Here is a 72,089-nt window from a genome sequence, read left to right on the forward strand (position 1 = left end):
GAGGCTGAGGGGTTGATAGATAGGACATACAGGGAGGTATATACGCCCAACGTGCAGGACACAGGTAACAGGGTGACCTTCAGGAGGGGGGATAGGGGATAGGGAGCCAGTGCAAAGTCCCCCTGTGGCCGTTCCCCTCAGTAACAGGTATACCGTTTTGGGTACTGTTGGGGGTGGGGGGAGGATGACGTAGCCGAGGAAATTCACAGCAGTCAGTTCTCTGGCACTGAGTCTAGCTCTGTGGCTCAGCATGGGAAGGTGGGGTGGGGGTGGGGGAGAAGAGGTGAGCTGTAGTGATAGGAAATTTGATGTTTAGGGGAACAGAAAGAAGATCTGGGGAGACGTAAAGATTTTTACTCATGTATGTGAAGGATGTAAGAAATAAAGTCAATTCAATTCAACAAAGAATGAACAAAGTAGTTGTGTTCATCTTTAACTTAAAACAAGCTTAGATCAGACAGTTAAAGAACATTCCATTGATAAGAGGAAACCTATAAAATAGTCAGGTTTCGTGGTGTGGCACAAGCTGCAGATAAACTTTTGCAAAAATACAGAACTAGCTATATTACATATACTGAAATTTCACTCAACAATTACACACACATAGGTGATTATATAAAAATATAAGCAAGTGTGGAGAAGTTAAGCCACAAGGAAAATGACACTGTTGGTCTCTAATCCACCTCAGTTGATTATGGAGGGGAGGCAGAGACATCTATAGTCCTGCAGCTGCTCAAAGTACAGTTGGCCAGGTATGGCACCCATAAGGTGCTGACCGTCAATAATGGGCAACAGTTCACAGCAGACAACTTGGTGGGATTCTCAAAGAGCTGCAGTTGCATCATTGGACCTCATCCTCCCAATTCCACAGGGTGATGGAAAAGCAGAGGAACTACTGAAGAAGGCTAAAGCAATACACTCAGCCTCCTCCTTTTGTTCTTGGCCTTTGGCCCACCATGAGGTGATGTGTGCCCTTTGAAGATACATGCCAGTCGGTAACCAAGAACTTTAAATACAGCCAGAGAGACGCGACCAGAAGTGTAAAAGAGTGCAGGCTGTAAAAAATACAGCAGGCACATTACCAGGAAGGAGGCATCAGAGATCTGCCAATACCCAGAGTTCGTGAAATGCCCAGGATAAAGCCAATATCTGACCAAAACAGACATGACAAAAGGCTGTGCTATATCCCATTGACAGATTACTGTAGAGGAGAGAACTTCATTTTGGAGGAACAGGCACCATCTCTAAAGACAATGAGACCATGAGACATAGGAGCAGAATCTACTGAGTCTACTCCAGCATTCCATCATGGCTGATACATTATCTCTCTCAACCTCATTCTCCTGCCTTCTCTCCATAATCTTTGATCCTCTTACAAATCAAGAACCTATCAGCCACACATTCATCTGCCAAAGCATCCAATTCTTATCATCATTGGCACGTGACACAGGTAGCAATCCAGAGATTACTACGCTTCAGCTCCTGCTTCTCAAAGGCCAGAAGGGATCTGGCAAATGTGGATTGGGACAGGTTGTTTTCAGGCAAGGGTGTACTTGGTAAGTGGGAGGCCTTTAAAAGTGAAATTTTGAGAGTACTGAGTTTGTACGTTCCTGTCAGAATAAAAAGGCAAGGATAACAGGTTTAGGAAATCTTGGTTCTCAAGAGATATTGAGGCCCTGGTTAAGAAAAAGAAAGAGGTACATAGCAGGTAGAAACAAATGAGGTACTTGAGGGCATGAGGTTGCTCTAGCAGACAAAGTGAAGGAGAATCCCAAGGGTTTTTACAAATATATTACGAGCAAAAGGATAGCAAGGGACAAAATTGGTCCTCTATAAAATCAGAATAGTAATCTATGCGTGCAGCCAAAAGAGATGGGGAAGATATTAAATGGATATTTTTGCATCTGTATTTACTCAGGAGATGGACACACAGTCTATAGAAGTGGGGCAAAACAGCAGTAAGGTCATGGACCCTGTACAGATTACAGAGGAGGAGATATTTTCTGTCTTTATTTTATTTTATTTTTGTGATACAGTGCAGAGAAGGCCCTTCCGGGCTTTCCAGCCATGCCACCCCAGTAACCCCCGGCAAACCCAACTGATCCCAACCTGATCACGGGACAATTTACAATGGTCAGTTAACCTATCTGCTACACCTTTGGACTGTGGGAGGAAGCTGGAGGACCTGGAGAAAACCCACACTTTCCACAGGGAGAATGTACAGAGGTTCCTTACAGAACAGCGGTGGAATTGAACTCTGAACTCCGGAATGCCTGGAGCTGTACTTGAGACAAATTAGGGTGGATAAACCCCCAGGGCCGGACAAGGTGTTCCCTTGGACCCTGTGGGAGGCAAGTGCAGAAATTGCAGAGAACCAAGCAGAGATACTTAAAACATCCTTAACCACGGTTGAGATGCTGAAGATTAGCTAATGTCATTCCATTGTTTAAGAAAGGCTCTAAAAATAAGCCAGGAAATTACAGGCCAGTGAGCTTGACATCGGTAGTGGGAAAGTTATTGCAAGGCACTCTAAGGTACTGGGTAAGTATTTGGACAGACGGGATCTGATTAGGAATAGTTAGCATGGCTTTGTGTGTGGTAGCTCATGACTTACCAATCTTATAGAGTTTTTCAATGAAGTTACAAGGCAGTGACAAGTTACAAATTGAAGGCAAGGCAGTGGACTTTAGCAAGGCCTTAGACAAGGTCCCGCATGGGAGGTTGGTCAAGAAAATTCAATCGCTTGGCATTCAAGATGAGTTAGTAAACTGGATTAGTTGTTGGCTTCATTGGAAAAACCAGAGAGTGGTAGTAGATGGTTGCCTTTCTAAATGGAGATCTGTGACTGCAGTGATGGGTGCTGGGCCCAGTGTTTGTCAGCTATATCAATGATCTAGAAAATAATATGGTAAACTGAATCAGCAAACTTGTGGATGACACCAAGATTGTGGACATAGTGGACAGCAAGGAAGACTATCAAAGCTTTCACAGTGGGATTTGGAAAACCAGAAAAATGGGCTGAAAGATAGTGGATGAAATTTAATGCAGACAAGTACATGGTTTTGCAACCAAACTGCCAGTGCAGGGGGTGGATGCAGGTTCGATTTCAACATTTAAGAGAAGTTTGGATAGGTACATGGATGGGAGGGGTCTGGAAGGCAATGGTCTGAGTGTAGATTGATGGGAGTAGGCAGAATAACAGGTTGGCATGGACCAGATGGGCTGAAGGGCCTGTTTCTGTGCTAAAGTGTTTTATGACTCTATGACTTTAAAAGAAGGCATTTATACAAAGTCTGAGATCAGTGCTGATGCAAGGACTAGAGAGATATAACAAATTACAACAACCGAAGCTAGCCTTTGATTGTACAGTAAATTCAAATAAAAAAACTGTAGATGCTATTAGAAAACACAGTAAATGCTCAACATAACTATCATCTTACAGTTCCTCCCCCCGCACACCTGTAAAAGGTACAGAGAAAGAGCAGTGCAGGTAAAACAATGAAGTGCAAAATCATATCGAGGCAGATTGTGATGTCCAGGGTCCATCTTGTTGTGCAAAAGAGAAAGAAGCTGTCCTTATGCCTGATGGTTTGTGCTTTTCATTTTAAAGGCACAACAAATATTCCTACAGAACATAAGTTATCTTCAGTAAACTGTTCCTCAAAGCGCTGGCGATACTGCAACTGGAAAACTGAGAGAAAATAAGGTAAACAATAACAGAATGCAGAATGAAGTGTTGCAATTAGAGAGAGAGTGCTGTGCAGGCAGACAATAAGGTACAAGATCAAGATGTATATTGTGAGGTCGAAGTATTATCTTATCCTATGATACTAGTAGTTGAGAGATCGCTTGATTCAACTATGATATTTTCCTAAGGGTTTGTCCTCAGGTGACTGTAGAGGCCAGTCTGGGATCCACATCCACATAACTGGGATGTTAGGGTGGATAGCCTTAATGGAGAGTGCTTGTGTGTGAATTTGTTTAACATGAGGAGGCTGATGCTTGGGTTACCACCACATAGTCCTTGACATTTTGGGATCAGGGTCCAGTAACACGGAGTGCACTATGACTGGGGATCTTCACTGTGAAGCCTGCCTCCTCCCTCACTCACAGTGATGGTCATTATCTTCCATCAGCTCCACCTTTGGCGTTGTGGTTGGATCACTCTTCATCTGGAAGCTACCCCTTGACCTTACCACCACGAGCGACCTTACCAAGATGGCTGAAATTCAGACTGCATCGCTCTCAGGAACTCACAAGCCTCTCCACCATGACAAGGTGATGATCCTCAGAGAAGTTTATTGCTGTATATTAAGGAACCATTGAATTGTCTTATAACGGAGGGACAGAAGCTGTCCTTGAGCCTGCAGGTACAGGCTTATAGATTTTTGCACCTTCTGCCCAATGGGAAGCGAAAAGAGCAATAATATACAAGGTGGGAAGGGTCTTTGACAATGCTGGCTGCTTTACCAAGGCATTGGGAGGTGCAGACAGAGTCCATGGATGTGAGTATGGTTTTCATGATGCGCTGAGCCGTGTCCACAACTCTCTGCAATTGGATTTGCTACCCCAACCAGAAGCATTTCAGCTATCATCTGAAAGACATTGACAAAACAAAGTCCATCACATGAGTGACAGTAGATATTCACTGTTCCCCGGGGAACATAACATCCTCTTGGTTCAACCCTTACATCTAAACTTTCACCTGTATGACACTTTAACCAAATCTTCTGTGAGCCATAAGAAGGTTTCTTAAGCAAAGATTGACATCAAGCACTTGAAAATTTCTGGTCAGATGACTAAAACTAGTTTAAAGAGCTATTATTATAGGAACATCTGAAAGTAGGAAGGAGACAAGGGAGGAGGAAATGTCCAAGGAGAGAATTGCAGAGCTGAGAATCCTGGTGGCCAACTCGTTAACAATGTGCAGCAGACGCATTTCCCATTAGTATTCTCTATTGTAAAACCATACGACATAGGAGAATAATTAGGCCATTTGGCCCATCAAAATCTGCTCTTCCAGACTATCATGGTTGATTTATTATCCAGTGGTGACCCACTTTCTAGCACACATGAACCGGTGCGCACAGGCAGAGGGCCGGCCCCAAAAAGGGCGCCAGGCCATCTTCACCAGCAGGGGGAAAATCCCGCGCGCGGAAAGGGTCTGCGAATATGCATTCCCCACAGCAGTCCCGCCCACAGAGGGCGGGAACGGGAAGGCTTTAAAGAAGGCCGCAAAGTTTGAATAAACCTCTTTTATCGCAACTCCAATTCACCGACTACGTGTGGTTATTTTAGCGCTGTATGTAGCACACCGCTACAATTGGTGACCCCGACGGCCCAAACGATATTTGGACCAGAGATGACCGACGCCGCATTTGTTCACGCAGTTTCGTTAAAACTGCTAAGCTTCTGGACGCTGCGACCCACTTGTGGTTCGAACAAGCAGAAGCACAATTCCACATTCGACAGATAACCTCGGAGTACACTCGCTACTACTACATGGTGAGCTCCCTCGACCAGGAGACAGCTGCACAAGTTGAGGAGTTTATACAGTCGCCCCCGGAGGACGGCAAATACACAGCATTCAAAGCCCTGCTCATAAGGACTTTCGGACTCTCACGGCGCGAACGAGCACGCCGCTTAATGCACCTGGATGGTTTGGGAGACAGGCCGCCGTCAGCATTAATGAATGAAATGCTGGCCCTGGCTGAAGGACACAAACCCTGCCTCATGTTTGAGCAGGCGTTCCTAGAGCAACTGCCTGAGGACATATGCCTGCTGCTGTCCGACGCAGATTTCAGCAACCCCCGGGAGGTGGCGGCCCAAGCAGATGTGCCGTGGAATGCCAAGAAGGAGAGAGGAGTATCTGTCATACAGATCACCAAGCCGCGTGCCCAACGGCAGACCAGACCAGGCTCGGCAGCAGAGCCTACAAAACCTGGCAACGGGAGTGAGGAGCCCAACGAACAATGGTGCTCCTACCACCAGCGGTGGGGCACAGAGGCCCACCGCTGTAGACCACCCTGCAAATTCCCGGGAAACACCAGGGCCAACTGCCGCTGATGGCTATGGCGGATGGCCATCAGGACAGCCTCCTGTATGTCTGGGACAAGCAGTCGGGACGCCACTTTTTGGTCGACACTGGAGTGGAGATCAGCGTTTTACCTCCAACGAGTTACGACACCCGCAACAGAGAACCGGGACCCACCCTGAGGGCCGCAAATGGCAGCACAATACGGACCTACGGCACCCGCACGGTGCGGCTACAGTTCAGCTCCAGCCGGTTCACGTGGGACTTCACACTGGCCGCCGTGGCCCAACCACTCCTGGGGGCGGATTTTCTATGAGCCCATAGCCTGCCAGTCAACCTGCAAGGGAAGCGATTAGTCTGCGCCAAGACGTTTCAAACGTTCTCCCTGGGTGAAGCAAAGTTGCCAGCCCCACACCTGGACTCCATCGCACTGTCCGACGACGAATTCACAAGGGTCCTGGTGGATTTCCCATCAGTACTGACACCGCAGTTCACGGCAACCATGCCCAGACACGGAGTACAGCACCACATTCCGACCCAGGGACCACTCCTCCACGCCCGTGCTTGAAGGCTTCCCTCGGACAAGCTCCGGCTGGCGAAGGAGGAGTTCAAGAAGATGGAGGAATTGGGGATCGTAAGGCGGTCCGACAGCCCATGGGCCTCCCCCTTGCACATGATGCCCAAAGCAGCCGGGGGCTGGAGACCATGCGGCAACTACCGCAGACTGAACAAGGCTACAACTCCAGACTGCTACCCCGTGCCGCACATTCAAGACTTTGCAGCAAACCTACACAGCGCAAGGATCTTTTCCAAGGTAGACCTCGTCCGGGGATACCATCAAATCCCGGTACATCCGGAAGACATCCCCAAAACAGCGCTTATCACCCCGTTCGGCCTTTTCGAATTCCTCTGAATGCCGTTCAGCCTGAAGAGTGCCGCACAGACGTTCCAGCGGCTAATGGACGCGGTGGGACGCGACCTGGACTTTGCATTCATCTATTTGGACGACATCCTCATAGCCAGCAGTAGTCGTCAGGAGCATCTGTCCCACCTCCACCAGCTCTACTCCCGCCTGAGTGAATTCGGCCTTACAATCAACCCAGCCAAATGCCAGTTCGGACTTGACACCATCGACTTCCTGGGCCACAGGATTACTAAAGATGGGGCAACCCCGCTGCCCGCCAAGGTAGACGTGGTCCGCCACTTCCCCCGACCCAACACAATCAAAGGTCTGCAGGAATTCGTGGGTATGGTGAATTTCTACCACCGTTTCCTCCCCTCAGCAGCCCGAACCATGCGCCCCCCTGTTCACCCCGATGTCGGGTAAGGGCAAGGACATTACCTGGGACAAAGAGGCCACAGCCGCTTTTGTTTAAACCAAAGAAGCCTTGGCAAATGCCGCGATGCTAGTGCACCCCAGAACGGATGTTCCTACTGCCCTCACGGTGGACGCATCCAACACAGCAGTCGATGGAGTGCTGGAACAACTCATCGAGGGTCGCTGGCAACTCCTGGCGTTCTTCAGCAAACACCTACGACCACCCAAACTCAAATACAGTGCTTTCGACCGGGAGCTATTGGCACTATACCTGGCAATCCGGCATTTCAGGTACTTCTTAGAAGGTAGGCCCTTCACCGCGTTCACGGACCACAAACCGCTTACCTTTGCGTTCATGAAGGTGTCCGACCCCTGGTCGTCCCGCCGGCAGCGACATCTGTCCTACATCTCTGAGTACACGACGGACATCCGGCATGTCTCTGGAAAGGACAACGTCGTGGCGGACGCACTCTCCAGACCGACCATACAGGCCCTGTCCCAGGGGGTGGACTATGCAGCGCTGGCAGAGGCACAGCAGGCAGACGCTGAGATCCCCAGTTACAGGACTGCGGTCTCCGGTTTGCAGCTCCAAGACCTCCCCGTAGGCCCAGTTGAGAGGACCCTACTATGTGACGTAGCTACCGGCCAACCCCACCCCATTGTCCCAGCAGTCTGGCGCCGGCGGGTTTTCGAATCCATTCACAACTTAGCGCACCCCTCCATTAGGACAACCATCCGGCTGGTCTCCAACAGATTCGTGTGGCATGGACTTCATAAACAGGTCAGTGAATGGGCCAAAACACGCATGCAGTGCCAAACGGCCAAGGTGCAGCGGCACACCAAGGCTCCGCCGCAGCAGTTCGAACCCACCCGCCAAAGGTTCGACCACATTCATGTGGATATCGTTGGGCCCCTGCTAGTGTCGCGAGGAGCGTGGTACCTCTTAACTATGATAGACCGGTTCACCAGATGGCCAGAGGCAGTCCCGCTTACCGACACCACCTCCGAATCTTGCGCCCGAGCACTGATCACAACCTGGGTAGCCCGCTTTGGGGTACCGGCCCACATTACCTCCGACAGGGGAGCCCAGTTCACCTCCAGCCTGTGGTCGGCTATGGCCAACCTTTTAGGATCACAGCTACACCACACAACTGCCTACCACCCACAGTCGAACGGACTAGTGGAACGTTTCCACGGTCACCTGAAGTCGGCTCTCATAGCCCGCCTGGAGGGGCCTAACTGGGTGGACGAACTTCCCTGGGTCCTGCTCAGAATCCGCACGGCGCCCAAAGAGGATCTGCACACCTCGTCGGCCGAGTTGGTGTACGGCGCACCCCTGGTCGTCCCAGGAGAGTTCATACCAGCCCCAAGGGGGCAAGAGGAAGAACCCACAGCAGTCCTGGACAGACTACGGGAGAGGCTCGGTAACCTGGCCCCCATACCCACTTCACAGCATGGACAAAGCCCGACCTGCGTACCCAAAGACCTGCAGAACTGTAAGTTTCTTGTTGTACGATGGGGTGGACGCCGGGCACCGCTACAGCGGCCCTACGAGGGGCCATTTAAGGTGATCAGGAACAACGGGTCCACGTTCGTGCTGGACATTGGGGGGAGAGAGGAGGTTTTCATGGTAGACGGACTCAGACCGGCCCATGTGGACTTGGCGCAGCCGGTCCGGGCTCAGACACACCGTGGCGCAGGAGCAGACCTCTGAAACAGAGGCCAATCCAGACTGTGGACATTGGGGCATGTATCGCTGGTTCTGTGCGGGGGGGGGTTATGTGGCGACCCACTTTCTAGCACACACGAACTGGTACGCGCCGGCAGAGAGGCCGGCCCCAAAGGGGGCACCAGGCCATCTTCACCAGCAGGGGGAAAATCCCGCGCACAGAAAGGGTCTGGGAATATGCATTCCCCACAACAGTCCCACCCAGGGAGGGCGGGAACGGGAAGGCTTTAAAGGAGGCCGCGAAGTTTGAATAAATCTCTTTTATCGCAACTCCAACTCACCGACTCCGTGTAGTTATTTTAGCGCTGTGTGTAGCACACTGCTACAATCCCCCTTAACCCCATTCACCTGCCTTCTCCCCATAATCTTTGACACCCTTACTAAACAAGAACCTATCAGCCGCCACTTTAAATAGACCCAACGACTTGGCTCCATAGCCATCTGAGATAATGAATTCTTCAGATTCAGCACCCTCTGACTAAAGAAATTCTTCCTCATCTCTGTTCTAAAATGACATCTTTGTACTCTTCGGCTGTGCCCTCTGGTATTAAACTCACCCACTACAGGAAGCTTCCTCTCCACATCCACTCTATCTAGGCCTTTCAATATTTCAATCAAACAGCTAAAGAAGAAACCCAGGTACTCAATGTAAGTAAATGTGGTGAGGATTTTGTTCACGTTTTGTTGGTGATGCTTTTGAACTCACAGACTAATACCATAAATCAGACCCCATCCAAGGACTGTGTCTGTGATGAGGCTGAAGCGTCCCAGAATGCTGGCGTTTCCTCCTCAGTAATTGATACCAAGAGCTTTCCTTAGAGCGGAGGGGGGAGTTGAGGAGATGCGAGCTTTCCCTACAGCATCACTCAATGAAAATCCAACCATCAGACAAAGCACAGAGTTGACCTCCAGATCTGATACTCATTACACTCCTGGCAGAAGAGGAGCACGGCAGGAGTCTTTCCTGCTGGCCTCCCCACTCTCTGTCTACTTGTTAACTTGCTAATGTGATTAAGGCAAAGATCAAGGCCTTAAAGATCAAAGTCCGATGTTACTAAGATGTCAGGAGCTGTGCATAATGATTGTGAGAGAGAAAAATTTAACTCTTTCCTGGCTTTACCGGCAAGGCATGAATACTGAAACCATGGAAACTTGCATTTATATAGCACCTTTTATAACTCCAGAAATCCCAAAACACTTTACACCCAATGATACCTTCCTGAAGCAGTGAAGTGCAGAAAATGTGTTGATCTCAGAGGTTCTAAGCACAATGTGAAACAGCCACATAAACAATGTTTGTTGAGGGCCCCCACATGCACACTGTCGGTTTGCTGCCACATAAAAGATGACACCTGCAACAGCACAGAGTTCTGTGTCAGTCTCCGGAGCAACGCCTGAGCTTGTGACACTTGGGCAGTGTGGCAGGAGTTGCCAGCTCCGGTGAATCTGGAGGGTGAAAGACAGTCCCTGTGCCGAGGAATCAGCAAGATGCCGATTTCTCTTCAGTCACTGTGGCTGGTCTGTGTGATAGCATTGGGATCTCTGTCTGTAAAGCCCTAAACTCACAAGAAGATTTAAGCCCTGTCCAATACAGGCACTGTATCTATGGGTACCCTCACCATAGGAAAGTTAAACTGTATCCACCTACTCTTTAAGGACTAGCTCACTTCCCTGTCTTCAGTAGTTTCTGCAGCAAGGTCCAGCTGCCAATACCCACTGCTTGAGTGATGGGTCCTCCCTCCCTACAAGGAAGGGAGACACTAGTCAGACCGCACTTGGAGTATTGTCAACTGTTTTGGGAGAGTCCAGAGGAGGTTCACGAGGATGTTTCTGGTAGTGAAAAGGTTAACATATGAGGTGCGTTTAGCAGCTTTGGGCCTGTACTCACTGGAATTTAGAAGAGTGCAGGGGGGCTCTCATTGAAACCCACCGAATGTCAAAAGGACTAGATAGGGTGGATGTGGAAAGGATATTTCCTCTGGTGGGGGTATCCAGAACTAGAGGGCACATCCTCAGAGTTGAGGGGCGACTCTTTAAAACAGAGGCAAGGAGGAATTTTTTTAGCCAGAGAGTAGTATGAATGGTCTGCCACAGACTGCAGTGGAGGCCAAGTCTGTGGGTATGTTTAAGGTTGAAGTTGATCATTTCCTGTTCGGTCAGGGCATCGAAGGATATGGCGAGAAGGCAGGTGCATGGGGTTGAGTGGGATCAGCCATGATGGAATGGTGGAACTGAATGGCCCAATTCTGCTCCTATGTCTTATGGGTTTATGGCCTATGGAAGAGATATGATCAGCTATCAAAGTAGTTTAAACACAGTTTACTTTCATTGACACACTTTTAAATTTAGATAAATAGTTCTGAACACACGTCTAACACTCACAGAGGATTTCTGATTTACAAAATTCTTCTGAATTACAAAAGCTTTACAAGCACAAAGGATTTCTAAACAAAGAAGCTAGAAAAACATAACAACAAATTGCAGACAAATGAGTCTTCCGTCGCAGAAACTGAAGGTTAAGGAATGAATTCTAGTTCTTCCTGTCACCCCATTTATCTGCTGTTCTTCTTGTCACTTTTTTACACTGCCAAGTCTTCCTGCTGTAAGGTTTCAGAATGAAGTTTATTTATCAAAACATCAAAACACACAGTGAAATGCGTTACTTGCATTAACAATGATCACACCCAAAGTTATGCTGGGGGCAGTCCACAAGAATCACTACACAGTTCAGTGCCTACATAGCGTGCCCATAATGCTTGGCAGAACAAGACAGAGCACAACAAAACAAAACAAAGGAAGCAACAAAAAAAACAACAGCTAAGAAAAGTCTTGTTCCTCCCTCCCACACATGCATATACACAGTCATCTAACCCTAGGACAGGCCTTCTCTTCAGCCTGCAGCCTCCAGCAGGCTCGGGCTTGCAGACATTGGCTTCAACTTCCCCGGTGACCTTGCAGAGATTCACAGATTCAGGGTTCCATCAATGGGGCTCAACGTCCAGACTTCTGATTTGACCGCCAGGCCCCAATCCTCGGCATCAACTGCAGGACCTGCCAGTCACTGAACCCTAGGCCTCGAGCTCTGTCTCACCGATTCACGAACCCAGACAGTCATTGGACCATGTTCTTCTTGCTCATACAGAACTTCAAGTCCAGAACCTCAATAAGCTGGCACCTAACATTCAGGACCCCTACTACCCAAAGCATGCCCTCTTCTCATTGCTACCATCAGGGAGGAGGGACAAGAGGCTGAAGACACACACTCAATGTTTTAGGAACAGCTTCTTCCCCTCTGCTATCATATTTCTAAATGGTCCATGAACCCATGAACACTACTACCTCAATATTTTTGCTCTCGTTTTGCACTACTTGTTTATTTTTATGTATAGGTGTATATTTCTTGTTGTAATTTATCTATTACACTGTGCTGCTACCAAAATGACAAATTTTACAACATATTAGAATAGATTAGATTCAACTTTATTGTCATTGTGCCAAGTACAGATACAAAGCCAATGAAATGCATTTAACATCTGACCAGAAGTGCAAAGGATAGTGTTATTTACAAAATAACTGCGAATAAAACAAGTGCTACAGCATACAAATATAAAAGTACTGAGACAGTACAATACAGATGCAATACTGCTTAGCACTGTGATGTGAGGTTCAGCAGGGTCACAGCCTCAGGGAAGAAGCTCTTCCTGTGCCTGCTGGTGCGGGAGTGGAGGCTCCTGTAGCACCTACTGGATGGGAGGAGAGTAAAAAGTCCATGGTTAGGGTGAGATGCATCCCTGATAATGCTTTTCGCCCTGCCCATGCGGCGTTTATGGTAGATGTTCTCAATGGTGGGCAATTGAATGCCGATAATCCACTGGGCAGTTTTCACCACACACTGGAGTGCTTTGCGGTCCGATATGGGACAATTGCCATACCACACTGAAATGCAGTTGGTGAGTATGCTCTCAATGGTACAGTGGTAAAAGTCTGTCAGTATCCTGGGACAGGGGTGAGCTTTCTTGATGCTCCACAGGAAATAAGGGTGTTGTTGTGCCTTTTTGATCAGGATGGAGGAGTTCAGGGACCAGGTGAGATCCTAGGAAATGTGGACACCAAGGAATTTGAAGCTTGATACGTGCTCCACCGCAGTGTATCTGTGATAATAAACCTGGTTCTGATTCAGAACTCCAAGCACAGCCTCACCAGCACCTTGAATAACGTCATGATGTCCAGGATTTTCTGCTTTTGTTTCAGATTTCCTGCACTTGCAGGTGGTAGGGCTGAGGAGCTTCACAGTGAAGCCTGTGGCTGAAGGAAATGCCATTCCAGCTCCCTAAGATGCTTCCTCTACTTTGGTTCAAACAGGGTCTGCCCTCAGGTCAGCTTGAGACATTCATGATCAATAAGGCATTACCTTCCCTCCTCACCCAGCTCAGCCCAGTTACAGAGGCTAGCCTGAAGGGTTCCACTGTGAGTCATCACATCCAGATCCCACCAGTACAAGCACAAGAATCAAAACAATGAACTGGTGTTAGCACCTGATGCAGTAATTGTGAAGCAGCAATATTATAAAAACCCAACTAATTCACTAATTCTTTCTGAAGCTGACTTGGTCTGCACATGACTCTGTGTCCACAGGGCATATCTGAGCTTTTACTTTTGTTGGATTTTTCTTGTTGCTTAACCTTCCTATGCTTACTTGAAATTTTATATAATCACTAACTGTATATGTATGTAATTATTCAGTGAATTTTCCAGTAATTTATGTTTTTTTTTCAAAACTTAGTTTTCAGTTGCAGGTGACATGCTACTCGAATCTATTTGATAGGTTAACTGTCATCACTGGGAATTTTGTTACCTCTGTACTCAGTATGAGATGGCCAAGACCACTCTTCCTTTTTTTTCTTGGCAACTGTTGTTCCTTTTCCACTCTCATAACACTTAATAAAACTATTATAAGCAATAAGCTCGATTCCTCATTCTTGACTTCCAATGGATCGCAAAAGCATGGGGATCCAATAATATCCTTGAGCGATGGGGCTGTATACACTACTTTGTCAGCAACAGGGAAAGTCTGGAGGGGTTGCGGGTCAACAAATGTCAGGTTTATCGGCTTATGCTTAAGTACATGTGTGCCCAGCTGCAGCGAGAGACTTGCTTTCAGCAGCATCACAGGCTCGTCGGTACAGACAACACACAGAATATAAATTATACAAGACGGTGAAGAGAGGGAGAGAGAAAGTGAGACCAAGTGTATTAGGAATTGGAAAGGTCCTCTCGCACATTGAGTTGATTCTATCACTCCCTCTGGTCAGGGCTGCTGCCCGCCTTCTCCCACCACTTACATTGGTTTTCCCCTCCGGATTCTATAATCAGGTGGGTGGGTAACTGGTTTCTCAGTCACCCTTTTGTGACTAGATCCTCTGTTCCTTTTTCATTAAAGCTCTGAAGAAGAATAAACTTGTATTAACCGACCCCATCTCAAGAACAATGGGCTTCATTTCTTTGTTCGCATAGTAGAAGTTGTGTATGTTTTTTGTTTTTCTTGTGAATGCTGCTTATATGATGCTATGTGTCTGTGATGCTGCTGCAAGTAACCTCTTCATTGCCCCTGTGTATAAGTTTGGGGTTGAGAGCTCTGACAACCCGCTGCCCATAGCAACGCTGCTCTCTGAGGCTCCGATGATGTCATGTGGATCATTTCTGGTCACCTGACTCCCAGCTCTTCAGAGGTCAGATGCACTCCTGCCCTGCGTCCCCCAACGGAAATCTCCCGGCACATTTTTTTAGGCAAATATTCGCTGAAGTGAAGCTCTGATTCTTTTTGGTTGAGTACATAAAACTAGTACCATATTGCAGTGGGGTAGAACGGGTAGAGAGTGGGCCTGACAGTCAGCACCAACCAGTACTTCAAACATCCCCCAGAACTAAGGCTATAAAACCATAAGACATAGGAGCAGAATTAGGCCATTTGACCCATCGAGTCTGCTCTGGTATTCCATCATGGCTGATTTATTATCCCTCTCAACCCAATTCTCCTGCCATCTCCCTGTAACCTTTCATGCCTAACTAATTCAGAAATTGAGAGGTAGTGATTTTGGGTTCATGGACTGTACAGAAATCTGATGGCAGAGGGGAAGAAGCTGTTCCTAACATGCTGAGTGTACATCTTCAAGCTCCTTTACCTCCTCCTCGATGGTAGTAATGACAAGAGGACATGGTGAGGGTACTTAATGATGGATGGTACCTTCTTGAGGTATCTGGCGAGGTGTAGTGGGTTCTCAGCAGTGGGTTGTCTCAATGCATCCTTGGCAGTCAATATTGCCAGGAGTGGAGCTGTGCCCTGGCTAATCCTGTTGAGAGAGTTTTAAAATCTGACCTTCTGAGAAATCTGAATTGTATATGTTCTATATCCCTCCATTCTCTGCCTGTTACGTGAACAGGCTCTCTAAATGAAAATCATTGCTATCATATCTGCTTTGACCATTTCCCCTGGCAGCACATTCCAGGCACCTACTAATCTGTGTAAAGACACTTTCCATTTCTCACTTTAAAGCTACGCCCTCTGGTCTCAGGCATTTCCAGCCTGGGAAAAAGACTCAGACTATCTCTTCTATCTATGCCTCTCATATTTTTATAAACTTTTATCAGGTCACACCTTGGACTCTGACACTCCAGAAAAAGTAACCTAAGTGTATCTAACCTCTTCTTCCAACTAATACTCTTTCTACTCCAGGCAGCACCCTGGTGAAACTCTCTTTGCACCCTTTCTAATCCTGTAAAGAGTCAACCATATGCGGCCTAACTAAAGATTGTTAAAACTGCATTACGACTTCAACACCCGAAATGATGATGGCAAGGAGACAGCATGCCTTCTACACTACCTTATCCATGTGTGTTACCACCTTCAGGAAGCTATGGACTTTCACAGCAGATCCCTCTGTACAACTCTGCTCCTAAGGATCCTGCATTTAGAGTCATTAAGTTGTACAGCACAGAAATGGTCCTTTCCACCCATCTTCTCCAGGAGATCAAGTTGCCTGTATTTGGTCTCTAGTCTTCCAACTCTTTTCTATCCATGTGCATATCCAAATAACATATCCAAGCCTCTGGAAGCTTGTTTCACATCCTCACCACCCTCTGTGGGAAAAAAAATTGCCCTTCATGTCCTTATAAATCATTCCCCCTGCCCCCCCCCCATTTTAAATCCATGCCCTCTAGTCCTGGGAGAAAGACTGTGACCATCCACTTTATCTACGCCCCTCATGATTTAATTTACCTCCATAAGTTTACTTCTCAACCTCCTATGCTCAAAAGAAAATAACCCAGCCTATCCAGGCTCCCTTATCACAGAAGCCTCTCAGTCCTTGTAAGATTTCACAATATCTTTTCTGCACCTTTTTCAGCTTACTGACATCCTTTCTATAGCTGGATGACCTGAACTGCTCACAATACTCCAAGTGTAGTTTCACCAGCAACTTGTGCAGCTCCCAACGTGAATTCTCAACTCCACACTGACAAAGGCAAATATCCTTCACCACCCTGTCTATCTTTATCTGTACCTCAAGGCCCCTCTAGGACCCCTGCCATTTACTGTGTTTAACACACCAATCTCCAGCACATTATACTTGTCCAAGTTAAATCCCTTGGCCTACTTCCCCAGTTCACTTATCCTGTTGTAATATTAGACAACTTTCTTCACTGTCCACTGCACCAACAATTTACGTGTCATTTGCAAGCATACTAACCATGTTAACAATACTGTCATCCAGATTGTTAATATAGATGGCAAACAGATCAGTGAAACCAACACCAGTCTCTGTGGCACATTATTCTGAATAATAACCCTCCACCCTCTGACTCCACCAATCCAATTTTGTATGCAATTGACCAGCTCACCCTGGATCCCATGAGACCTAATCTTCCAGCCTAGCCTAACATCCAGGACTTTGTCAGAGGTATTGCTAAAGACCATGTCAATAAATTCAACACCCACGCACACTCATCAATCCTCTGAGTCACTGAATGTGTATATTTTCTTGTTCTCTGCTGTACATTTTCCTCTTCTTCCAAATTGCAAAGTCTCACATCTGCTCAGATTAATCTCCACCTGCCATTCTCTGCCCACTTTTCCAACTGGTCTATACCCTGACAACCTTCCTCACTATACACACTGCAACAATTTTTGTGTTATCTGCCAATTTACCAAACTCCACATATACAATATTCACTGCCCTTATCACAACTATTTTCATCGCCTCCTCAAAAAAACTCAATCAAATTGATAAGTCACCACCTTTCCTGCACAAAACCATGCTGACTAAATCTCATAAATCTGTACATTTCCAGGTGTAAGTTGATTTTATCCGTAAGAATCTTTGGCCTATATTTTCACAGTTTACCTCTGCCCTTCTTAAGCAGAGGAACAAAACTGGCCTCTCTCCAGTTCTCTGGAACCAGGCCTGTGACTAAAGAGCATCCTAATCTCGAACAATAATGAGGCGGCCTACAGGGAAGAAGTCACCTCTCTGACACAGTGGTGTCAAGAAAACAACCTCCCTCTCAATGTCGCAAAAACAAAGGAGCTGGTTGTGAATTACAGGAGGAACGGAGACAGGCTAACCCCCATTGGCATAAACAGATCTGGGGTTAAGAGGGTAAACAGCTTTAATCTCCTCGGCATCCACATCACCGCGGACCTCACTTGGTCTGTACACACCAGCTGTGTGGTGAAAAAGAAAATTGAGGAAGTTTGGTATGGGACCCCAAATGCTAAGAACTTTCTACAGGGGCACAATTGAGAGCATCACTGACTGCATCACTGCCTGGTATGGGAATTATACCTCCCTTCATCGCAGGACTCTGCAGAGAGTGGTGCAGACAGCCCAGTGCATCTACAGTTGTGAATTTCCCATGATTCAGGACATTTACAAAGCCAAGTGTGAAAAAAAGGGTCCGAAGGATCATTGGGGACCCGTCACCCCAACCACAAACTGTTCCAGCTGTGACCATCCAGGAAACGGTACTGCAGCATAAAAGCCAGGACCAGCAAGGCTCCAGGACAGCTTCTTCCACCAGGCCATCAGACTGATTAACACTCTGATTTAAGTGTATTTCTATGTTACATTGACTGTTCTATTTATTATAAATTATTATAAATTACTATGATTTCACATTGCACATTTAGACGGAGACTTAACCTCAAGACTTTTACTCCTCATGTATGTGAAGGATGTGAGAAATAAAGTCAATCCATTCAATTCATTCATTCATATAGCGATCTCAGTCAATGTCGCAGCAAACTCTTCTCTTGCTATTCTCTGTAAGCTGGAAAGATCCCACCAGACCCTGGGGAGCTATCTATCTTGAAGCTCAAGAGCTTCTGTGACTCCTCCTTCATGATGATCAGATCCCCATGCAAATATCCCCTGAACATTTGCCACATTTCTTCTGTAGGTTTCCCCGAGAACGTTTCCAATTTATGCTTCCAAGTTCCTGCCTGATAGCTTCATACATCCCCTTGCTCCAATTAAACATTTCCCTAACTTGTCTGTTCCTATTCCTCTCCAATGCCGTGGTAAAGGAGATAGAATTGTGATCACTATCTCCAAAATGCTTTCCCACTGAGAGACCTGACACTTGACCAGGTTCATTTCCCGATACCAGATCAAGTACAGCCTCACCTTTTGTAGGCTTATCTACATATTGTGTCAAGAAACCTTCCTGAACACACCTAACAAACTCCATCCCATCTAAACCCCTTGCTCTACGGAGATGCCAATCAATATTTGGGAAATTAAAATCTCCCACCACAACAGCCCTGTTATTATTACTCCTTTCCAGAATCTGTCTCCCTATCTGCTCCTCGATGTCCCTGTTACTATTGGATGGTCTATAAAAAACACCCAGCGGAGTTATTGACCCCATCCTATTCCTAACTTCCACCCACAGAGACTCCATAGACAACCCCTCCATGACCTCCTCCTTTTCTGCAGTCGTGACACTATCTCTGATCAACAGATATCAACAGATAATGAAAAAAATTCGGTAAACATTCAAGTTGATATGAGATGCATATACAACATATAGTTAAATATACAACAGTATAATACTACTGGCAGTGTCATAGCAGGGTGTTCAGAAGTCCCACAACCTTGGGGGGGGGGGGAAGTGAAAGAAGCTGTTACCCAGCCTGACAATCCTTGTTCTTATACTGCAGTACATTCTGCCTGATGGTAGGAGGTCAGAGATTGTGCGACGGATGAGAGGGGTCCTAGACAATGTTGAGGGCAGTTCAAACACAGCACTTTTGGTATATGTCCTGGATGGGGAGGGTTTGGGGGCAGAAGGAGCCTAATGATTCTCTCAGCAGTCCTTACAATCCATTGCAAGTCTTGTGCTCAAATGCCTTGCAATTCCTGTACCAGACGGTAACACTATTGGTCAGGACACTCTCGATGGATCTCCAGTCAAATATGGTTTAAATGAGGATGGGGAGCCTCACTTGCCTTAATCTCCTAACCTGTTCTCCCTGTTGATGAATTCCTCAATTCCCCATGCCCTAGTGGATATCGTGACCATTTTGGTCCGCCTCTTTATCACGTGCCCAAGAGAGATACTGTCATTCGAGGCTCGGTTGTGGGAAGAGTGTGGGTGGAGAGAGGAAAAGATTCAAGGATGCACTCAAAGTCTCATGAAGAACTGCAGCAGCCCCACAGACATCAGGGAACTCCTGGCCCATGGTCACTCGAAGCAGAGGAGGAGCATTCAGGGCAGTATTGAGAACTTTGTCTTCATGCATCGGGAGCCCTGTGTGAGCAGTGGAAGATGAGTATCCTCTCACAAACTCCCATTCGACAACCCCGCATCTCATCATTCCACTCTAACATTTCTAGTAACTACAAAACTAAGAGTCCTTATCACATGTCATAAATGCGTCCAGCACACGAGCCCCTGATCTTTAGCAACACAAGTAAAATAGGGAACTAAGCAGGTCAGGAATGCAGAGAAAAGTTCTCAGCTTAAAACATGACTGTTTATTTCCTTCTGTAGATGCTGTCTCACCTGATGAGTTCCTCCAATATTTTGTGTGTGTTACTCCAAATCTCAGTGTCCCTGATCTTTATCGCTCATGGCCAAGCGTCCCACCATGCCTAATGGTCACAATTTCACAACTTTCCAGAAAATAAGGATTATGCCATGTTGGTCAGGAGCTCGGGACAGGTAGTCAAGCATCAAAGTTACCGAGCCTGCAGATGAAGACGGTTAGGCAGCAGATAGGTGGAGACAGGCAACGTTATGTGTGTTAATCCATGCTGAGAAAGGTTCACTCAAGGCGGCGATCCACTCCCTCTAGTGATGGGATGATAGGATCTTGTAAAAACGAAGAGAGAAGTCCATGGTGAAAGCTGTTGATCTGTGGCTGCTGTTTTGTGGGTGGGGTGGAGTCTTTGAGGAGACACCCGCTCATCATCTGCACCATCTGCCCACTTAATGCATTACTTGACAATGACTGAACATCCTATCACTCTCCTGAGTGGGTTTGGAAAGTTGTCTCAGTGGCCAAGTCGACAATTCCTGGTAATCAGCAGCGGGAGGAAGGGGTGAAAGCAGGTCATGTGACAGACCTGAATATGGGCTGATGTACAGAATGAAACCACTGTCTCCACCTCTCCCTCCAAACAGAGGAAAAGCAGAATGAAACCTTGCCAGCTTTAATCTTACTGGAGTTAATCTTAAATAACTGGGATCCTGAGAACTTAAGCCTAAAACAACAGGAAATAAACTAATAAAGTTGACAAATAGAGCCACAAATCCTCATAATTATTTGGGAAAAGCAAATCCATAGAATTGATGATTTTCAAAAGAACAGCTGATTTTACTTGTTTTGTCTATTTATGCTTGTCTGGAGTATTGAATTTTTATTTACATTCCTAACACACTCATAGATATTGGCATTACAAGTAGTTGTTTGAGCAGCTAACCTGGCAATGCATTAAGACTCAATTCTTACTTGAGTTTGACCACCAGTAAGACATATCCATCTGTGGTAACTGTTTCACCATTGGCTGGACATTGTACATTGGTCACTTGTCAGCTTTCATTTGTGTACAATTTTTCATTGATTCTATTGTAGTTTTTTGTACTGTGAATGCCTACAAGAAAATCTCAGTGTGGTATATGATGATACGTATATATATAAAATAAAAAGGAAAGGTACATTGATCTGGAATTTCTCCGGTTAACGGACGACTTCCATCCACGCCGCTGTGACGTAAACGGAAGTCGCGTCCGAGGCAAGTTACAGCAATGGTTTGCCATTGCCTTCTGCCGGGTGAGTTTCCAAAGAGATCACTAGCTCGTAACCCAGCACGGATGGAAAGCGTGCAGGAGAGCCGGCTGGATTTGAACTCGAGACCTTTCGTCCCGAAGTCCGGTACTGATGCCACTACGCCAACAGCCGGGTCATATATATATATATATATATATATATAATATGCTTTGATAATAAATCTACTTTTAACTTTGAACCCTTTCTCAGTGTAATAGCAGACAAATTTAGCAATGTTACTTCCAAACTCCCAGGAGATGCACTAAGGTTAAGCTTGAATCGGTGCCCTTACTCTGTGTGTAAGGGCCACACAGAGACTAGGAACACGCCTCTTAGCAGTCAGGGGGAGAAGTCGAATTAAACAACACACATAAAGTGCTGGAGGAATTCAGCAATTCCTTTAGCCCATCCCTGTTACTCTCAGTACCCAACTCAGTATAATTTTACAAAGTTGAATGACCATCCATTTAGATGGAGAATGCTTCATTATTACAGAGCAACCTTTGTAATTCACCATTTTAAAGACATAATATACATAATTGGTTCAAAATAATTGATAGCAGGATGAACATAATTGGAAGTGTCACCCAGGATATAATTGACAATTCTAGAGCAGAGGGCATTATGGCAGCGAATATTATCTCAACCAGCTGCTCATTAGTGAAGCTGATGAGTCTCTGGCTTGAATATGATGTTCTAATAATTAAATAATTCCAGCCAACTAATAAACCTCCTTTACTCACCTACAATTGTTCATAGGTGAACAAAACCAACCACAGAGCTCTCAGACACATTTAACGACAGATAATGTGATCACAGTGCATTTTTGGTGGAATTGCTTTTTGTTTTACCATCTCATCTTTTGTTTAGAACGATCAAAGAATATATAAATGTGTCCTTTGTTCTTTTAAATTACTTGGATAAACTAGTACAAATAGAAGCATTATAATCTTATTTATAATATATTATATTCTACATAATAAAGAAGAATGAGAGAGTATCTCATTGAAACATAATAAATATAGAGCAGTTGTGGAGAGGATATTTCTATAGTGGGAGAGTCTAGGGCCAGAGGGCACAGCCTCAGAATCGAAGGGCATTATTTTAGAACAGAGATGATGAGGAATTTCTTTAGCCTGAGGGTGGTGAATCTGTGGAATTCTTTGCCACAGACAGCTGTGGAGGCCAAGCCATTGGGTACATTTAAAGTGAAGATTCTTGATTAGTAATAGTGTCAAAGTTTATGGGGAAAAGGCAGGAGAACAGGGTTGAGAGGGATAATAAATCAGCCATGATCAAATTGATGGGGCAAATGGTCCTATGTTTTAATCTTAAACACTGTTGTGTACATACATCTACTGATGCTTCTGGACGCATCTTCAGTGACGTTCCTGGAATCATCGGGTGTTTCGGGTCTTTCAACATCATACAACCTCCTCCAGGTGACCCAGCCGGGGTTGATCAGACCCCAGCTTGTGTCCAGATGGCTAGCTACTTATGACTCCATGGCTCCCCTCTTTTGAGCCACAGCCATCTTGAGGCCCTCTCTGCCGCATCGGTGGTACTGCGGATGGCTCTCCTCTTCCTCTCTCCCTCGATGCCCAAAATGCTGAAGGCTCTAACTAAGGAACGGGCTGCGAATCCCCTACAACCAACCTCCACTGGGAGACACCTCGCTCTCCATCCAGCCTGCTGACAGTTGCTGACCAGTCCTGCATACTTGGAGAGCTTCCTTTCAAAGGCCTCTTCCAAGCTATCTTCCCATGGGACTGTCAGCTCCAGCAGCACCACTTGCTTAGTAGACTCAGACAGAAGGACAATGTCTGGTCGCAGGGTGGTGGCTGCGATATGGCTGGGAAACTTCAGCTGCTGTTCGAGGTCCACCAACAGCTGCCAGTCCCTTGCAGAAGTCAGAATGCCTGCAGATGTTCTTTTGGTGGGCATTGGCTGCTCCCCAGCTCTGACAAAGGCAATGGTCTGCTTGGAGGGTCGGGACCGCTTCGCTCACTCAACTCCTGTGCTGACAGCTTCAGCGATGGTCTTCAGGACCTGATCATGCCTCCACCTGTACCGTCCCTCACCAGGTGCCCTCGCGCAGCCACTGAGGATGTGCTCCAGGGTTCCTCGCTTGGAGCACAGTGGGCACGCAGATGACTTTGCCTTGTCCCATGTGTGCAGGTTTGATGGGCTTGGAAGCAGATCGTACACTGCCTGGATGAGAAATTGGATGCGGTGTGGTTCGGCTTTCCAAAGATCAGCCCAGGTCAGAATTTATCCATGAAAATGTTTGACTACAATGATAAAATAATATATAAATGTATAACTTTGTTCCTTTATATTACTTTGGTAAAATAAGGCAAACTGAAGCATTATAATTTTAAACAGAATTTATACATGTAAACAAAAGAGATAAGTTGCACAGATTTTTATGAAGTGTTTCACATGGATTAATTTCCAATGAATGCACTAATGTGTGTTATGCCACTAACGTGAATATCAGGTTGCATTTATGCCAGGCCCGTATTGTAGCTCCCACAATGGACATTAACACGAGAGCTCTCAATACAGAGTGTTTTCAAACTACAAAGACCAGGTAACAATTACTTATTTTTTGTAACATTTGTTGAAATAACTATTAAAATAATTAAGTAATTTGGGAGGAGGGGAAGGAGTACAAGCTGGCAGGTGATCGGTGGAGACTACAAGGGGGAAGGTGGGTGAGTGTTTTACTATCTGCTTTAGAAAAGATCCTTTAAGAGGCTAGTTTTGCTGCTATTCACCAGCTCACACCTCATTCCCTGTCCCACAATTTCCACAAATCTGTCATCCTTCCACCACCCCACAAACTCTACCAACTGTCCCATCCACTTTCATCAACCCTACCGATCCCCATAAACGCTCACTTGACCCCCCAGTCCGCCCCATCAACTCCCACCCCTTGTACTGTCCGCATGCCCAGCAACAGCCCCCTGACCCTCCCACCTGGGTAGTAAAGATGACAATAAATGGACTGGAACTGGAGTAGTAAACGGTGAGATTTTTATGATTCCCTTCCCTGGAAATGCTGCAAACCGCATCATAGGTTTGAACTTTATCAAATGGGGAACCTGACAGGAACATCCCCGTCCTCAGTTTGCTCGGAGTTGGCTCGGAGTTTTGCAGAGGGTTAGTTAAGTACCGTTTAGTCAGGAGTTTAATTTAGATTCAGCATGTAGCTATTCTGCTTTGATTGATGTGAGAGTTAGTGCATCCAAGCATCTAAACTGATTATGGTTTGTTCTCATACCAGCTGACTCCAAGAATAGTATTCATTGCTTGCTGCTGGGTTTAATCTATAGACTACATGACAAATTTATCAACTATGCCCCAACTTTGACAAACTTCTCTAGATGCACGGTGGAGGGTATACTAACTGTTTGTATCATGGCCTGGTATGGAAACACCAATGACCTACAAAAAGTAGTGGATACAGCCGAGTCTATCACAGGTAGAGCCCTCCCCACCACTGAGCACATGTGCGAGGAGCACTGTTGTAGGAAAGCAGCATCCATCATCAAGGACCCCCATTCTCCAGTCCATACTGCATTCTCACTGATGCCATCAGAAAGGAGATACAGGAGCCTTACGTCCCACAAAACCAGGTTCAGGTACAGTTGTCACCCCTCAACCATCAGGCTTCTGAACCAGAATGGATAGCTTCACACTGAACTGATTCCACAACATATGGACTCACTTTCAGGACTCAGCATGTAGGAAGAAGACTGAAAATCTGACTGTGGTGGCACGACAACAGCCTCTCCCTCAATATCAGCAAGACCAAGGAGCTGATTAACTTCAGGAGAAGGAAAGCAGGGGTCCATAAGCCAGTCCTCATTGAAGGATCAGAGGTGGAGAGGGTCAGAAACTTTAAATTCCTCAGTGTTATTATTTTGGAGGATCTGTCCTGGGCCCAGCACGTAAGGACAATTGCAAAGAAAGTACGACAGCGCCTTTACTTCCTTCGGAGTTTGAAAATATTTGGCATGGCACCTAAAACTTTGACAAAGTTCTCTCTTCTCACTGCTGCCATCAGGAAGGAGGTACAGAAGAATCTGGACTCATGCCACCAGGTTCAGGAACAATTATTACCCCTCAGCCATCAGGTTCTTGAACCAAAGAGGATAGCTTCCCTCAGCTTCACTTGCCCCATCACTGAAATGTTCCCACAACCTATGGACTCACTTTCAAGAGTCTTCATCTCATGTTTGATATTTATTGCTTATTTATTATTATTGTTTATTTTATTATGTTTCTGTACAGTGTGCTGTCTGTTGCACATTGGTTGAACACCCAAGTTGGAGCAGTTTTTCACTGATTCTATGATGGTATTATTCTACTAGGATTTACTGACTGTGCCCACAAGAAAATGATTCTCAGGGTTGTATATGGTAACATTATATGTGCTTTGATAATAAATTTACTTTGAATTTTGAACTCCGAACTTTGAACTCATGGTCTTAATATTTATTATTTATTTATTATGTATTTGAACAATTTGTTGTCTTTTGACTTTGGTTGTTTATCCATCTTTCGATGCAGTTTTTCATCAATTCTATTGTCTTTCTTTGCATTTATTGTGATTGTGTTTACTTTGAACGACTCTCGACATCATCCTGCCCACCCAATCAATCCTCTGACTGGGTCTCCGCGCAGACAAAGCATTGCAGCAGCAGAAACCGCTCACCCTGTTTCTTTTTTTTGGCGTGTGCCTGCGTGCGTGCGAGTCTGTGCATGTGTGTCTGCGTGCGTGCGAGTCTGTGCATGTGTGCCTGCGTGCGTGCGAGTCTGTGCATGTGTGTCTGCGTGCGTGCGAGTCTGTGCATGTGTGTCTACGTGTGAGTCTGTGCATGTGTGTCTGCGTGTGCTTCTGTGCATGTGTATCTGCGTGTGCTTCTGTGTATGTGTATCTGCGTGCGAGTTTGTGCATGTGTATCTGCGTGTGCTTCTATGCATGTGTATCTGCGCGCGAGTTTGTGCATGTGTATCTGCGTGTGCTTCTGTGCATGTGTGTACGTCCGTGATGATGTCTTTTCTTTTCATGGCTTTTATAAGGCGCGGAGCGAGAGAGAGAATGTGTGGCGCGCCACTCCTCACGCAGACATTTTCGCAGTATTTCTCCCTTTGTTTTACGACGGATCTCAACACTCAATCCAGCACGGATGGAAAGCGTACTGGGGAGCAGACCCGACTGGTTTCGAACCTGGGAACTTCCGCTCCCGGGTCCAGCACCGATGTCATTGTACCACCAGCCAGCCCCTGCTCACCCTATTTAAATACTCAGTTAAATTGTGTGTGACGGGTACCTCCAGCTGCCTTTTCTACCATTTGCTAATAAAAGTCTATCAGATCAGGTATTAAAATTTTCACCTGAGCTCTATTCTCACAGCTTTTTAACTGAGAGAGTTCCAGATATCCTCAGCACCATTGAAGCCCCTGGGTGGACTAGTCCTGAGGTGGAAGGCTCAATGTCTGCGAGTCCAAGGCCATGATCTAGAGGTCAGAGGCCTGAACCGGGCTTGGAGGCCTGTTTGTGTGTGTATCAGTGGGAGGGTGAGGAATGGTGGCGATGGGAGAGGGGTTTGCTTTATTGTTGTTGCTGAACATTGTGGGCATGCTATGTTGGTGCCAGAATATGTGGAAACATTTGCAGGCTACCTTTAGCACATCCTCAGACTGTATTGGGTGTTACCACAAATGATGCATTTCACTGTATGCTTTGATATAGATATGATTAATAAATAAATCTCATCTAATCTAATCCTTTCTAGAATATTCTGCACCAATCCATCAAAAATATTAATTTCTCATCATTAAACCAACTAAGCTTTACAATCATCTTAAAAGCCCCAAAATAGATCACATGCTTATCTTCGAAACTTGATGAAATTCAAGCCTTCTTGATTCTTTTGATGTTCTGCCGAGGAGTCATCTTTTAACCTCTTTGAGCTTTATTTTTGTAATTCTTTTAACTTGCTGGCATATCACAGTAAAAGGAAACCAAGAACAGAAGGATGCTGGGGTTACCTTCTCTCACACCAGGAGGGAAATGCTGAGCCCTCTTCTGACTGACCGTGTCCTGAACTGACCCTTCACCCTTGAATCTGATTCTGCAAACTCTCCCTGTTGAAAATAAATGAAAGGTGGATTTGCAGTTATTACTGGGAGCTGCTGAGTTTCATTTACATTAAACAGAAGACAACCGCGATCTCATGCCCAACAATTTAAGAGCATGAGAAGGTGTAATTGTCTAATTGTTTAATAAAAAAGATGCAGTTTATCTAAATGGTGCAAGAATTAAAACCCCTGGGTACAGTGAGAATTTGGTGTGCAGGTTAGGATGCAGGTAGAGTGAGTAAATTAGGAAAGCTAACAGAAGTTTACAGTTTATTGAGAAGAAAATTGAATACAAAATTCAAGGGGGTTGTGTATTTAATATTTCAATATATTTAAGTAATCTTTTAGGTATATTCTTTAAGCATTCTTGTTCGTTTAAGTAATTAATTACAGGTTATATATACAATTATATTAATTGTCTCCATGTGATACATACGTGCCTTGCTTAAAGTAAACTTGAACTACACCCGTATCTTTGGACTCCCGTGACTTTCTTCAAATTAATTTAATGTTTTGACGTTACAAAACATAACCTTGGCTACGAGGTATTTTTAAAACAAACCTAAGACGGTTACCAACCTGTTGAACATTGCAAAATGTTCAAAATAAAATAAAACGCAGTAAATGGAAGAATTCAGGGCTCATGAACTGTGAGTACCGAGTGAGAGTAATCATTTAAAAAATTCAGAAATGGCAGAATTCATCAGAAAGATTATTGCATTTGATTACACAATGGGTAATTGGCTCATGTATACTGAGCTATTGAAACAGCATTTTGAAGCCAATGAAATAACCAACAAGAAGTGGGAGTCTATTTTGTTAAGTGCATTAGGTTTAAAGGCATACAGTTTGCTGTGAAGTTTGACTGCTCCAACTTCAGAAATTGGTTTTCCTGATATTGTAAAAGTAATGTAGGAACACTTAGAACTGAATTCTTTGTTGACTGCAGAATACTTTAGGTTTCATAAGTGGAAATAGAAACAAGTGGAGTCCGTTTCAGCGTATGTGGCTGAATTGGAGTGATTATCTGAAGCATTGTCAGTTCCGTAATGGGCTTGATGATGCACTGAGAGATTGTATAGTTTATGGAATCTTAAAAGAAAGAATTTTAAAAATGGCTCCTATCTAAGGCACAGCCTACATTCAAACGGGCAGAGGAAATCACTGTTTCAATGGAAACCATAGACAGAGAAGCCATTCAGTTGCAGTCATAAATGAAAGTGAGCATGAATAGAATTGCAGTGTCTAAGCAGAAACCAGCCTGGCTGAACAAATTGTGTTACTGTTGTGGCAGGGGCTCACTCACATACACCAGATCAATGTGAAACTTGCAGAAAATGCAACAAAGTAGGACACATACAAAGAGCATCTCAGGCAGACAAGAATAAATGCCTGCACAGGGAAGAGAAAAAAAATTAAAAACCAACTTGTAGTTTCAAAAATAATACTAATCTGCATGCTGTTGATGAAACATCTGATAATGAAGGTGACACAGGACTGTGTAGCCTTGAAATTGACAGTGTGAAAATTAACAATATGCAAACAATATGGCTTACGCCAGAAGTGAATGGCAACTTAATTAAAATGGAATTGGACACTGGTTCAGCTATTTCAGTCATTCCACAAAGTGTTTGAATAGCATTTCAAAGATAATGAACTGAAGCCTGCAGATATCCAACTAAAAACTTATACTGAAGAGAAGATAACTTCTGTGGGAATGAAATCCGTAACAGTGAAATAAAACAATCAATAAGCCACATTGAGCTTGTATGTGGTAAAAACAGAACAGCCAGGATTGGACACAACTGGCTGAGACAACTACCACTTGATTGGAGGTCCATCCACTATTCTCATACATGCTACATCTCCCTGCAATGAAGCTATCTGAAAGTGTACTGAATGATACCACAACTGTCTCCAAGCTGAACACCATGAACCGTTGCCAAACAGGTGTTGGTACCAACCTCTGTGCCTCTGTGCCTCTGATTGGGAAGCACATTGGTCCCAGGAAGGACCATGCTCATCAGAGGAAATGTGAAAGTGATGAAAACAGTGGTCCAATTACAATGGCTTTTGTAGACAACGTATCTGAGAAATCTGCTGATACATTAATCAGGAAGTCGCTTGCAAAATGTGGCTATGTTTTAAGCTGGAAGAGAGTTCAAGGAACATCAGGAAAGTTACAAGCATTTTGTGGGTATGAAGATCCAGAACCTGCTTTGCGTGCATTAAGATTATTGCATGAACTTCAAGTGGGAGACAAAAAGCTGCTTGTAAAAGTAAATGCAAAGACCAGAGTTCAGCTGGATGAATGGAAGGCCAAAAAGAAAGGAGTCAATGGAGGTAGGAAAACAGAGGATTTGTCAGATGATGGTGTGAATGTGACAACCAAAAGGAGAGATCAGATCATAAAGGGAGCAATGGAAGGGTTAATAAGAGAATATGTCAGTGAAGAAATGCACCTTCCCTAGATCGAGCTTTACAAACTAGAAGAAGGAAAAGGAGGGAAGAGATGGAGAGAAAGAATGAGAACGTAAAAGAGAAAGGTGTGAAAGGGAATAAGAATGTAAGAAAGAAAAAAGAAAGGTATCAGAGTAGAGATGGAGAGAAGGAATGTGAGAAAGAAAAAGAAAGTGATTGAAGTAGATCCAGAGAGAGCAAAGGAGAAGAAAGGAGTCCAGAGCTGTCAGAACCACTTCCTACTGTCTCAGAGTCTATTCCCACAACCACCAGTAAAGACACCCCCAGAACCTGAGATTGTTTCACAGCCACAAGTCTCACCTGCCAAGCAGAAAAGACCCCATTGTCAGAAAAGACATTATCCCCCAAGACAGAGAGATCCTCAAAAGCAATTAAATCTTTCGGCATGAATGGGACAATTTAAAATTTACTATGCCGTGGATGTCTGTATATAGTAGTCATGTTATTTAGTATCCTGTGTATGTAGTTCAGATGCATTCTATTGAGTTGAAGTTTACTGCTAAGCAGGGAGGAGTGTTGTGTATTTAATATTTCAATAATATTTGAGTAATAATGTAAATATATATATAGTTTGATTCAGCATTTTTGTTTAAGTAATTAATTATAGGTTATATTTTAAAGTACGTTAATTGCATACGTCATCACCATGTGATACATACATGCCTCACTTAAAGTAAATTCTAAGTTAATCCTGTACTCGCAGACTCTTGGCCTTCTTTTGAATTAATTTAATGTTTTGAAGTTACGAATCATAACAAAGGGGTTATGCTTCAATTATACAGGGCATTTCTGAGACCATATCTAGAATACTGGCTGTTGTAGGCGAGACCAGGTGAGGGAGAAGGTGGAGGGTGGAGGACGGGAGGGTGGTGTGAGAAGCTGAGTGGAAGAAGTAACAGGTTGAAGAAGAAAGAATTTGATAAGAGAGGAGAGTGAACCATGGAATAAAGGAAAGGAGCCTTTTTGCAGCCTGCATTCCCCTCTCTCCCCCACCATCTTATTTTGGCTTCTGCCCCCTTCCTTTCCAGTTTCTTCCCCCACTTTTCACTCCAGAGAAAACAAGCCAAGATTTTGCCAGACCTTTTGAGTTCCTCTAACATACTGTGTATTTTGCCTTTGTTTATCTCTCTGGTGAGGGCCTAACAAGCTGAGTTAATGGCAAAGATCTGTCCATTTACTCCATTTGCTTCCAGCTATCAAAATTAAATATTGCCTGCCTTAAAAATGCTGGTGTATTTTTATCCTAAAATTAGTAAGAATACAAGGATATGGATTCACTGAAGGACATGGAAGGAAAGAAGTAGATCATTATTGTTTTATTTCTATATGCACCAGAGGTTAGTTGTTGGTAAATCTACAGGGACTCTGCTTATTGCAGATACAGTTTAATGTGGATAAGTGTGAGGTTATCCACTTTGGTGGCAAGAACAGGAAGGCAGATTACTATCTGAATGGTGTCAAGTTAGGAAAAGAGGAAGTACAACGAGATCTAGGTGTCCTTGTACATCAGTCACCCTTGTACATCAGTCACTGAAAGTAAGCATGCAGGTACAGCAGGCAGTGAAGAAAGCTAATGGCATGCTGGCCTTCATAACAAGGGGAATTGAATATAGAAGCAAAGAGGTCCTTCTGCAGTTGTACAGGGCCCTGGTGAGACCACACCTGAAGTATTGTGTACAGTTTTAGTCTCCAAATTTGAGGAAGGACATTCTAGCCATTGAGGGAGTGCAACGTAGGTTAACGAGGATTATTAAAGGACTAGACACGCTAGAAGCAGGAAACATGTTCCCGATGTTGGGGGAGTCCAGAACCAGAGGCCACAGTTTAAGAATAAGGGATAGACAATTTAGAACGGAGTTGAGGAAAAACTTTTTCACACAGAAGGTTGTGGCTCTGTGGAATGCTCTGCCTCAGTAGGCAATGGAGGCCAATTCTCTGGATTCTTTCAAGAAAGAGTTAGATAGAGCTCTTAAAGATAGCGGAGTGAAGGGATATGGGGAGAAGGCAGGAAAAGAGTACTGATTGTGGATGATCAGCCATGATCACAGTGAATGGTGGTGCTAGCTCGAAGGGCTGAATGGCCTACTCTTGCACCTATTGTCTATTGTCTATTGACTGAATGTGTATAAAATAGTGTCAATTCTAGCCTAAAATACACTCATAAGTAATTATTTAAGCAGGTGTTTCAAAGCATAACAGTGTGAAAAGTACAAACAAAAAACTTTGAACTATGCAATGCAAAATCTATACAAAGTAAATTATAGATACGTTGAGACAAGAACTAAATAAATCGAACATCCTTTGGCCAATGCCTGGCATGTAATTATAATGTATTGTTCAATATATCATGTGATAGGCAAGGCAAGAGTGACATCTAAGGTGGAGTTCATAATTTGTGAGGGTGTGGTGCAATTTCTGCTTCACTTTGGGAGGTGAAGAATAAATTAACTTTAATTGGACAGACTTATTTTTTCATAAAGTGGATTAGATGAGGGTTGGTCTCCTTAATGGGAATGAGAGTGCAAGAGAAAAATTGTCAGGGCTACATAGAAAGCAAATAGTTTTGAAAATTATTTGTTCATTTTTTTTTTGAGATGTGGGCATCTCTGGCAAGGCCAGTGCCTATTGCAAAACCCAGGTTACTCTTAAGGAGACAATGGTGGAGCACATTTCCACAACAACTTTCAAAGTTCCTGGTGACCTGGGCTGTTTTGTAGAACATAGGTCCAGCACAGCAACTTTGGCCCATGACATGCCAATATAATTAAAGTAGTAATTAAACTAGTAATTAACTGCCTAACTAAACTACACAACCTCCATATCCCTCCATTCTCTGCATACTCCACGAGCCAGTCCATCAGCCAGTCCTCATCGGAGGATCAGAGGTGGAGAAGGTCAGTAACCTTAAATTCCTGGGTGTCACTAACTCAGAGGACCTGTCCTGGACCCATCATACAAATGTAATTGCAAAGAAAGCACAACAACACTTCTACTTTCTTAGAAAGCAGCAGAGATTTGGCATGACATCGAAAACCTTGACAAACTTCTATAGATGTGTAGTGGAAAGTGTATTGACTGGCTGCATCAGAACCTGGTTTGGGAACACCAATGCCTTTGAATGGAAAATCCCGCAGAAGGTAGTGGATTCAGCTCAGTTCATCATGGGTAAAGCCCTCCCAACTATTGAGCACATCTACATGAAACACTGTCATAGGAAAGCAGCATCCATCACTATAGATCCTCACCACCCAGGCCTTGCTCTTTTCTTACTGTTGCCATCAAGCAGAAGGTGCAAGTGCCTCAGGATTTGCACCACCAGGTTCAAGAACAGTTACTACCCCTCAACCATCAGGCTCTTGAACAAAAGAGGATAACTACACTCATCTATTGAGATGTTCCCACAACCAATGATCTCACTTTAAGGACTCTTTATCTTGTTTCATGCTCTTGTTGTTTATTGCTATTTATTTATATTTGCACAGTTTGTTGCCTTCTCTGCTCTTGCTCTTACATTGGTCCTGTTTATAGTTACTATTCTATAGATTTGCTAAGGATGCCCACAGGAGACAGAATCTCCGGGTTGTATGTGGTGACATGTATGTGCTCTGATAACAAATTTTACTTTGAACTTTGAATATTCATGTGCCTATCTGAGAACTCTTAAACAGGTCTGTCTTGACCACCACCCCAGGCAGCATGTACCAAGTACTCATCTCTTCCTCTCCGCCTCACCTTAAATGATGGCTCTCTAGTATTAGACAGTTTGACATTGGGAGAAAGATACCAGCTGTCTGACTACACGTCTCAAAACCCTATAAATGTCTATCAGCTCTACTCTCAGTCTTTGCCACTCCACAGAAAACAACCCAGGTTTGTTCAGCCTCTCCTTATAGCACAAGCCATTAATCCAGGCAGCATGCTGGTCAACCTCTTCTGCGCCCTCTTCAAAACCTCCATATCCTTCCTACAAAACCACATAATTATAACGTATAGTTACAACAGTGCAAAGCAATACCATAATTTGATAAAGAGCAGACCATGGGCACGGTAAAAAAAAGTCTCAAAGTCCCGATAGCCTCATCATCTCACGCAGGCGGCAGAAGGGAGAAACTCTCCCTGCCATGAACCTCCAAACGCCGCAAACTTGCCGATGCAGCACCATTGGAAGCACCCGACCGCAGCAGACTCCGAAAACTTCGAACCTCCTACCAGCCCCTCCAACACAGCTTCTCCAAGCACCATCCTCTGCCGAGCGCTTCGACCCCGCCCCGGCCGCCGAGCAATAAGCAAAGCCGAGGACTTGGGGCCTTCCCCTCTGGAGATTCTGGATCACACAGTAGCAGCAGCAGTGAAGCAGGCATTTCAGAAGTTTCTCCAGATGTTCCTCCGTGCTCTCACGTCTGTCTCCATCAAATCAGGATTGTGCACAGCACCCTACTTGACAAATAACAGACATCACCACCGGAGTGGCCGCTGCGAAGGATTATCATTCTTTCCTCACTGTTGTGTCTAACCTGGAACCCAGCAGCTCTGTAGACGCAGTTTAACTAACAGGACTTCAGAACCTGAACAGAATGCCCTATCATTACCCTCTCAAGATCAAGGATGGGCAAAAAGTGTCAGCAATGCCCACAATGCCAACATCCATGAAAAATTAATTTTAAGAAATGACCAGATGTGTCTCTACGAATGGAATCCTCTCTCAATAGACATGCTAATCCATTCTGTCTAATCACGTCAGCAGAAATTCATCAGCCTTTTAACATTCACTCAGCTTTCTATCCACAGTTGTCTCTTGACCTGCAGATTATTTCCAGCATCTTCTGTTTTTATTTCCTACCTGTATCGTGTCAGTCACGCTCTTTGACAGAAAGTCAATAGCTTTGTATATTTTAATATGCAATGCTGTGTTTATTTTGTCAACATTCAGTTCGCAATGATTCGTGACTCAGTGCATACCGAGCCAGTCACGCACAGCATAATATCACTGCCCCAGCCTTCAGAAAGTTCCCTTCTCTGAGGCATAGTAATAGTGGGAGTGTGTTTGTGTGCGTGTGTGAGTGCATGTGTGTGTAGGCATTGTGTGTGAGAGAGAGACAGAGAGAGAAAGCAGACATGTTCATGCATTCATGAAGAAGGCACACCAGCGGCTTTACTTCATTTGAAGTTCAAGGAGATTTGGTGTGTCACCAAGGACTCTAGCAAATTTCTGCAGATGTATGGTCTAACTATTTGCATCACCATCTAGTTATGGAGGCTCCAGTGCACAGGATCAAATAAGACTTCAGAGGGTTGCACACTTAATCAGCTCCATTACAGGCACAACTTCCCTCACCATCAAGGGCCACTTTAAGACGGGGTGTCTCAAAAAGATAGCATCTGTCATTCAGGAGTCTCATCATCTGGGACATGCCTTTTTTCATTGGTACCATCAGGGAGGAGATACAGATGTCTGAAGACCACAGATAGCATTTTAGGAACAGCTTCTTCTCCTTTTCCGTCAGATTTCTGAACAGTCTGGAGACCCATGAATACATTGTTATTCATCTTTTGCATTATGTGGTTATCCATCTTTTGTAACTTAGTAGTTACTTTATGCCTTGTATTTACTGCTGTCACAAAGCAACGAATTTCATGACACATGTCTGTGCTAATAAATCAGGATCTGAGACATATACACACACACACACACTCACTGACTGTCCGTTCCCTCAATTCCTGGCAAACCAGCACTCCTGCTCCACCTGCTGGTCAGAGTATCAGTGACACCACAAAGCACCGTGGCCATCATCAGCCTCCGTCTTTCTACCTGGAATGGCCCAATGAGGAAGGGATTCCGTTAACATTGACCTTTGCATATATAGGCAAAGCAGTGCAGGCTGGAGTTCAGCCTTTTGCTCTGTGTTACCTCTGCAGTAAACAATCTCTGGGAAGGATTTCCTTGAACACAGAACATAGAAAACATAGAAAAGTACAGCACAGTACAGGCCCTTCGGCCCACAATGTTGTGCCGACCCTCAAACCCTGCCTCCCATATAAGCCCCCACCTTAAATTCCTCCATATACCTGTCTAGTAGTCTCTTAAACTTCACTAGTGTATCTGCCTCCACCACTGACTCAGGCAGTGTGTTCCACGCACCAACCACTCTCTGAGTAAAAAACCTTCCTCTAATATCCCCCTTGAACTTCCCACCCCTTACCTTAAAGCCACGTCCTCTTGTACTGAGCAGTGGTGCCCTAGGGAAGAGGCGCTGGCTATCCACTCTATCTATTCCTCTTATTATCTTGTACACCTCTATCATATGTCCTCTCATCCTCCTTCTCTCCAAAGAGTAAAGCCCTAGCTCCCTTAATCTCTGGTCATAATGCATACTCTCTAAACCAGGCAGCATCCTGGTAAATCTCCTCTGTACCCTTTCCAATGCTTCCACATCCTTCCTATAGTGAGGCGACCAGAACTGGACACAGTACTCCAATTGTTGCCTAACCAGAATTTTACAGAGCTGCATCATTACATCGCGACTCTTAAACTCTATCTTTCGACTTATGAAAGCTAACACCCTATAAGTTTTCTTAACTACCCTATCCACCTGTGAGGCAACTTTCAGGGATCTGTGGACGTGTACCCCCAGATCCCTCTGATCCTCCACACTACCAAGTATCCTGCCATTTACTTTGTACTCTGCCTTGGAGTTTGTCCTTCCAAAGTGTACCACCTCACACTTCTCTGGGTTGAACTCCATCTGCCACTTCTCAGCCCACTCCTGCATCCTATCAATGTCTCTCTGCAATCTTTGACAATCCTCTGCACTAGCTACAACACCACCAACCTTTGTGTCATCTGCAAACTTGCCAACCCACCCTTCTACCCCCACATCCAGGTCATTAATAAAAATCACGAAAAGTAGAGGTCCCAGAACAGATCCTTGTGGGACACCACTAGTCACAATCCTCCAATCTGAAAAAACTGAAAGTAAGACTGTGCCTCCCCAGAGAATCTTGCACAGTAGGATCACCATGCAAGATACTCCCTTTTCCCTCCTTTTTTATGTTCCTCTGGAAAGATTTCCAAGGGATTAGCCTTGGATTAGGGCAGGAAGGACCTCTCCTGAGTGCGTGAGGACTACCATCCCTATGAGCCGGTTATATGTGTTGTAGGTCAGGGGTCCCCAACCTTTTTTGCACTGCGGACCGGTTTATTATTGACAATATTCTTGCGGACCGGCTGACCGGATGCGGGGGGGTGGGGGGGTGCAGTAGGTTTGCCAAGAGTAGCAGTCAAGTACGTTGTGTTTACCCCGAGAAAGACTACCATGACCATGAAGTCTTGCACGGGCACCTGTGTGTGCATGTGTGTACGTGCCGATTTTTTTCTACAAATTGTTTTTGACGATTCTGTTCTGGGGGGTGGGGGGGGTTGTTAATCACGACCGGAATATAGGTGATAAGTGACTAATACACTCAATTTCGTTTCTGAAAGGGTTTATCTAATGAATTTAATATTAAACACACAGCGCATATTTTCCTCGCATGAATATAGTGATGAGCCAATTATCAGGGGAGGACAGGGGAGCTTGAAGTAAGTATTGAACAAACTTCCAGTAGAAGTGGTAGAGGCAGGTTGGATATTATCATTTAAAGAAAAATTGGATAGATATATGGACAGGAAAGGAATGGAGGGTTATGGGCTGAGTGCAGGTCAGTGGGACTAGGTGAGAGTAAGAGTTTGGCACGGACTAGAAGGGCCGAGATTGCCTGTTTCTGTGCTGTAATTGTTATATGGTTATATAAGTCACTTATAAGTCAATGGCATCATAACATTTTAAGTAGTGTTTGGATATTAAACACACAGGGCATATTTTCCCCATATGAACATATAAAATCATTGCAACACACCAATATTGCTGAATCAGTGGGAGCCCTGGGCTTGTTTCCAGCAACAAGACAGTCCTATCGAGGGGTGACGGGAGACAGCGATACTCGTAGGGGATTCCTTGTGTCCAGTCTATTCCGCAATTTAGTTTTTGTTGCACTCATGGCAGAGATATGTTGGAAATGGAAGCAACGTTTTCAGTGCTTTCGTGGCTATCTCAGGATATTTAGCCTTGACTTTGATCCAGAATGCTGGCAGAGATGTAATGTCAAACATACTTTTCAGCTCGCCATCATCTGCAAGTTCGAGGAGTTGATCTCCTTCCCGCGCTGACATGGATGACACGCGGGTTGACCTCACATGCGTAATGGCTCAACAGTGGACGTGACAGGGAATGAGGAAAAGTGCAGCTGACTCATATCACCAAATCAAATCGTTTCCTCACGGCCCAGTAGCACATGCTTTGCAGCCCGGTACTGGTCCACGGCCCGGTGGTTGGGTACCGCTGTTGTAGGGGATGGCTGATGGACTCCAGGTGAAAGGATCAGAATCACTATCAGGTTTATTAACTCTGACAGCTATCATGCCACCTATTGCTTTGTGGCAGCAGTACAGTGAAAAACAAAAATTACTAGATGCTACAACAAAATAAATAAATAAATAGCAATGCTGCAGTAGAGCTCGTGGGTTTATGGACCATTCAGAAATCTGGCGGCGGAAGGGAAGTAGCTGCACCTAAACTGTTGAGTGTGGGCCTTCAGGCTCCTGTACCTCCTCCCCAGTGGTAGTAACAAGAAGGAGGCATGTTCTGGGTGGTGAGCATCCTTAATGGTGGATTCCATCATCTGGAGGAACTGCATCTTGAAGATGTCGTTGATGGTTGACAGTGATGAGGTAGCTGAGTCTGCAACCCTCTGAAGCCTCTTACAGTCCTGTACTGGAACCTCCATACCAGGTGGCGATGCAGCCTATCAGAACGCTCTCCACCATACATCTGAAGAAATATGCGAGAGTCTTTGGCAACACAGCAAATCTCCTCAAATTCCTAATGAAGTATAGCCACTGGCGTGTCTTCTTTGTGATTACGTCAATATGTTGGGCCCAGGATAGAACCTCTGAGGTGTTGACACCCAGGAACTTGAAGCTGACCACCTCTTACACAGCTGACACCTCAATGAAGACTGGTGTTTGTTCTCCCAACTTCTCCTTTCTGGAGCCCACTAGCTTAGTCTTGCTGGTGTTCAGTGCAAGGTTGTTGTTGTGACAACAGAGGGGAAAACATGCCACCGAGGTCAGTGGGGCAAACAACATGGAGGTAGGATGAAATTCGAGGCAGAACAAGGTGGACATGGAGCCCCTGAGCAGGAAAGAATGGAGCCTGGTGCTAAATGCTGCAGAAATCATACACCACGTTGACTCTGTGTAAAAGGAGAGCCAGGTCATTTGTCGGGTCTGAATGCCAAGTATTCCTGGTCAAATGTGATTGGAGTGGTGATGACAGTTAGGGAGGGCAAGATTGGTCAATGGACCTGGGTTCTTCCTGTAACTTTATGACTTTACATCAACTTCATGGACTCAGAATTCAGCACAGCATGATGCAAGGGCCCTCCACATTGGCCCAGCAAGCCTGCACAGACATCATTGCAAAGCACAGAGGGAATGATGGCAGGAATCTTCACTAAAACGTAACTAATGGTCAATACACCGGACAGTTCTTCCTAAAAAGATGAAAACCCAGAAGAAGATTGTATTAATATAGATAACGTCCCATGTTGGCCACTGCCCTAGTCTCCTGCGATGGTGTTACCATAGCCTCACCTGTCTTCTCTCTGGATGTCACTTCTTTGGCATGTAGCAGAACTATAGATAGGCTTGATGCCCTCTCAGCCTCAGTCCCTACCCCCTCTCCCACCTTCCGTTTGGACATGTCCAGAAGTGCTCTATGGGAAGCTTCCTGAATTTCCAGAACCTGTTTATCAGTAAGTTCTTGGTTCTAGGCTGCTAGTTGGAGTTGCCTTGGTCTCACCGAGTGCCAGAGGCCTTGGGACCAGAGCAGCCTGACACGTTGCCACGTCTCGATGCTGCCTCTCCCTGCTCTCTGGATATACCCAAAATTTCTATTCAAGATATGAATACATGAGGTGCGCCTATTAAACGAGAGGAAGTAGCAAGGGCTATATCCTCTTTTCAATCAGGTAAAGCTCCGGGACTGGATGGATTTACAGTAGAATTTTTTTAAGACTTACACTGAAATACTTACACCTCATTTATGCCAAGTTTTCACTGATTCTATATCCTCTGGGACCCTTCCAAAAACTTTCTAAGAGCCATCAATTTCATTAATTCCCAAAAAAGAAAAAGATTTATCTGAATGTGCCTCTTACAGACCAATTTCCTTATTAAATATGGACTTTAAAATTCTTTCTAAGATTTTGGCTAACAGGTTTGAGAATATTTTACCTAAGGTTATTTCTAAGGATCAAAATGGATTTATTAAGAATAGATATTCATATTTTAATATTTGGAGATTATTGAACATTATTTATTCCTTTCCATCTAAAGAATCCAAATGTGTTGTTTCCCTTGATGCAGAGAAAGCCTTTGATAGGGTAGGGTGATCTTATTTATTCAAGGTTTTAGGAAGATTTAATTTTGGTCCAGGTTTTATTTCCTGGATTAAGCTGATCAATCAAGCTCCTATGGTGGCAATTATAACTAATAATCAAAAATCTCCTTATTTTAGGCTATACAGAGGTACCCGTTAGGATTGTCCTCTTAGTCTGCTGTTATCCAACCTGGCTTTAGAACCTCTTGCTATTGCCCTTCGGGACTCCAATAATGTTCAAGGTATTAAGAGAGGAGATAAAGTGCATAAGGTTTCGTTGTATGCAGATGACTTGTTAGTTTATATTGCAGATCCTAAGAAATCTATTCCCTCTATGTTATCTATATATTCTGAATTTAGTAGTTTTTCTAGATATAAATTAAATTTGCACAAAACTGAGTTATTTCCTATTAACAACTACTTGGATCAATATGATCAAATTCCTTTTAGCATTGCTAAAAATAGCTTTACTTATCTTGGTATTAAAATTACCAAAAATTTTAAGGACCCGTATAAATATAACTTTCTTCCATTAATTGAATACATGCAACAAATACTTTCTAAATGGTCTCCTATGACATTATCTTTAATTCGTCAAATTAATGCTATTAAAATGATAGTTCTACTGAAGTTCTTATATGTATTTCAAGCAATCCCTTCCTTTGTTCCTAAACTGTTTTTTGATAGAATAGACTCTAAAATTTTATCTTATATTTGGAATATTAAAAATCCTAGATTGAGTAAACCTCTATTGCAGAAATTAAAAAAGCATGGTGGTATGGCTTTGCCAGATTTTAGAAAGTATTACCGGGCAATTAATATTCAAGATATTTCATTTTGGATTCATTATTCAGACATACATGACTGTCCTTTATGGGTAGATTTGGAGAAAAACTCGGTGAAGGGGTATTCTTTGGCCTCCTTACTGGGAGCTCCTCTTCCTTTTCTGCTTTCTAAGGTTGGTAGTCGAGATCTCAATCCCATTATTAAACATACATTAAGAATTTGGTTCCAGTTTCATAGATTTTTTGAATTTAATAACTTTGTTCTTTCTAGTAAAATCCATCTTAATTATTTTTTTAAACCATCAATTTCCGATCAGACCTTTTAAATTTGGAAAACCAAAGGAATAATAACTTTTTTAGATTTGCTTATGGGGGATTGTTTAATGTCTTTCACTTAATTAGTGGACAAATATGACTTATCTAATGCACACTTTTTTAGATATTTACAAATCAGGCATTTTTTACGTAGTTTACTTCCAAATTTTCCCTCCGCTTATCCACCCAATATGATAGATACTCTTTTTCAGGTTAAACCATTTCAAAAAGGATTGATAGCTATAACTTATAAATGGTTATTGAATTTGCGGAAGGTATCTGACGATAAAATTAAAGGTGCGTGGGAGTTGGAATTTCGTGAGTCACTTTCAGATAATCAATAGGATAAAATTTTTCATTTGGTAAACACTTCATCTATTTGTGCCCGTCATTCCTTGATACAGTTCAAGGTAGTACATTGGGCACATATGTCAAAGGATAAATTAGCCCGTATTTTTCCCAATATTAATCCTATTTGCGACAGATGTAATATTGAGGTGGCTACTTTAACTCATATGTTTTGGTTTTGTATCAAGATAGATAATTTTTGGAAACGCAAACACAAGGAAATCTGCAGATGCTGGAATTTCAAGCAACACACATAAAAGTTGCTGGTGAACGCAGCAGGCCAGGCAGCATCCCTAGGAAGAGGTGCAGTCGACGTTTCGGGCCGAGATCCTTCGTCAGGACTAACTGAAAGAAGAGCTAGTAAGAGATTTGAAAGTGGGAGGGGGAGGGGGAGATCCAAAATGATAGGAGAAGACAGGAGGGGGAGGGATGGAGCCAAGAGCTGGACAGTTAATTGGCAAAAGGGACATGAGATGATCATGGGACAGGAGGCCTAGGGAGAAAGAAAAGGGGGAGGGGGCAGCTCAGAGGATGGGCAAGGGGTATAGTGAGAGGGACAGAGGGAGAAAAAGGAGAGAGAGAAAAAGAATGTGTGTATATAAATAAATAACGGATAGGGTATGAGGGGGAGGTGGGGCATTAGCGGAAGTTTGAGAAGTCAATGTTCATGTCATCAGGTTGGAGGCTACCCAGATGGAATGTAAGGTGTTGTTCCTCCAACCTGAGTGTGGCTTCATCTTTAAAGTAGAGGAGGCCGTGGATAGACATATCAGAATGGGAATGGGATGTGGAATTAAAATGTGTGGCCACTGGGAGATCCTGCTTTCTCTGGCGGACAGAGCGTAGGTGTTCAGCGAAACGATCTCCCAGTCTGCGTCGGGTCTCACCGATTTATAGAAGGCCACATTGGGAGCACCGGACGCAGTATATCACCCCAGCTGACTCACAGGTGAAGTGTCGCATCACCTGGAAGGACTGTCTGGGGCCCTGAATGGTGGCGAGGGAGGAAGTGTAAGGGCATTTGTAGCACTTGTCCCGCTTACAAGGATAAGTGCCAGGAGGGAGATCGGTGGGGAGGGAGATCGGTGGGGAGGGATGGGGGGGACGAATGGACAAGGGAGTCGCATAGGGACCGATCCCTGCGGAAAGCGGGGTTGGGGGGAGGGAAAGATCTGCTTAGTAGTGGGATCCCATTGGAGGTTTTGAAGAAACCTGGTGATCTTTTATCTATATTTTCATATGGATTGATTTATTGCTCTTCCAGTTACTTTCTTGAAACTTTGGATTTGATCGGAAAATGTCTCTTTTTTCTTGCTTTTACTCTCAGTGTGGGCTGCCCAGTCCCCTTTTTTCCCTTTTCTTTTTTGTTTTTGTTTATAGAGAATAGTGTTTTTTTTATATATACAGTATAAAAATTATAAAAGTTTCTTTATCCTTTTTTTCTTTCTATGAAATGATAAGAGGAGAATTGATTATCTTATTTTTATTATATACTATTAGATTAATAATATGTATCATCTTGATAATGTTTATTTTATCTTTTATATGTATTGTTATTGATATAGATAATTGAAATAATTCTCCTCTTGTTTGTATATATGTACTTTTTTTAAAATTAATAAGAAGATTGATAAAGAAAGAAAGAATGCTATGATAGCAAACTTATTAAGCTTTCCCAAGGAAGTCCCCTAGGGTGCTGACCACAGGGAGTCTCCCCAGGTTAAAACAGGATTCCGTTCCTGAGAGACATTTACCACCTGAAATGTTCATTAAGTCAAAAACCAACAGCGGTGTGTGCAGAGTGGGTCAAAGAAACAGTAATGTGGGAGAGCAAGCAGGAACAGGAAGAGCTACCAACGGCCGGCCTCACTGACCAGGCGTGTGAGCCCGCACAGGTAGATCCGATCCAGCTCCCGACGTGGTTCAGAGGAAGGGGAGAGAAGGCACATGGAATTGCCCTGTTCCCAATCAGCCAGAGACGCCTGCAAGTCCACCCCCAGTCTTCCCAGTGGTCGCCCAAGCACTCATCCGCTTGTCCATAAGTCATAACCTGGGGACAGCCTGTAGAAACAGAAACAAATCATTACAATCATGGTTAAAAGAAGCTGGAAGTATGAAAAAAAATCCCAATGGAGGTCGGGCATGTTGTTACTGTGGTAAACCATATATATATGTTGTAACTGCGTTACCTGTCTGGACACGCCCCTCTGCTGACTGCTCCTGTGGCTCCTCCCACAGACCCCTGAATAAAGGCGATTGTGCCATTTCTCCTACTCCTCAGTCCAAAGGGCAGATACTCAGCTTGATAGAGGTCACATTTTACTGCTAATAAAAGCCTTTCAGTATTTACTCTACTTCCAGTCTTTTGGAGTTATTGATGGTGCATCAATTTTATTCGCAGTAATTTTAAAGGATGGAATGCTCTCTGAGACCCGACAAGTTAGACCCCGACCCGCAAACACCTGAAGCTGGAAACGCTTTCAAACTCTGGTTGGCCTGCTTCGAATCATACCTAGAGGTGATTGGAGTGACCGAGTCCACAGCAAAGCACAGAGTTCTACTCTCCAGGGTCAGTCCACGGGTCTACTCGATGATCAAGGACCAGCCGAGCTACAACGGCACGATGTGCGCCCTCAAAAGACAATATCTGCGGCCGGTAAACACTGTCTACGCATGACATCACTTAGCAACAGGGCACCAGTGGCCCGGGGAGTCAAGTGTTGAGTTTGTCGGGGCACTACAGACACTCGTGCGGACCTGCGGCTGCCAAGAACTGACAGAAGAACAGCATGCGGAGCTCCTAGTAAGAGATGCCTTCGTCATGGGGACTAGGTGAGGGTATGTGCGCCAGCAGCTGCTGGAACACGCCGATCTTACCTTATGTTCAGCGATTGAGCTGGCTGACACACTGGAGGCTGCTCTGCACAACTCTGAGGCTCTCCACGCACGTGATCTCCCAACAGCCTCGTGGACGCCGCAGACCCCGCAACCCGCCGGCAAATCAACCACGGCTGCTGCCAGTCATGAGTCCATGAAGTGCTACTTCTGCGGACTCGAGAAGCACCCCCGGAAATGCTGCCCGGCCCAAGAAGCTACCTGCTCCAGCTGCGGAAAGAAGGGCCACTTTGCCAAGGCCTGTAAGTCCAAACCGCGAGCGGGATCGAGCAGCGCCGCGTACGAGGCATGGGTGTTGCCATCTTGCCTGCATGTTGCCACCACGTGTGAGATGTGGGGGTTGCCATCTTGCCTGCCGCCATCTTCCCTGCACGCCGCCACCACGTGCGAGACATGGGGACGGCCATCTTGGTCGGCGCCACCTCCCATTGCCTACGTCCAACGGGTGCTCACTGGGCATCCCGCTGTGCCGGACCAAGACAGCAACTCAACCCTGGCCTCCATAACCCTCGACCAAAGCGCTCCCCACCAGCTCGCAAGGTGAATGATGGACATACTGGTGGAGGGGCACAGGCCATGATCACAGTGAATGGCGGTGCTGGCTTGAAGGGCCAAATGGCCTACTTCTGCACCTATTGTCTATTGTCTATTGACAAGCTGCCTGTTTGACACGGGCAGCACAGAGAGTTTTATCCACCCGGACACGGTGCAGCATTGCGGACTCACGATAGAGCTGGTAAGTCAGAGGGTTGCCATGGCTTCCGGGTCGCGTACAACAGACATCCGGGAGGAGGGAGCTGTGTAGCGATGCTAGTGGTGCAGGGCACAGAATATCGAGACTTTACATTACTGGTCATGCCTCAACTGTGTGCCCCTGTGCTATCGGGGCTCGACTTCAAGAGCCATCGACTATGGAGTATGATGGGCCCCTCCCACCACTCACTGTCGTAAATCCTCAGTTTTGAAGGACTACTTCACATACCCCGCTGCTGACCACACACACACACTGACCCGCACATCCCACCCAACACCATGCCAACTGCCGCACTACCGACACCACTTGCGGCCTCTCCACCCTCAGGATCCCTCCCCCACGGCTGTTTGCCAACCTGACCCCCGACTGTAAACCTGTGGCAACTAAAAGCAGGAGGTACAGCGCGGGGGACAGAGCCTTCATTAAGTCGGAGGTGCAGCGGCTGCTCAGGGAGGGGGTCATTGAGACAGGTACAAGTCCTTGGAGGGCGCAGGTGGTCGTTGTTCGGAACGGGGAGAAGAATAGGATGGTCGTGGACTATAGCCAGACCATCAATAGGTTCACGCAGCTTGACGTGTACCGTCTACCCCGCATCGCGGATATGGTCAATCAGATAGCACAGTACAAGGTGTACTTGACCATAAGCCTAAAATCCGCTTACCATCAGCTCCCCATCCACCAGGAGGACTGCCCTTACACCGCCTTCGAGGTGGACAGCAGGCTTTATCAATTCCTGCACATCCCCTTTGGTGTCACGAACGGTGTATCTGTCTTCCAGAGGGCAATGGACCGGATGGTGGACCAGTGCCAACTGAAGGCCACATTCCCATATCTGGATAACATCACCATCTGCAGTCACGACCGGCAGGATCACGACAACAACCTTCAAAAATTTCTCCAAGTGGCCAAAGCTTTCAAACTCACCTATAACAAGGACAAGTGTGTATTCAGGACCACCCGACCTGCTATCTTTGGGTGTATCGTGGAGAACAGAGTCATTGGTCCTGACCCCGACCGTATGCGCCCCCTGTTGGAACTCCCTCTTCCCAACACCCTCAGAGCCCTCAAAAGGTGCCTGGGCTTCTTTTCATATTACGCCCAATGGGTCTCTAACTATGCAGACAAGGCCCACCCCTTGGTCAAGTCCACCACATTCCCCCTCTCCGCCAAGGCCCGCGCGGCCTTCAACCGCATAAAGGGGGACGTTGCCAAAGCAGCCATGCATGCGGTGGATGAGGCCATTCCCTTCCATGTAGAGAGTGACACCTCCCACTTCACACTGGCTTCTACCCTCAACCAGGCGGGAAGACCGGTGGCGTTCTTCTCCCGTACCCTTCAAGACCCTGAAATTTGGCATTCCGTGGTGGAGAAAGAGGTCCAGGCCATAGTTGAAGCTATTAGGCACTGGAGGCACTATCTCGCCGGCAAAAAGTTCACCCTGCTGACTGACCAGCGCTCAGTCGCATTCATGTTTAATAACCAACAACGAGGCAAAATCAAAAATGATAAAATTCTGAGGTGGAGAATCGAACTCTCCACCTCCAACTATGACATCATGAACAGGCCCAGGAAGCTCAACGAGCCCTCCGATGCCCTATCCCGGGGAATGTGCACCAGCGCGCAGGTCGACCAGCTATACACCCTACATGTAGGTCTTTGCCACCCGGGGGTCACCTGGCTTTTCCACTTCGTGAAAGTCCGGAACCTGTCTTACTCCTTTGAGGATATCAGGACGATGACCAGGGACTGCCAAGTCTGCGCAGAGTGCAAACCGCACTTCTACTGACCCGAAAAGACACAACTAATCAAGGCCACCCACCCCTTTGAGTGACTGAGTGTTGACTTTAAGGGCCCCCTTCCCTCCACTGACCACAATGTGTACTTTCTTAACGTTATCGGAGAGTACTCGCGGTTCCCCTTCGCCATCCCCTGCCCCGACGCCACTACCACGTCAGTCATAAAAGCCCTACGCAAGCTCTTCACTCTGTTCGGATACCCGTGCTGTATCCACAGTGACAGGGGGTCCTCGTTTATGAGTGACGAGCTGCGCCAATACCTGCTGGCTCGGGGAATTGCAACTAGTAGGACCACGAGCTATAATCCCCGGGGGAATGGACGAGTGGCGAAGGAGAATGGCACAGTGTGGAAAGCCACACTCTTAGACCTCAGGTCAAAGGGACTGCCGGTCTCCCGCTGGCAGGAGGTCCTTCCTGAGGCACTCCACTCCATCCGCTCCCTGTTATGCACAGCCACCAATGCCACCCCTCATGAGCGACTCTTTTCATTTCCCAGAAAATCGACCACTGGGACTACCCTACCAACTTGGCTGACGTCCCCGGGGCCAGTGCTGCTCCGGAAACATGCGAGGAGCAATAAATACTCCCCAATGATCGAGAAGGTTCACTTACTTCATGCGAACCCCCAGTATGCCTATGTAGTTTTACCTGATGGGCGGCAGGACACGGTCTCCATCCGCGACCTGGCGCCCGCAGGAGCCCTGGGCCCCTACCCTGAACACTTCGTGGTGACTATTAACCCCGTATTCACCGATATGTATACCCACGAGACACTGCACATTCCAAGCCCTACACAGACACCACACGACACCCCCGTACCAGGCACAACGCACACGCACGAGGGATTACCAACGCCTAACGTGCTGGCACCTCAAGTCAGGCCGGAGCCAGCACAACCGCCGTCGCCGGTGCAATCACCGCCGGTGCTACGAAGATCACAGCGACGGACTCGACCGCCTGATAGACTTGACCTGTAAATATACTTGTTTTAAATATTGTCAGTCACTTCACCCCGCGGGACTCTTTCAAAAAAAAAGGAGGGGTGAATGCGGTAAACCGTATATATATATATATAGTAAACAACAGGAATTCGCAGATGCTGGAAATTCAAGCAACACAGCAGGCCAGGCAGCATCTCTAGGAAGAGGTGCAGTCGAGGTTTCAGGCCGAGACTCTTCGTCAGGCTGACGAAGGGTCTCGGCCTGAAACATCAGCTGCACCTCTTCCTAGAGATGCTGCCTGGCCTGCTGCGTTCACCAGCAACTTTGATGTGTGTTGCATATATATATGTTGTAACTGGGTTACCTGTCTGGACAGGCCCCTCTGCTGACTGCTCCTGTGGCCCCTCCCACAGACCCCTGAGTAAAGGCGATTGGGCCACTGCTCCTCCCTCAGTCCAGGGCAGATACTCCGCATGGTGCAGGTCACATTTTACTGCTAATAAAAACTTTTCAGTATTTACTCTACTTCCAGTCTTTTGCAGTTATTGATGGTGCATCAGTTACCTGTGGAGTCCAAGGAGACAGTCGGCTAGAGTCAAATTTGACTCTGAAATAGAAAGCAGAGGGTGGTGACTGAAGGCCGTTTCTCAGAATAGAAGCTGGTGGATGGTGATGTGCTGCAGAGGCCAATGTCAGGACTGTTATAATTCGTTGCTTCTATAAATGATTTGGACTTGACTACAAAAGGCTTGATCAGTAAATTTGCAGACGACACAAAATTAAAGTTAAAAGTACAATTTATTATCAAAGTATAATAAAAATCAGAGATTTGTCTTCGCACACACAGTCACAAAACAAGGAAAACCGACTCAAAGACAAACACTAACACCCCCAGCAACAAAAAAAAAACGAGGAAAAAGCACAGAATATAATACAAAATCAAAAGGGTTCAGGCATGTTCAGTTCTGATCAGTGTTCGTTATCTGCAGGCCACTCTGATTCAAAATTGCTCAAAATAGCAACAAAAAAAGGAGCAACCACAAATCAGAAACATAGCACAATGATCAATCATCAAACCGCGTTGACAAAAGCCAGTCCAAGACACAGGATTCTTGTACCAACCTGTGATGGAAAACAGGGAGTGGGATAGAGAGAGAGACAATTTGAAAGCAGGGCCTTCCTCTGGGAGCAGCGAGAGAGGCGGTCACACACACAGACACCTTCCCCCGGGAGCAGCGAGTGAGACGGTAAGACACACAGACACCTTCCCCCGGGAGCAGCGAGTGAGACTGTCACACACACAGACACCTTCCCCCAGGAGCAGGGAGTGAGACTGTCAGACACAGACATCTTCCCCTGGGAGCAGCGAGTGAGACTGTCAGACACAAACACATTCCCCCGGGAGCAGCGAGTGAGACTGTCACACACAGGCACCTTCCCCCGGGAGCAGCGAGTGAGACTAACACACACACAGACACCTGCACCCGGGAGCAGCGAGTGAGACTGTCACACACACAGACACCTTCCTCCGGGAGCAGCATGTGAGACTGTCACACACAAAGATACCTTCCCCCGGGAGCAGCGAAAGAGACTGTCACACACACAAACACATTCCCCCGCGAGCAACGAGTGAGACTGTCACACACACAGACACCTTCACCCGGGAGCAGCGAGTGAGACTGTCACACACAGACACCTTCCCCCGGGAGCAGCGAGTGAGACTGTCACACACACAGACACCTTCCCCCAGGAGCAGGGAGTGAGACTGTCAGACACAGACATCTTCCCCTGGGAGCAGCGAGTGAGACTGTCAGACACAAACACATTCCCCCGGGAGCAGCGAGTGAGACTGTCACACACAGGCACCTTCCCCCGGGAGCAGCGAGTGAGACTAACACACACACAGACACCTGCACCCGGGAGCAGCGAGTGAGACTGTCACACACACAGACACCTTCCTCCGGGAGCAGCATGTGAGACTGTCACACACAAAGATACCTTCCCCCGGGAGCAGCGAAAGAGACTGTCACACACACAAACACATTCCCCCGCGAGCAACGAGTGAGACTGTCACACACACAGACACCTTCACCCGGGAGCAGCGAGTGAGACTGTCACACACAGACACCTTGCCCCGGGAGCAGCGAGTGTGACTGTCACACGCACTGACACCTTCCCCCGGGAGCAGCAAGTGAGACTGTCAGACACAGACACCTTCCTCCGGGAGCAACGAGTGAGACAGTCACACACACAGACACCTTCCCCCTGGAGCAGCGAGTGAGACTGTCACACACAGACAACTTCCCCTGGGAGCAGCGAGTGAGACTGTCAGACACAGGCACATTCCCCCGGGAGCAGGGAGTGAGGTTGTCAGACATAGACACCTTCCCCCGGGAGCAGCGAGTGAGACTGTGACACACAGACATCTTCCCCCGGGAGCAGCGATTGAGACTGTCAGACATAGGGACCTTCGCCCGAGAGCAGCGAGTGAGACTGTCACACACACAGACACCTTCCCCCAGGAGCAGCAAGCGAGACTGTCACACACACAGACACACATGCCCGGGAGCAGCGAGTCAGACAGTCACACACACAGACACCTTCCCCCGGAAGCAGCGAGTCAGACTGTCAGACACAGACAACTTCCCCCGGGAGCAGCAAGTGAGACTGTCACACACACAGACACACTCCCCCGGGAGCAGTGAGTGAGACTGTCACACAAACAGACACCTTCCCCCGGGAGCAGCGAGTGAGATGGTAAGACACACAGACACCTTCCCCCGGGAGCAGCGAGTGAGACTGTCACACACACAGACACCTTCCCCCAGGAGCAGGGAGTGAGACTGTCAGACACAGACATCTTCCCCCGGGAGCAGCGAGTGAGACTGTCACACACACAGGCACCTTCCGCCGGGAGCAGCGAGTGAGACTGTCAGACACAGACATCTTCCCCCGGGAGCAGCGAGTGAGACAGTCACACACAGAGACACCTTCCCCCGGGAGCAGCGAGTGAGACTGACACACACAGACACCTTCCCCCGGGAGCAACGAGTGAGACAGTCACACACACAGACACCTTCACCCGGGAGCAGCGAGTGAGACTGTCACACACAGACACCTTGCCCCGGGAGCAGCGAGTGTGACTGTCACACGCACTGACACCTTCCCCCGGGAGCAGCAAGTGAGACTGTCAGACACAGACACCTTCCTCCGGGAGCAACGAGTGAGACAGTCACACACACAGACACCTTCCCCCTGGAGCAGCGAGTGAGACTGTCACACACAGACAACTTCCCCTGGGAGCAGCGAGTGAGACTGTCAGACACAGGCACATTCCCCCGGGAGCAGGGAGTGAGGTTGTCAGACATAGACACCTTCCCCCGGGAGCAGCGAGTGAGACTGTGACACACAGACATCTTCCCCCGGGAGCAGCGATTGAGACTGTCAGACATAGGGACCTTCGCCCGAGAGCAGCGAGTGAGACTGTCACACACACAGACACCTTCCCCCAGGAGCAGCAAGCGAGACTGTCACACACACAGACACACATGCCCGGGAGCAGCGAGTCAGACAGTCACACACACAGACACCTTCCCCCGGAAGCAGCGAGTCAGACTGTCAGACACAGACAACTTCCCCCGGGAGCAGCAAGTGAGACTGTCACACACACAGACACACTCCCCCGGGAGCAGTGAGTGAGACTGTCACACAAACAGACACCTTCCCCCGGGAGCAGCGAGTGAGATGGTAAGACACACAGACACCTTCCCCCGGGAGCAGCGAGTGAGACTGTCACACACACAGACACCTTCCCCCAGGAGCAGGGAGTGAGACTGTCAGACACAGACATCTTCCCCCGGGAGCAGCGAGTGAGACTGTCAGACACAGACATCTTCCCCCGGGAGCAGCGAGTGAGACTGTCACACATGGACACCTACCACGGGAGCAGCGAGTGAGACTGTCACACACACAGACACCTTCCCCCGGGAGCAGCGAGTGAGACTGTCACACACACTGACACCTTCCCCCGGGAGCAGCGAGTGAGACTGACACACACAGAGACCTTCCCCCGGGAGCAACGAGTGAGACAGTCAGACACACAGACACCTTCCCCCAGGATCAGCAAGTGAGACTGTCAGACACAGACACCTTCCCCCGGGAGCAGCGAGTGAGACTGTCACACACACAGACACCTTCCCCCGGGAGCAGCGAGTCAGACTGTCACACACACAGACACCTTCCCCCAGGAGCAGCATGTGAGACTGTCACACACAAAGACACCTTCCCCCGGGAGCAGCGAAAGAGACTGTCACACACACAAACACATTCCCCCGCGAGCAACGAGTGAGACTGTCACACACACAGACACCTTCACCCGGGAGCAGCGAGTGAGACTGTCACACACACAGACACCTTCATCCAAGAGCAGAGAGTGAGACTATCACACACACAGACACATTCCCCCGGGAGCAGCGAGAGAGAATGCCACACACACAGGCAACTTCCCCCGGGAGCAGCGAGTGAGACTGTCACACACACAGACACCTTCGCCCGGGAGAAGCGAGTGAGACTGTGACACACACAGACACCTTGCCCCAGGAGCAGCGAGTGAGATTGTGACACACACAGACACCATCCCCCAGCAGCAGCGAGTGAGACTGTCAGACATAGACGCCTTCCCCCAGGATCAGCAAGTGAGACTATCAGACATAGACACCTTCCCCCGGGATCAGCGAGTGAGACTGTCACACACACAGACTCCTTCCCCCAGGAGCAGCCAACGAAACTGTCACACACACAGACACATTCCCCCGGGAGCAGCGAGTGAGACTGTCACACACACGGACACCTTTCCCCGGGTGAAGCGAGTGAGAATGTCACACTCACAGACACCTTCCCCCGCGAGCAGCGAGTGAGACTGTCACACACACAGACACCTTCACCCGGAAGCAGCGAATGAGACTGTCACACACAGACACCTTCCCCCGGGAGCAGCATGTGAGACTGTCACACACAAAGAAACCTTCCCCCGGGAGCAGCGAAAGAGACTGTCACACACACAAACACATTCCCCCGCGAGCAGCGAGTGAGACTGTCACACACAGACACCTTGCCCCGGGAGCAGCGAGTGTGACTGTCACACACACTGACACCTTCCCCCGGGAGCAGCAAGTGAGACTGTCACACACAGGCACCTTCCCTCGGGAGCAACGAGTGAGACTGTCAGACACAGACACCTTCCTCCGGGAGCAACGAGTGAGACAGTCACGCACAGACACCTTCCCACTGGAGCAGCGAGTGAGACTGTCACACACAGACAACTTCCCCTGGGAGCAGCAAGTGAGGTTGTCAGACACAGACACCTTCTCCCGGGAGCAGCGAGTGAGACTGTGACACCCAGACATCTTCCTCCGGGAGCAGCGATTGAGACTGTCAGACATAGGGACCTTCGCCCGAGAGCAGCGAGTGAGACTGTCACACACACAGACACCTTCCCCCAGGAGCAGCGAGCGAGACTGTCACACACACAGACACACTCGCCCGGGAGCAGCGAGTCAGACAGTCACACACACAAACACCTTCCCCCGGGAGCAGCGAGTCAGACTGTCAGACACAGACAACTTCCCCCGGGAGCAGCGAGTGAGACTGTCACACACACAGACACACTCCCCCGGGAGCAGTGAGTGAGACTGTCACACACACAGACACCTTCCCCCGGGAGCAGCGAGTGAGACGGTAAGACACACAGACACCTTCCCCTGGGAGCAGCGAGTGAGACTGTCACACACACAGACACCTTCCCCCAGGAGCAGGGAGTGAGACTGTCAGACACAGACATCTTCCCCCGGGAGCAGCGAGTGAGACTGTCACACACACAGGCACCTTCCGCCGGGAGCAGCGAGTGAGACTGTCAGACACAGACATCTTCCCCCGGGAGCAGCGAGTGAGACAGTCACACACAGAGACACCTTCCCCCGGGAGCAGCGAGTGAGACTGACACACACAGACACCTTCCCCCGGGAGCAACGAGTGAGACAGTCACACACACAGACACCTGCACCCGGGAGCAGCGACTGAGACTGTCGCACACACAGACACCTGCACCCGGGAGCAGCGAGTGAAAATGTCAGACACACAGACACCTTCCCCCAGGATCAGCAAGTGAGACTGTCAGACACAGACACCTTCCCCCAGGAGCAGCGAGTGAGACTGTCACACACACAGACACCTTCCCCGGGGAGCAGCGAGTGAGACTGTGACACACACAGACACCTTCCCCCGGGAGCAGCGAGTGAGACTGTCACACACACTGACACCTTCCCCCGGGAGCAGCATGTGAGACTGTCACACACACAGACACCTTGCCCCAGGAGCAGCGAGTGTGACTGTCACACACACTGACACCTTACCCTGGGAGCAGCAAGTGAGACTGTCACACACACAGACACCTTCCCCGGGAGCAGCGACTGAAACTGTCACACACACAGACACCTTCATCCAAGAGCAGAGAGTGAGACTATCACACACACAGACACATTCCCCCGGGAGCAGCGAGAGAGAATGACACACACACAGGCAACTTCCCCCGGGAGCAGCGAGTGAGACTGTCACACACACAGACACCTTCCCCGGGGAGCAGCGACTGAAACTGTCACACACACAGACACCTTCATCCAAGAGCAGAGAGTGAGACTATCACACACACAGACACATTCCCCCGGGAGCAGCGAGTGAGACTGTCACACACACAGACACCTTCCCCCAGGAGCAGGGAGTGAGACTGTCAGACACAGACATCTTCCCCCGGGAGCAGCGAGTGAGACTGTCACACACACAGGCACCTTCCGCCAGGTGCAGCGAGTGAGACTGTCAGACACAGACATCTTCCCCCGGGAGCAGCGAGTGAGACTGTCACACACACAGACACCTTCCCCTGGGAGCAGCGAGTGAACCTGTCACACACACTGACACCTTCTCCCGGGAGCAGCGAAAGAAACTGTCACACACACAAACACATTCCCCCGCGAGCAGTGAGTGAGACTGTCACACACACAGACACCTTGCCCCAGGAGCAGCGAGTGTGACTGTCACACACACTGACACCTTACCCTGGGAGCAGCAAGTGAGACTGTCACACACACAGACACCTTCCCCGGGAGCAGCGACTGAAACTGTCACACACACAGACACCTTCATCCAAGAGCAGAGAGTGAGACTATCACACACACAGACACATTCCCCCGGGAGCAGCGAGAGAGAATGACACACACACAGGCAACTTCCCCCGGGAGCAGCGAGTGAGACTGTCACACACACAGACACCTTCCCCGGGGAGCAGCGACTGAAACTGTCACACACACAGACACCTTCATCCAAGAGCAGCGAGTGAGACTGTCACACACACAGACACCTTCCCCTGGGAGCAGCCAACGAAACTGTCACACACACAGACACATTCCCCCGGGAGCAGCGAGTGAGACTGTCACACACACAGACACCTTCCCCCAGGAGCAGGGAGTGAGACTGTCAGACACAGACATCTTCCCCCGGGAGCAGCGAGTGAGACTGTCACACACACAGGCACCTTCCGCCAGGTGCAGCGAGTGAGACTGTCAGACACAGACATCTTCCCCCGGGAGCAGCGAGTGAGACTGTCACACACACAGACACCTTCCCCTGGGAGCAGCGAGTGAACCTGTCACACACACTGACACCTTCCCCCGGGAGCAGCGAGTGAGACTGACACACACAGACACCTTCCCCCGGGAGCAACGAGTGAGACGGTCACACACACAGACACCTTCCCCCAGGAGCAGCCAGCGAGAGTATTATACACAAACACCTTCCCCCGGGAGCAGAGAGTGAGACTGTCACACACACAGACACCTTCCCCCGGTAGCAGCATGTGAGACTGTTACACACACAGACACCTTCCCCCGGGAACAGCGAGCGTGTCTGTCAGATACACAGACACCTTCCTCCGGGAGCAGCGAGAGAGACTTTCATACACAGGCACCTTCCCCCAGGAGCAGCGAGTTAGACTGTCCGACACACGGACACCTTCCTCCAGGAGAAGCGAGTGAGACTGTCACACACACAGACACCTTCCCCAGGGAGCAGCGAGTCAGACTGTCACACACACACACAGCTCCTCCCGGGAGCAGCGAGTGAGACTGTCACACACATAGACACCTTCATCCAGGATCAGCGAGTGAGTCTGTCAGACACAGACACCTTCCCGCGGGAGCAGCGAGTGATACTGTGACACACACAGACACCTTCCCCCGGGAGCAGCGAGTGAGACTGTCACACACACTGACACCTTCTACCGGGAGAAGCGAGTGAGACTGTCACACACAGACACCATCCCCCTGGAGCAGTGAGTGAGACTGTCTGACACAGACACCTTTCCCTGAGAGCAGCGAGTCAGACAGTGACACACACAGACACCTTCCCCCGGGAGCAGCGAGTGAGACTGTCAGACACAGACACCTTCCTCCGGGAGCCGCGAGTGAGACAGTAAAACACACAGACAACTTACCCCGGGAGCAGAGAGTGAGACTGTCACACACACTGACACCTTCCTCCAGGGGCAGCGTGTCAAACTGTCAGGCACACAGACACCTTCCCCCGGGAGCAGCGAGTGAGACGGTCACACACACAGACACCTTCCCCCGGGAGCAGCGAGTGAGACTGTCACACACACTGACACCTTCCCCCGGGAGTAGCGAGCGAGACAGTCAGACACACTGACACCTTCCCCCGGGAGCAGCGAGTGAGACTGTCACACACGGACACTTTCCCCCAGGAGCAGCGAGTGAAAATGTCAGACACACAGACACTTTCCCCCGGGAGCAGCGAGTGAGACTGTCAGACACAGACGCCTACCCCCGGGAACAGCGAGTGAGACTGTCACAAACACAGACACGTTCCCCCGGGAGCAGCGAGTGAAAATGTCAGACACACAGATACCTTCCCCCGGGAGCAGCGAGTGAGACAGTGAGATTGTCAGACACAGACGCCTTCCCCCAGGAGCAGCGAGTGAGACTGTCACACACACAGACACGTACCCCCAGGAGCAGCGAGTGAAAATGTCAGACACACAGACACCTTCCCCCGGGAGCAGCGAGTGAGACAGTGAGATTGTCAGACACAGACACCTTCCCCCAGGAGCAGCGAGTGAGACTGTCACACGCACAGACACCTTCCCCCGGGAGCAGCGAGTGAGCCTGTCACACACACTGACACCTTCCCCCGGGAGCAGCGAGTGAGACTGTCAGACACACAGACACCTTCCCCCGGGAGCAGCGCGTGAAAATGTCAGACACACAGACACCTTCCCCCGGGAGCAGCGAGTGATACTGTGACACACACACAGACACCTTCCCCCGGGAGCAGCGAGTGAGATTGTCACAAACACTGACACCTTCCCCCGGGAGCAGCATGTGAGGCTGTCACACACAAAGACACCTTCACCCGCGAGCAGCCAATGAGACTGTCACACACACAAACACATTCCCCCGGGAGCAGCGAGTGAGACTGTCACACACACGGACACCTTTCCCCGGATGAAGCGAGTGAGACTGTCACACACATAGACACCTTCCCCGCGAGCAGCGAGTGAGACTGTCACAGACACAGACACCTTCACCCGGGAGCAGCGAGTGAGACTGTCACACACAGACACCTTGCCCCGGGAGCAGCGAGTGTGACTGTCACACACACTGACACCTTCCCCTGGGAGCAGCTAGTGAGACTGTCACACACACAGACACCTTCCCCCGGGAGAAGCGAGTGAGACTGTCACACACAGACACCTTCCCCCTGGAACAGCGAGTGAGACTGTCAGACACAGACACCTTCCCCTGGGAGCAGCGAGTCAGACAGTCACACACACAGACAGCTTCCCCCGGGAGAAGCGAGTGAGACTGTCACACACAGACACCTTCCCCCTGGAACAGCGAGTGAGACTGTCAGACACAGACACCTTCCCCTGGGAGCAGCGAGTCAGACAGTCACACACACAGACAGCTTCCCCCGGGAGCAGAGAGTGAGACTGTCGGACACAGACACCTTCCTCTGGGAGCAGCGAGTGAGACTGTCACACACACAGACACACTCCCCCGGGAGCAGCGAGTGAGACTGTCACACACACAGACACCTTCCCCCAGGAGCAGGGAGTGAGACTGTCAGAGAAAGACACCTTCGCCCGGAAGCAGCGAGTGAGACTGTCAGACACACAGACATCTTCCTCCGTGAGCAGCGAGCGAGTGAGACTGTTACACACACAGACACCTTCCTCCGGGAGCAGCGAGTGAGACTGTGAAACACACAGACACCTTCCCCCGGGATCAGCGAGTGAGACTGTCACACACACAGACAACTTCCCCCAGGAGCAGCGACTGAGACTGTCACACACACAGACACCTACCCCGGGAGCAGCCAGTGAGACTGTCACACACACAGACACTTTCGCATGGGGACAGCGAGTGAGACTGTCAGACACGCAGACATCTTCCTCCGTGAGAAGCGAGCGAGTGAGACTGTCATGCACACAGACACTTTCGCACGGGGACAGCGAGTGAGACTGTGAAACACACAGACACCTTCCCCCGGGAGCAGCGAGTGAGACTGTCACACACACAGATACCTTCCCCCAGGAGCAGCGAGTGAGAGTATCACACACACAGACACCTTCCCCAGGGAGCAGCGAGTGAGACTGTCAAACACACAGCCACGTTGCCCGGCGAGCAGCGAGTGAGACAGTCACACACACAGACACCATCCCCCGGGAGCAGCGAGTGAGACAGTCAGACGCACATAAACATACCCCCGGGAGCAGCGAGTGAGACTGTCACACACACTGAAACCTTTGCCCGACAACAGCGAGTGAGACTGTCGCACACACAGACACCTTCCCCCAGGAGCAGCGAGTGAGACTGTCAGACAAACAGACATATTCCCCCGGGAGCAGCGAGTGAGATTGTCAGACACAGACACCTTCCCCCGTGAACAGCGATGAGACTGTCACACACACAGACACCTTCCTCCTGGAGCAGCAAGTCAGACTGTCACACACACAGACACCTTCCCCGGGAGCAGCGAGTGAGACTGTCAGACGCACAGACACCTTCCCCCGGGAGCAGCGAGTGAGACTGTCAGACGCACAGACACCTTCCCCCGGGAGCAGCGAGTGAGACTCTCACACACACAGACTCATTCCCCCAGGAGCAGTGAGAGAGAATGTCACACACACAGACACCTTCCCCCGGGAGCAGCGAGTGAGACTGTCACACACACAGACACCTTCCCCCGGGAGCAGCGAGTGAGAGGGTCACACACACAGACATCTTCGCCCGGAAGCAGCGAGTGAGACTGTCACACACACAGACATGTTTCCCCGGGTGAAGCGAGTTAGACTGTCACACACACAGACATCTTCCCCCAGGAGCAGCGAGTGAGACTGTCAGACACAGACACCTTCCCCTGGGAGCAGGGAGTGAGACTGTGACACACACAGACACCTTCCCCAGGGAGCAGCGAAGGAGACTGTCAGACACACAGACACTTTCGCACGGGAACAGCGAGTGAGACTGTCAGACACGCAGACATCTTCCTCCGTGAGAAGCGAGCGAGTGAGACTGTCACGCACACAGACACCTTCCTCCGGGAGCAGCGAGTGATACTGTCACACACACAGACACCTTCCCCCGGGAGCAGCGAGTGAGACTGTCACACACACAGATACCTTCCCCCAGGAGCAGCCAGTGAGAGTATCACACACACAGACACCTTCCCCCAGGAGCAGCGAGTGAGACTGTCACACACAGAGACACCTTCCCCCAGGAGCAGCGAGCGACTGTCACACACACAGACACATTGCCCCGCGAGCAGGGAGTGAGACTGTCAGACACAGACACCTTCCCCCGTGAACAGCGAGCGACTGTCACACACACAGACACCTTCCCCCGGGAGCAGCGAGTGAGACAGTCAGACGCACAGACACCTTCCCCCGGGAGCAGCAAGTGAGACTGTCACACACACATACACATACCACCGGGAGCAGCGAGTGAGACTGTCACACACACAGACACCTTCCCCCGGGAGCAGCAAGTGAGACTGTCAGACACACAGCCACGTTGCCCGGTGAGCAGCGAGTGAGACAGTCAGACGCACAGACACCTTCCCCCGGGAGCAGCGAGTGAGACAGTCAGACGCACAGACACCTTCCCCCGGGAGCAGTGAGTGAGACTGTCACACACACACAGACAGCTTCCCCCGGGAGCAGCAAGTTAGACTGTCACACACACAGACACCTTCCCCCAGGAGCAGCAAATGAGACTGTCAGACACAGACACATTCCCCAGGAGCTTCGAGTGAGACAGTCACACACACCGACACTTTCCACTGGGAACAGCATGTGAGACTGTCACACGCACAGACACCTTCCCCCGGGAGCAGCCAACGAGACTGTCACACACATAGACACATTTCCCCAGGAGCAGCGAGTGAGACTGTCACACACACAGACATGTTTCCCCGGGTGAAGCGAGTTAGACTGTCACACACACAGACATCTTCCCCCAGGAGCAGCGAGTGAGACTGTCAGACACAGACACCTTCCCCCGGGAGCAGGGAGTGAGACTGTGACACACACAGACACCTTCGCCCGGGAGCAGCGACTGAGACTGTCGCACACACAGACACGTTCTCCCAGGAGCAGCGAGTGAGACTGTCAGACACAGACGCCTTCCCCCATGATCAGAAAGTGAGACTGTCAGACTCAGACAACTTCCCCCGGGAGCAGCGAGTGAGACTGTCACACACACAGACACCTTCCTCCGGGAGCAGCGAGTGATACTGTCACACACACCGACACCTTCCCCCGGGAGCAGCATGTGAGACTGTCACACACACAGACACCTTCCCCCGGAAGCAGCGAGTGAGACTATGACACACACAGACACCTTCCCCCGGGAGCAGCGAGTGAGATTATCAGACAAACAGACACCTTCCCCTGGGAGCAGCTAGAGAGAATGTCACACACACAGGCAACTTCTCCTGGTAGCAGTGAGTGAGACTGTCACACACACAGACACCTTCGCCCGGGAGCAGCGACTGAGACTGTCGCACACACAGACACGTTCTCCCAGGAGCAGCGAGTGAGACTGTCAGACACAGACGCCTTCCCCCATGATCAGAAAGTGAGACTGTCAGACACAGACAACTTCCCCCGGGAGCAGCGAGTGAGACTGTCACACACACAGACACCTTCCCCCGGGAGCAGCGAGTGATACTGTCACACACACCGACACCTTCCCCCGGGAGCAGCATGTGAGACTGTCACACACACAGACACCTTCCCCCGGGAGCAGCCAACGAGACTGTCACACACATAGACACATTCCCCCAGGAGCAGCGAGTGAGACTGTCACACACACAGACATGTTTCCCCGGGTGAAGCGAGTTAGACTGTCACACACACAGACATCTTCCCCCAGGAGCAGCGAGTGAGACTGTCAGACAAACAGACATATTCCCCCAGGAGCAGCGAGTGAGACTGTCACACACACAGACACTTTCGCACGGGAACAGCGAGTGAGACTGTCAGACACGCAGACATCTTCCTCCGTGAGAAGCGAGCGAGTGAGACTGTCACGCACACAGACACCTTCCTCCGGGAGCAGCGAGTGAGACTGTGAAACACACAGACACCTTCCCCCGGGAGCAGCGAGTGAGACTGTCACACACACAGATACCTTCCCCCAGGAGCAGCCAGTGAGAGTATCACACACACAGACACCTTCCCCCAGGAGCAGCGAGTGAGACTGTCACACACAGAGACACCTTCCCCCAGGAGCAGCGAGCGACTGTCACACACACAGACACATTGCCCCGCGAGCAGGAAGTGAGACTGTCAGACACAGACACCTTCCCCCGAGAACAGCGATGAGACTGTCACACACACAGACACCTTCCCCCGGGAGCAGCGAGTGAGACAGTCAGACGCACAGACACCTTCCCCCGGGAGCAGCAAGTGAGACTGTCACACACACATACACATACCACCGGGAGCAGCGAGTGAGACTGTCACACACACAGACACCTTCCCCCGGGAGCAGCAAGTGAGACTGTCAGACACACAGCCACGTTGCCCGGTGAGCAGCGAGTGAGACAGTCAGACGCACAGACACCTTCCCCCGGGAGCAGTGAGTGAGACAGTCAGATGCACAGACACCTTCCCCCGGGAGCAGTGAGTGAGACTGTCACACACACACAGACAGCTTCCCCCGGGAGCAGCAAGTTAGACTGTCACACACACAGACACCTTCCCCCAGGAGCAGCAAATGAGACTGTCAGACACAGACACATTCCCCAGGAGCTTCGAGTGAGACAGTCACACACACCGACACTTTCCACTGGGAACAGCATGTGAGACTGTCACACGCACAGACACCTTCCCCCGTGAGCAGCCAACGAGACTGTCACACACATAGACACATTTCCCCAGGAGCAGCGAGTGAGACTGTCACACACACAGACATGTTTCCCCGGGTGAAGCGAGTTAGACTGTCACACACACAGACATCTTCCCCCAGGAGCAGCGAGTGAGACTGTCAGACACAGACACCTTCCCCCGGGAGCAGGGAGTGAGACTGTGACACACACAGACACCTTCCCCAGGGAGCAGCGAAAGAGACTGTCAGACACACAGACACCTTCCACTGGGAGCAGCGTCTGAGACTGTGACACACACAGACACCTTCATCCAAGAGCAGCGAGTGAGACTGTCACACACACAGACACCTTCCCCCGGAAGCAGCGAGTGAGACTATGACACACACAGACACCTTCCCCCGGGAGCAGCGAGTGAGATTATCAGACAAACAGACACCTTCCCCTGGGAGCAGCTAGAGAGAATGTCACACACACAGGCAACTTCTCCTGGTAGCAGTGAGTGAGACTGTCACACACACAGACACCTTCGCCCGGGAGCAGCGACTGAGACTGTCGCACACACAGACACGTTCTCCCAGGAGCAGCGAGTGAGACTGTCAGACACAGACGCCTTCCCCCATGATCAGAAAGTGAGACTGTCAGACTCAGACAACTTCCCCCGGGAGCAGCGAGTGAGACTGTCACACACACAGACACCTTCCTCCGGGAGCAGCGAGTGATACTGTCACACACACCGACACCTTCCCCCGGGAGCAGCATGTGAGACTGTCACACACACAGACACCTTCCCCCGGAAGCAGCGAGTGAGACTATGACACACACAGACACCTTCCCCCGGGAGCAGCGAGTGAGATTATCAGACAAACAGACACCTTCCCCTGGGAGCAGCTAGAGAGAATGTCACACACACAGGCAACTTCTCCTGGTAGCAGTGAGTGAGACTGTCACACACACAGACACCTTCGCCCGGGAGCAGCGACTGAGACTGTCGCACACACAGACACGTTCTCCCAGGAGCAGCGAGTGAGACTGTCAGACACACAGACACCTTCCCCCGGAAGCAGCGAGTGAGACTATGACACACACAGACACCTTCCCCCGGGAGCAGCGAGTGAGATTATCAGACAAACAGACACCTTCCCCTGGGAGCAGCTAGAGAGAATGTCACACACACAGGCAACTTCTGGTAGCAGTGAGTGAGACTGTCAGACACGCAGACATCTTCCTCCGTGAGAAGCGAGCGAGTGAGACTGTCACGCACACAGACACCTTCCTCCGGGAGCAGCGAGTGAGACTGTGAAACACACAGACACCTTCCCCCGGGAGCAGCGAGTGAGACTGTCACACACACAGATACCTTCCCCCAGGAGCAGCCAGTGAGAGTATCACACACACAGACACCTTCCCCGAGGAGCAGCGAGTGAGACTGTCACACACAGAGACACCTTCCCCCAGGAGCAGCGAGCGACTGTCACACACACAGACACCTTCCCCCGGGAGCAGCGAGTGAGATTATCAGACAAACAGACACCTTCCCCTGGGAGCAGCTAGAGAGAATGTCACACACACAGGCAACTTCTCCTGGTAGCAGTGAGTGAGACTGTCACACGCACAGACACCTTCGCCCGGGAGCAGCGACTGAGACTGTCGCACACACAGACACGATCTCCCAGGAGCAGCGAGTGAGACTGTCAGACACACAGACACCTTCCCCCGAAAGCAGCGAGTGAGACTATGACACACACAGACACCTTCCCCCGGGAGCAGCGAGTGAGATTATCAGACAAACAGACACCTTCCCCTGGGAGCAGCTAGAGAGAATGTCACACACACAGGCAACTTCTCCTGGTAGCAGTGAGTGAGACTGTCAGACACGCAGACATCTTCCTCCGTGAGAAGCGAGCGAGTGAGACTGTCACGCACACAGACACCTTCCTCCGGGAGCAGCGAGTGAGACTGTGAAACACACAGACACCTTCCCCCGGGAGCAGCGAGTGAGACTGTCACACACACAGATACCTTCCCCCAGGAGCAGCCAGTGAGAGTATCACACACACAGACACCTTCCCCCAGGAGCAGCGAGTGAGACTGTCACACACAGAGACACCTTCCCCCAGGAGCAGCGAGCGACTGTCACACACACAGACACATTGCCCCGCGAGCAGGGAGTGAGACTGTCAGACACAGACACCTTCCCCCAAGAACAGCGATGAGACTGTCACACACACAGACACCTTCCCCCGGGAGCAGCGAGTGAGACAGTCAGACGCACAGACACCTTCCCCCGGGAGCAGCAAGTGAGACTGTCACACACACATACACATACCACCGGGAGCAGCGAGTGAGACTGTCACACACACAGACACCTTCCCCCGGGAGCAGCAAGTGAGACTGTCAGACACACAGCCACGTTGCCCGGTGAGCAGCGAGTGAGACAGTCAGACGCACAGACACCTTCCCCCGGGAGCAGCGAGTGAGACAGTCAGACGCACAGACACCTTCCCCCGGGAGCAGTGAGTGAGACTGTCACACACACACAGACAGCTTCCCCCGGGAGCAGCAAGTTAGACTGTCACACACACAGACACCTTCCCCCAGGAGCAGCAAATGAGACTGTCAGACACAGACACATTCCCCAGGAGCTTCGAGTGAGACAGTCACACACACCGACACTTTCCACTGGGAACAGCATGTGAGACTGTCACACGCACAGACACCTTCCCCCGGGAGCAGCCAACGAGACTGTCACACACATAGACACATTTCCCCAGGAGCAGCGAGTGAGACTGTCACACACACAGACATGTTTCCCCGGGTGAAGCGAGTTAGACTGTCACACACACAGACATCTTCCCCCAGGAGCAGCGAGTGAGACTGTCAGACACAGACACCTTCCCCCGGGAGCAGGGAGTGAGACTGTGACACACACAGACACCTTCCCCAGGGAGCAGCGAAAGAGACTGTCAGACACACAGACACCTTCCACCGGGAGCAGCGTCAGAGACTGTGACACACACAGACACCTTCATCCAAGAGCAGCGAGTGAGACTGTCACACACACAGACACCTTCCCCCGGAAGCAGCGAGTGAGACTATGACACACACAGACACCTTCCCCCGGGAGCAGCGAGTGAGATTATCAGACAAACAGACACCTTCCCCTGGGAGCAGCTAGAGAGAATGTCACACACACAGGCAACTTCTCCTGGTAGCAGTGAGTGAGACTGTCACACACACAGACACCTTCGCCCGGGAGCAGCGACTGAGACTGTCGCACACACAGACACGTTCTCCCAGGAGCAGCGAGTGAGACTGTCAGACACAGACGCCTTCCCCCATGATCAGAAAGTGAGACTGTCAGACTCAGACAACTTCCCCCGGGAGCAGCGAGTGAGACTGTCACACACACAGACACCTTCCTCCGGGAGCAGCGAGTGATACTGTCACACACACCGACACCTTCCCCCGGGAGCAGCATGTGAGACTGTCACACACACAGACACCTTCCCCCGGAAGCAGCGAGTGAGACTATGACACACACAGACACCTTCCCCCGGGAGCAGCGAGTGAGATTATCAGACAAACAGACACCTTCCCCTGGGAGCAGCTAGAGAGAATGTCACACACACAGGCAACTTCTCCTGGTAGCAGTGAGTGAGACTGTCACACACACAGACACCTTCGCCCGGGAGCAGCGACTGAGACTGTCGCACACACAGACACGTTCTCCCAGGAGCAGCGAGTGAGACTGTCAGACACAGACGCCCTCCCCGATGATCAGAAAGTGAGACTGTCAGACACAGACAACTTCCCCCGGGAGCAGCGAGTGAGACTGTCACACACACAGACACCTTCCCCTGGGAGCAGCGAGTGATACTGTCACACACACCGACACCTTCCCCCGGGAGCAGCATGTGAGACTGTCACACACACAGACACCTTCCCCCGGGAGCAGCCAACGAGACTGTCACACACATAGACACATTCCCCCAGGAGCAGCGAGTGAGACTGTCACACACACAGACATGTTTCCCCGGGTGAAGCGAGTTAGACTGTCACACACACAGACATCTTCCCCCAGGAGCAGCGAGTGAGACTGTCAGACACAGACACCTTCCCCCGGGAGCAGGGAGTGAGACTGTGACACACACAGACACCTTCATCCAGGAGCAGCGGATGGGTCTGTCAGACACGGACACCTTCCCGCGGGAGCAGCGAGTGAGACTGTCACAGACACAGACACCTACACCCGGGAGCAGCGAGTGAGACTGTCACACACACAGACACCTTCGCCCGGAAGCAGCGAGTGAGACTGTCAGACACAGACATCTTCCTCCGTGAGCAGCGAGCGAGTGAGACTGTCACACACACAGACACCTTCCTCCAGGAGCAGCGAGTGAGACTGTCACACACACAGTCACCTTCCCCCGGGAGCAGCGAGTGAGACTGTCAGACACAGACACACAGACACCTTCCCCCGGGAGCAGCGAGTGAGACTGTCACACACACAGACACCATCCTCCAGGAGCAGCGAGTCAGACTGTGACACACACAGACAACTTCCCCCGGGAGCAGCGAGTGAGACTGTCAGACAAACAGACATATTCTCCCGGGAGCAGCGAGAGAGATTATCACACACACAGACACTTTCCCCCGGGAGCAGCGAGTGAGACTGTCACACACACAGACACCTTCGCCTGGAAGCAGCGAGTGAGACTGTCAGACACAGACATCTTCCTCCGTGAGAGGCGAGCGAGTGAGACTGTCACACACACAGACACCTTCCTCCGGGAGCAGCGAGTGAGACTGTCACACACACAGACACCTACCCCAGGAGCAGCGAGTGAGACAGTCACACACACCGACACTTTCCACTGGGAACAGCATGTGAGACTGTCACACGCACAGACACCTTCCCCCGGGAGCAGCCAACGAGACTGTCACACACATAGACACATTCCCCCAGGAGCAGCGAGTGAGACTGTCACACACACAGACATGTTTCCCCGGGTGAAGCGAGTTAGACTGTCACACACACAGACATCTTCCCCCAGGAGCAGCGAGTGAGACTGTCAGACACAGACACCTTCCCCTGGGAGCAGGGAGTGAGACTGTGACACACACAGACACCTTCCCCAGGGAGCAGCGAAGGAGACTGTCAGACACACAGACACCTTCCACCGGGAGCAGCGTCTGAGACTGTGACACACACAGACACCTTCATCCAAGAGCAGCGAGTGAGACTGTCACACACACAGACACCTTCCCCCGGAAGCAGTGAGTGAGACTATGACACACACAGACACCTTCCCCCGGGAGCAGCATGTGAGACTGTCACACACACCGACACCTTCCCCCGGGAGCAGCATGTGAGACTGTCACACACACAGACACCTTCCCCCGGAAGCAGCGAGTGAGACTATGACACACACAGACACCTTCCCCCGGGAGCAGCGAGTGAGATTATCAGACAAACAGACACCTTCCCCTGGGAGCAGCTAGAGAGAATGTCACACACACAGGCAACTTCTCCTGGTAGCAGTGAGTGAGACTGTCACACACACAGACACCTTCGCCCGGGAGCAGCGACTGAGACTGTCGCACACACAGACACGTTCTCCCAGGAGCAGCGAGTGAGACTGTCAGACACAGACGCCTTCCCCGATGATCAGAAAGTGAGACTGTCAGACACAGACAACTTCCCCCGGGAGCAGCGAGTGAGACTGTCACACACACAGACACCTTCCCCCGGGAGCAGCGAGTGATACTGTCACACACACCGACACCTTCCCCCGGGAGCAGCATGTGAGACTGTCACACACACAGACACCTTCCCCCGGGAGCAGCCAACGAGACTGTCACACACATAGACACATTCCCCCAGGAGCAGCGAGTGAGACTGTCACACACACAGACATGTTTCCCCGGGTGAAGCGAGTTAGACTGTCACACACACAGACATCTTCCCCCAGGAGCAGCGAGTGAGACTGTCAGACACAGACACCTTCCCCCGGGAGCAGGGAGTGAGACTGTGACACACACAGACACCTTCATCCAGGAGCAGCGGATGGGTCTGTCAGACACGGACACCTTCCCGCGGGAGCAGCGAGTGAGACTGTCACAGACACAGACACCTACACCCGGGAGCAGCGAGTGAGACTGTCACACACACAGACACCTTCGCCCGGGAGCAGCGTGTGAGACTGTCAGACACAGACGCCTTCCCCCAGGATCAGCAAGTGAGACTATCAGACACAGACACCTTCCCCCGGGAGCAGCGAGTGAGACTGTCAAACACACAGACACCTTCTCCAGGGAGCAGCGAGTGAGACTGTCACACACACTGACACATTCCCCCGGGAGCAGCATGTGAGACTGTCACACACATGGACACCTTTCCCCAGGTGTAGCGAGTGAGACTGTCACACCCACAGACACCTTCACCCGGGAGCAGCGAGTGAGACTGTCACACACAGACACTTTGCCTCGGGAGCAGCGAGTGTGACTGTCACACACACTGACACCTTCCCCCGGGAGCAGCAAGTGAGACTGTCACACACACAGACACCTTCCCCCGGGAGCAGCGAGTGAGACTGTCACACACACAGACACCTTCCCCCGGGAGCAGCAAGTGAGACTGTCACACACACAGACACCTTCCCCCGGGAGCAGCGAGTGAGACTGTCACACACACAGACACCTTCCCCCGGGAGCAGAGAGTGAGACTGTCGCACACACGGATAGCTTACCCCAGGAGCAGCGAGTGAGACTGTCACACACACAGACACCTTCCCCCGGGAGCAGCGAGTAAGACAGTCACACACAGTGACACCTTCACCCGGGTGCAGCATGTGAGACTGTCACACACACAGACAACTTCCCCCGGGAGTAGCGAGTGAGAATGTCAGACACAGACACCTTCCTTCGTGGGCAGCGATGAGACTGTCACACACACAGACACCTTCCCCCAGGAGCAGCGAGTGAGACTGTGACACACACAGACACCTTCCCACGGGAGCAGCGAGTGAGACTGTTACACACACAGACACCTTGCTCCGGGAGCAGGGCGTGAGACTGTCACACGCACAGACCCCTTCCCCCGGGAGCACCGAGTGAGAATGTCAGACAGAGACACCTTCCCCCAGGAGCAGCAAGTGAGACTGTCAGACACAGACACCTTCCCTCGGGAGCAGCGAGTGAGACTGTCACACACACAGCCACCTTCATCCAGGAGCAGCGAGTGAGTCTGTCAGACACAGACACCTTCCCCCGGGAGCAGCTAGTGAGACTGTGACACACACAGACACCTTCTCACGGGAGCAGCGAGTGAGAATGTCAGACACAGACACCTTCCCCCAGGAGCAGCGAGTGACACTGTCAGAAACACAAACACCTTCCCCCGGGAGCAGCGAGTGAGACTGTCACACACACAGACACCTTCCCCCGGGAGCAACGAGTGAGACTGTCACACACACAGACACCTTCCTCCGGGAGCAGCGAGCCAGACTGTCACACACACAGACACCTTCCCCCGCGAGCAACGAGTGGGACTGTCACACACACAGACACTTTCCCCCGGGAGCAGCCAGCGAGACTGTCACACACACAGACAGCTTCCTCCAGGAGCAGCGAGTGAGACTGTCACACACAGACACTTTGCCTCGGGAGCAGCGAGTGTGACTGTCACACACACTGACACCTTCCCCTGGGAGCAGCAAGTGAGACTGTCACACGCACAGACACCTTCCCCCGGGAGCAGCAAGTGAGACTATGACGCACACAGACACCTTCCCCCGGGAGCAGCGAGTGAGACTGTCGCACACACGGATAGCTTCCCCCAGGAGCAGCGAGTGAGACTGTGACACACACAGACACCTTCCCCCGGGAGCAGCAAGTGAGAATGTCAGACACACAGACACCTTCCCCCGGGAGCAGCGAGTGAGACTGTCAGACAGAGACACCTTCCACCAGGATCAGCAAGTGAGTCTATCAGACACAGACACCTTCCCCTGGGAGCAGCCAACGAGACTGTCACACATTCAGACACATTCCCGCGGGAGCAGCGAGTGAGACTGTCAGACACACAGACACCTTCCCCCGGGAGCAGCGAGTGAGATTGTCACACACACAGACACCTTCCACCGGGAGCAGCGAGTGAGACTGTCACACACACAGACACCTTCCCCCGGGAGCAATGAGTGAGACTGTGACACACACAGACACCTTCCCCTGGGAGCAGCGAGTTAGACTGTCAGACAGACAGACACCTTCCCCCGGGAGCAGCAACTGAAACTGTGACACACACAGTTTGACAGACACTTTGTCCCGGGAGCAGCGAGTGAGACTGTCATACACACGGACACCTTCCCCCGGGACCAGCGAGTGAGACTGTCACTCACACAGACACCTTCCCCCGGGAGCAGCGAGTGAGGTTGTCACACACACAGACACCTTCCCCCGGGAGCAGCCAGCGAGACTGTCACACACAGATATTCCTCAGGGTGCTCCACGTGAGATGGTCACACACAGATATTCTTCTGGGAGCAGCGGGTGATACTGTCACACACTGAAACCTTCGTCCTGCAACAGCCAGTGAGTCTTTCACACAAAGTCACCTTCCTCTGGCAGCAGTGAACGAGACTGTCATACACAGACACCTTCATCAGGGAGCAGCAAGTGAGACAGACACCCACAGACACTTTCCTCCGGGAACAGTGAGCGACTCTGTCAGACCCAGACACCTTCCTCCGGGAATAGCAAGTGCAACTGTCACTCACAGACGTTCTTCCGGGCGGTCCACATGAGACGGTCACACACAGACATTCCTCTGGGAGCAGGGAGCGAAACAGTCACACACAGACACATCCCCGGGACCAGCGAGTAAGAATTTTACACACAGGCACCTTCCTCCGGGAGCAGCGAGTGATACTGTCACACACACGGACACCTTCCCCCAGGAGCAGTGAGCGAGACTGTAACACACAGACACCTTCCTCCGCGAGCAGCGAGTGAATATACTGTCACACACACAGACACCTTCCTCCGGGAGCAGCAAGCGAGACTGTCACATACACTGACTTTCCTCCGGGTGCAGTGGGTGAGAGACTGGTAGAAGGCGCCAAACACCCGCTCACCTTCCACTACCACCTCGATGATTTCAATCTTCCTTGACACTTTAATTGGCGAGACCCACGAGAAATGGAGTGAATCATGGACTCACATAGTCACCAGTCCAAAGCCGCTCACCTCATGGATCCCCCTCGGAGTGCCATAT

Source organism: Mobula birostris, chromosome 2, assembly GCF_030028105.1.
Source record: "Mobula birostris isolate sMobBir1 chromosome 2, sMobBir1.hap1, whole genome shotgun sequence".
NCBI classification, from domain to species: domain Eukaryota; kingdom Metazoa; phylum Chordata; class Chondrichthyes; order Myliobatiformes; family Myliobatidae; genus Mobula; species Mobula birostris.